The sequence below is a fragment of the Heloderma suspectum genome, chromosome 6, assembly GCF_057233095.1.
Source record: "Heloderma suspectum isolate Gila_16-S chromosome 6, 16-S_ref, whole genome shotgun sequence".
In the NCBI taxonomy this organism is placed as follows: Eukaryota; Metazoa; Chordata; class Lepidosauria; order Squamata; family Helodermatidae; genus Heloderma; species Heloderma suspectum.
In genome coordinates this window covers 38717477-38789565 of record NC_139463.1, presented here as the reverse complement: position 1 = coordinate 38789565, position 72089 = coordinate 38717477, and the positions used below count along the sequence as shown (strand labels likewise).

The following is a 72089-nucleotide window of genomic DNA, read 5'->3' as shown; positions in this document are numbered from 1 at the left end:
ATTCTGAACATAATAAACCGCAGCTGGTCACTCAGGGAAAGCCTCTTGAAATAATAACATTTTCAGGAGTTCACCAAAAGCAACACAACACTGGTGCGTCTCTGACCTCCACAGGCAGGGAATTCCACAGGACTAGCTTGTTTCTCTTACCTGAACAGCTGTGACTCACCTGACCAAGGGCCCATTCACATGGAGCTTTTATCCTGCTATTGAGATTGCTCATTGATGGAAGTTTGTAGGTCCTTGTTGTCAATCTTCAGGGCACATCCAGAGGTATTTCCTTATTATTCCATCTCAAAAAGATCCGGAACTAATGAACTATCTTTTTAACTCGGAATGTTATGCAATGAAAGCAGCCACTAGATGGTGCTGTTTCATTGAGTTCTATGGAACCTTGAAAATCAAAAGCTTCCTCTCTCAGCAATCATGTGGTTGCTGTCTGGGAACCTGCGGTAAACACAGAATGGCTCCAGAACGGAAGGACTGAGCAGGTTTTGTTTAGTGTAAAGATAGCTCAAGAGAGAAACCAGTGGCTGTATGGACAGACCTCACTCAGCAACAGATCTGTAAATTCCAGGTGAGCGTTCTGGCTTCAAGAATTAACTGATATGGGCTGTGGTCCCTGAAACACCCCTCAAGCCAAATAACACAAAGTGGTACCACAAAATATATATTTATTGTTCAAACAGCATTAGAGAATAACAAAACTTTGTGATGATGAAACAAGCAAAACGCATGACTGTATAGAATGCAGTTGAGATTATTAGAAGCATAGGGAACTTTGATGACTGGGAGGAATAGAAATGTAATAAAATAAATAAATAATAGAAATAGTGGCTTATTCCTTGGTAAAATTGAAGTTCTGTTCCTCTCAACCAACAAAGCAGTCATCATTAAGATTTTATGGTTACTTATCTGGCAGGCATGGTTAGCAGAGCTTAGCTAATCCTGTTTGGTAGGTGTCTCGTTCTCCCAGGGTCTCTCTGGTCAACCATGTCAAAATCTTACTACTTATTTACTTAGGGTACAATCCTATGGCTGCTAGTCAGCAGCTAGACGGCCATAGGAGAGGTCAGTTCCTGGGAACCGACCTCAGAGCCTGCGCTCCGAGGTCAGTTCCCAGAGAACCAACCCTCACCCCTTCCCGCGCCACATCATAGGCAGCACAGATCGGCCCGCACTCCACACTTGTAAGAGCAGCGCAGAGTGGCGAAAACGGGGCGTTCCTGGGGGCGGGGCAGAGCGGGGAAGTCAGAAATCCGGTACCACACGTCCTATGTGTCGTCTGGCCGCTGCTTCCCGTGCTCCACGGTCCCGCGGCTAGAAAGCTGAAATTGGCTGTCCAGCCGCGAAAGCAGGGCTGGGGGAGCGAGGAGGAGATCCGCTCCTTGCCACTCCTCCCGCCCTGCACTGGATAGGCAGTTGCCCCTGGGGTCGGAGGCAACCATCGCTCTTGATAGGATTGCTCCCTTATTTATTTAGTACATTTAGTACATGATTTAGTACTTATAACAGTCTGCCTAGCAATAGCCCTAGTTCCCGTTTCTTAATCACATCTGTACTCCTTGACTTTTTTGGACTTAGTCATATCTTCTGCTCAAGTCATAGCTTCTGCTACTTCCTAATGCATCCAGGCTTACAGCTTACTTACAAAGGACCCTTGCAAAGGTCCATTTCCTCATGAGATAATGAGCTTTAGACTTCCAAGAACTAACCAACCCCACCTGTGGCAAGCTTCTTTGCCCCAGTTCCAAGAATACATTTTGGCAGTTAAAGCTAGCTTATAGCATGCATAGCTAATCACTGTATACTTTCAGTTAGTATACACAGATTATGAATAGCACTCCTATGAAATGCAATGAATTCCTATCAACAATACATGTTACATTCATACTTTGTTTGTGTGCATATCCAAGTTTTCAAACCTGTTGATCTTACCTAAGCGATAAGGTGTCAATATGTTACAATAATTCCTCTGTATATTTATACAGGGACAAAATGCAGGACCTTCCTTATAAATTGTTTGCCAGACACAATTGGAAATTGAGATTCCGAGCATTCCCCCCATCTTAAAGGAAAGCATTTGCATCTTCTAAAATCAACAAAAGTTGACAAATATGGGTAACGTCCCCATTTTCCTCTCTGTCATAAATCAACATTTCAAAGGACATCAAATCAGACATCATGGTCTCTCTACTTACTTAAAGTCCATAAAACAAAATTTCTTAACTGAAAGTATTGAAAGCACTACCTCTATTTGTATTAAACAATTCTCTTATCGAACAACCTTGTTATACTTAGCAATACCACATAACCGATACGTATCACACTGATATATATATTAGTGCTATTTGACTCCATGCATCTGATGAAGTGTGGAGTATCCATGAAAGCTTATGCCAGAATAAATGTGTCAGTCTTTAAGGTGCCACAAGACTCTTTGTTGTTTTTGCTGCAACACACTAAAACAGCTACCTCTCTAGAATGCATACTAGTTAGTGAATTCTCCACTAATATGAAACACTTCTGTGAAGGTTTGAGGCCTACAGAGGCAAAGGGAAAAAAGGTCAGGCTTAGAGGCCCAGGGTTTTTTGTTGTTGGGAGGGGGTATCCTTGAGAGGTGTAGTTCATTTCCCCAGTTAAGTTTCATTTCTTCAGGTTTGAAACAGTACTTTCGGTTTTGAGAGAAGAGGGTATAAAAAGAGAGAGTCAGAAAGAGCAGAGTTAGAAAGAGCAGAGTCAGAGAGACCAGAGCATGGGGAGAGAGCAGGAAGAAGCAGCCTGGAGAAGTCCAAGTACAGCTAGGGTAAAGGAACTTGAGTTTTGAAACTTTTATTTTCCCTTAACGCCTTTTGTATCACTCATCTCTGTTGTGTAAATACCTTTAGTTGTGATTTGCTTGCTTTAACACACCAGTAAACTGTTGTGGTTGAACCCTGTGTCTAGAGTGTCATTCACCCCATGTCTACGGCCTAAACCCCATGTTACTGGGAAGGGGAAGGTAAAAGAAGGAAGGTGGGACTCTTAAGGAGCCAAGAGATCCTTAAGGAGTTGCTCAGAGGGTCCAGACCATAAGGAGAACCCTGACAACTTCAGTATATAAAAATGATGCTAACAACAAAACAGGAGGGCAAAGTGTTTGGGGGTTAAAAAAAACATGTATCTCAGATCTCCAGTTGCTGTAATGCACTGATTAGATCTTATCTTGACTGTGGGTGCCTGTTTAGCTCTACAGCAAAATGCCCACGTTGCTAGTGGTGATCCAGTACAATTCTGTTCTAGCAAATATCAAGACATACTAGTATTAACAGTCCTCTACTGCACAGTGACTTCTAAATGCGTAGCCTAGTAATACAGTACAAGGCTGTCATGATGGCTATATATTACCTCCAATACCGGAGGCCATACAGTTCCTGGGGAACATGGGCGGGAGGGTGCTGTTGTGCTCATGTCCTTCTTGTAGGATTCTCATAGGCATCTGGTTGGTCACTGTGGGAACAGAATGCTGGACTAGATGGGCTTTTGGTCTGATCCAGTAGAGCTCTTCTTATGTTTGATGGTTTCTGGAATGCTGGTGAACTACTCTTGGCTTCTTAGCCATTCTGCTCCCCCTGAATAAAAGAATCAACAACAGTTCATGCAGACAGTAAAGTAGAACATCAGGGAGAAAGGTTTTAGCCCAGCTCTTTGCCTGCTGCATTTGTTTTCTATTTGCAGGGAGTATTTATTTGTTTGTTTATTTGTTTGTTTATTTATTTATTTCATTTTTATACCACCCAATAGCTGAAGCTCTCTGGGCACTTCACAAAATTAAAACCACAACAATACAACAGAAAACACAATATAAAATATAATAGATCAAAACTACAGAATAAAGCTACAACCAGAGTAAAAGCTAGCAGCAGTGCAGATATTTAAAATGTGATAGCAGGTTTAAGACAGCAGAGCTAAAAAACTGGAACGCTAAAATGCTAAAAATGCCTGGGAAAATAAAAAGGTCTTCTCCTGGTGCCAGAAAAAGTACAACGTAGGTGCCAGGTGATCTTCTCTAGGGAATTTGTTCTACAACTGGGGTGCCACAGCAGAAAATGCCTTTTGTATTAATGTAAAGTAAAAATTAACTGTTTTATGGTTTTAGATTTTAATTGGTATTAGCTTGTGTAATGGTTGAATATGTTTTTAGCTTTTTAAATTATTTATTGTTTTATACTGCTTAAATTGATTTTACCTGTACGCCGCCCTGAGATCTTAATGATATAGGGCAGAGTACAAATATTTTAACTAACTAACTAACTAACATAAAGGAGCATTCAGAAATGGAATCTCTCCTGCCTCCCACAATCTGAAGGGGTTCAGTCCATCCTACCAGCTCATTCTGCCACATGCATAGACCAGATCATAAATGCCATGGCTCACGTTAAAGGCTAGGTTAGTTCTGCCATTGGTCCATCACTTGGGCCAGATCTACACGTTGCGTCATATCTCTACGATCTCATCATGGTAATGCTATATCCCTCTTGTGTATGTATACCTCATAGGACACACAATGACATTTGTCATGGTGTTTTGGATAATGTGGAAGAAAAAGCAGGAAATAACACTACAGAAGCGGTATATCGAACGTGTAATGTGCCCCAACAGTTATCACTGCACTTCAATACCGCTATAATGCAGTAGTGTAGATCTAGCCCTGGTTGAGGCATGTTGACCAATGTTGACTGATTGACCAATGACTCAGGCAGTGAAGAGTCACTGTCTAAAAGGAAGGGTGACCATCCCAACCTCAACTTATGGTTCAGTAGGGCCAACATACACACAATGGCAGCATATTTTACCATGAAGTTCTTACAGCCAGTAATTAAGCCTTAGGAGAGGCATTTCAACCTTTTGAAATGGGGGAAAGACCATGCAAAAGCCGGGAAACCACTGAGTGATCCATGGATGGGGGAAAGGAGTATGATTATCTGGCGAACCCTGGAGGACCAGATTGGGAAACTAGGTGGGCCAGATGTGTCCCACGGGCCTGAGCTTCCACACCCCTGGTGTTGAAAAATGTGAGCTAGATGGAACAGAGTTGGCACAAGGCAGCTTCTTATGTTCTATTTAATTGTGTGTTGCGCTGAATTCTCCCTGCTTATGTCACTTACTTGCACACAGCCTCTCTCTCCCAGGTGTTTTTCACCATGGTGGAGTCACTTCTGCTTCTGGATTCCAGCTGGTATGTGTGTGAGGAGATGATGGACTGTGCGGGGGGGGGGGAGCAACAAATAGGGGGAAAGTTCAGCACCTTACTTTTGCAATTTAAATGGCACCTCCCCATTTTACACGGGATGGGACAGCCCTGTGTTTAAAGGCATCTGTCTGACAACTCTGTCACGTGTATGTTTGAGCCTTCACTGGGACTTGGAGTGCAAAGCTTTGCTTGTTCACATCCCTGCTCATCCATAACAAAAAAGCTTGCAAATGTTAAAGATTTATTATAAGCTTTCATGGAGTAGAGCCCACTTCATCAGATCAGGTGTTACATTGCATGCTGAGCCATGCAATGTCACATTAAGCGGCTTTGGGCAAGGCACCATCCCTCAGCCTAACCTATTTATTTATTTACTGCATTTATATCCCGCCTTTTTTCCTCTTGCAAGGAACCCAAGGCATCTTATGTGATCCTCCTCCTCTCCATTTTATCCTCACAACAACAACCCTGTGAGGTGGGTTGGGCTGAGAGTCTGTGACTGGCCCAAAGTCACCCACGGAGCTTCCATGGCTGAGTGGGGACTAGAACCCGGATCTCCCGGCTCCCAGTCCAACACTCTAACCACTACACCACACTGGTTCGTAGGGATGCTGGGAGGATAAAATGAGCTCTGTATAAGGAGAACTGGGAGACAAGTCCAGCAAAGAAATAGCTTGACGCACTTAAAATTGTAAGATTTGGGGGGACAGTTGTGACTTACGAAATTCGTGACATCCCAACATGAAAAATCTGTGACATTTCTATGCGAAGCAAAGGTCATAGATGGTACTGTTTGCATTTTCATGGCATTTTGGCCTCATTATCACTTACCATCCCCCCGCCCTGAAATATCTATGCATCTATATATCTGCCAGCTAAGGAGAATGTTCCATGCTTCTGATGAACTGGGCTTTCATCAATTAAATTTCCTGCTGCCATGATAAATGTGTTAGCCTATAGATGCCACAAAACTCTGTGTTGCGTTTGCCACGACACAACTACCCTCTCTGGAATTTTACATTGTTCTCCTGCTTGTTCACCTCCCTCTTGCTCTGCCCCAGAAAATGGTGGTGGTGAGAAGGAGGAGGAGCAGATGCCACAGCCTACTTGCTCCCTGGCTCTCTGCTTGTCAAGCAAGCCAGGGTAGCAATGGTGAGAAAGAGGAGGAGGAGCAATGGCAGCTGGTGACAAGGCTAGGGATGGCGTGGACTTAGGGCTTTTCTACATCAGGCTTTTAACTTGCTACTTTACCAAGGCTTCTGCTTTTCAAGTTCTTTATGGGATTAACATCGGCTCCTTTACACGTGTTTTTTTCCGAGGGGTTTTCTTTTTCTCCCTTTCTATATGTTCCATGGTATAGCGGAATTGCACAAATACACTAGGGTTTCATGCCGCCATTCATGGTTATACCAGACATTCCTCATTAGGAAAAAAAATTCTAAAATGGTTCCAAAAAACCGGAGAGGCCCTGGAGGAGGATGACATCATGTAAAGCACCTGCAAACTACTGTGAGTCTGGAATCATCAGCACACAATAAATGCCTCGTGTAGAAAGGTTCTTACAGAGGGAGGGGTCGTATTGAGGGTGTCTTGCCCAAAGGGACCCCCCCCCCCCCCGAGCTGGCACTGGTTGCTATGAAGATAAAATGGGTAGGGAGGGAAAAAAATCATGTGGTTGTCCTAAATGCCTTGGAGGAAAGCAGAGATTCAAAAGTACAAAATAATTTTCCTAAGCAGGAGCTGTTTCCTCTCACACTAGAAATCTCTTATTCACCTAATGAAGTGCAAATGGATCTTCCCCTCTTCTGCCCAGGGCTGAAGAATATATAGTATTGTTTATTACTCAAAAAAAAAAAGAGACAGGGGGAAGAAAGGCATAACCTCTTCAGAAGCGGTAGAGCTGGTCTGAAGGTGTCATCACCTTGTTCAATGCTCACGTAATTTTTTCCAGCCCGGGCAGACCAGAGACTCTGGAAAAGTGATTCTGCACATTTTCAGCATAGCCAGTTTGAATCAGAGGAAAAAGCTGGCTGTGAGGAAGACGACAGCCAGCATGATGGAGCGGTCAGAGTGTCAGATGAGGATCAGGGAGCCCTGGGTTCAACCCCCACCCATACCCCACCTGGTCATGAAGCTCTCTGGGCGACCTTGAGCCAGTCCCTGTATCTCCCAGTCTAACCTACCCCACAGAGTTGTTGTGAGGATAGAACTGGGGGAGCAGGAAGAATCCTGAGCTCTTATGAGGAAGGATGGGATACAAATGTAAAAAAGGCTGGCTAATGCCCAACGCGCCTTTGTTCTAGGCCCTAGAGCAATATCACAACTGTTTATGATTTGGAGAGTGGGAGGGGGGCCCATAAGGTGATGTCTGAACATATAAATGCCCATGACATTTTTTAGAAAATAAGCAAATGTCTTAGGCAAGACACACAATGGTGTAGTGGTCAACGTTGAAGGGCAGGTGTTCATCATGACTGTCCTCGTAGTCACGCCTTCAGGAGAGTCCAAAAATGCAGGTATCTGTTGATCCATATTTCTCTCTCTCTCTGTGTATGATATATGTGTGCATGGGATCGCTCACTAATTGCCTTTCTACACAATGCATTTATTGTGTGGTTGCGATTCCTCACTTACTGTGATTTGCAGGTGCTTCACATGATGTCATCATCCTCCAGGGCCTCTCCCGTGCTTTGCAACCATTATAGCAGGGTTTTTTTCCGAACGAGTAAAGTCTGGTATTTCTGTGAATGGCGGCATGAAACCCTGTGTATTTGCGCAATCCTGCTATACCAACAGCACCACCTAGTGGTTGTGTAATGGAACATACAGAAAGGCAGAGAAAGAATGCACCCTCCACCCCAGAAAAAAACACGTGTAAAGGAGCCAGTCTTAATCCCACATAGAATCCGAAAGTAGAAGCCTCGGTAAAGTGGCGGGTTAAAGCCTCATGTAGAAAAGCCCAAGGATGTATTGTTGCTGGGAAAATCCATTTCCCCCTGGCTACGGTGAGGATAGCAGCTAAACTCAGAGGGAACAGGGAGGTGAGGAAGGGGCGGATGACGTCATCATCCCTGATCATCAAAAAGTCCCGGGGCTTTGACCCTTGTGTGCCCGGGCTCCATTACACCACTGCATATGCAAGCGGAAGCATAAGACTATTAGCTGATCCAGAGCTCGCATTACTGGAATGGACATAACAGAAGTTGCAGTCAGGCCAGGGGAGGGTGGTAACTCCGATGTCAGTGGGGTCAGAATCAGAATCAGAATCCACAAAGCATGAGAATCCACTCCGGGTTTCAGTCAGAACACTTCACTTTTTTTTTTTTTTTTAATCTATTTTTATTTTATTTTTATAAATGAAATAAACAATACCAACAACATAATCAAAATCTTCAGTTTCCAACATTACCGTATTCGGAGGAAGAAAAAGGGAGGATAGCAAAAGAAGGAAAGAAAAGCAGATTATACCTATCCAGCACTCTTCCAAACATTGCAGGTATTATTACATCTTCAGTCCGCTGCACCATAAACGATGAACCTTATCTTTCACTGTCATAACCTCAGTCTTATAGCCAAGGAACGGGAGCAAACAATCCATTTCCATTGGCCATATATGACGATTCAATTAACGCATATTAATAAACATTAAAGGTTTAACCAGCAAGGAATAGTAATAATCATAATCCCATTATGATGATGATAAAAAGAAATTTAAGAAAAAGATAAAAAATAAAAAACAAAAGCAAACCATTTGTATATTTTAAGTAATATCATATCTAAAAATATATAGAAGACTTCACACTTTGAAGAGTTCCCTTAGAATTCTGACTGGTTCTGACAGAAGACCTGGAGTGGATTCACTGCCCCACTGACATCGGAACCACCAGCCTCCACTGGGCCGGCCCATGCCATGCTAAAGAACCTGCTTGAAGAATGTGACCTCTGTCTCCATCCTTTGCTGTAGGATCAGATGCCCCTGCGGGGTGGATTCTCTGGAGGAAACAGAAGCTTACTTTTGACTTCTTCCAACCTGCTGTGGCTGGAAAGAGCTACCGGGGGCATGCCTGAGCTTGGTGACACAGGCACCTCTCCTGTACTAACAGCTCTGCCCACGTGGACCAAACTGAATGGTGAGCTGTGATGCGGTCCAGACGGACGGGAGAGTGCCAGCTCATTCCGCGGAAAGGATGCTAAAGCAAGCACGCATCGATGCTAGCAGCAGAACAAACAAGAGGTGGGAGAAGTTTTTCATCTGGGAACAGCGGCATGCCTTCCAACGGAAAAGAAAACGGAAGCCTCCTGATATATTTTTTTTTTCTCCTGATGGAAAAATGTGACCTTTCCCCTGTGATCAAAGGGAGCTGATGTGAAGGTCTGGAATTCCTCGATGGGGTAAGTGCAGGTTGGATTCGTGGAAAGAGAAGAACATTAAGAATGGAACTGCACATGCCAGAAATCAATTCAGTTCCCTAAGGCTGATGCAAAGAGCAGGCGGTCAGATTCAGAATTCTCTCTGCCCTCCAAGGTCCTAGAGGGATTCTCTCTCTTCTGCTCCCCCCCCCCAAATTCAGTTCAGACATATTCCTTTGTTTTTCCACACATCCTCACATACCTGCCTTATCCACCACATATTTATTTATTCACACATTTATAGACTGCCCTTTAACCATGTTAGCAGGAAATGATAGAACTGTAGAGTTGGAAGTGACCTTAGAGGTCATGGTGCTCAGCCCCTTGCACAGTTCAGGAATCTGCAACTACAGAATGCCTGAGAGGTGGCCCTCTAGCCTCTGCTTAAATGCCTCCAGCGAAGGAGAGCCCACCTCCTTCTGAAGCAGCCTGTTCTGCTGTTAAACAGCTCATACTTGCAGGCAGTTTCTCCTCATATTTGGCCAAAATCTGCTTCCCTGCAGTTTCCACCCATTCATTCTTGTCTTCTGCCTGACAGCCCTTCAGATATTTGAAGGCCACTATCCTGTCTCCCTTTAGTCATCTGTTCTCCAAGCAAAACATACCCAGCTCTTTCAACCGTTCCTCATAGGACTTGCTTTCCAGAACCCCCACCATTCTGGTCATCCTCTGTTTTTTATAACACATCAAAACCGCAGCATGTCCTCCAAGATTTCACAGATGAAAACAGACATGCTATTCCCATATCAACAGTCATTGTCCAAAAGGCTCCCTCTGCCATCACATATTGCTCAAGTTTCTAGTCCATTTGCTCATAGTATCCTGTCCTTCAGTGACTTAAATGCCAAAGGAAGCTGTTTGTTCTTCAGATTAAAAAGATATGCTCGAAAAACACAATTGCCCTACAGATAGTTATCGAGAGTTCAAAATAAACCTCACCAGGCAGGCTGCGTGCTACATGCAGAATGTCCTAACAGGGCTGGCGGCAGGGGCTGGCCTCATGGGGCGCCTGCCGAGGCCCACACGCTTGAAGCGGGCTCACTGCTGACCACCAGATCCTCTGAGCTCGGCCCCTTCTTGCTGTAGCTGCCCATTCACTCGCCACCACCGAGCATGGAAGGAGTGACAAAAGCAAGGAAACTGAGCATCAGGTCTCATTTGTCTTGTGCTTTATGCTGGATGGTTGGGCAGGCTGGAGCCTAGAGGTAGAGGGCAAGGCAATCGATACCAGTGACAGTGGTGGTGGAGGTGGTGCCCCCCCCCCCGAGAGGAGGACCCTCTCGGGACATCTTGCCCAAGCCTTCCCCCCAAACCTGGGGCTGTGCCTTGGTGTTCATGTGCAAATACTTACATGCATGCGCGCTAGAGAAAAAATCAGAGCTGGCGTCAGCATCCTTTGGCCCTGCCTGGTCCCCAACGCTGTAGCAGAGTCCACTGCTGATACCTGCCGTCCTCCTTCCTTTAACTTTGTGTTTGTTTGGTTTGCTGCTCTAGGCAATGCCAGAATGTTGGCTATTTCCCACAATGCCCCAGAGCGGGTGGGGGGAAAGAGTAGGCAACACGGTGCCCTCCAGAAGTTTTGGACTACATGTCCCATCAGCCCCAGCCAGCATGGCCAATGGTGAGGGATTGCAGGAGTCCTAATCAAAAACATCTGGAGGGCGGCAGCTTCCTTACCCCTGTGTCAGGGTGGAATCTGAGCCAATAGAGCCCCAGAGCAGTTCTGATTCTGAGGAGGAACAGCAATCCGTGGGAGAGGAGCTCGCTCATCTCTCACAAGCACAGCAGCTGGCAGAGATTCCTCCTACCAGCATTCCTGGGATAGATAGTGACCCTGGCAGTGAGAGAGCGCTGGAGGGGGGCTTGCTGGACGCTCGGCGCAGATGCAGGGAGCGACGACAAATGGAGGGCGCCGAAAGGAGGCGTAGCTCTCGCTTGGCGCACAAACGATGGTCCCAAGGGAAAGAGGGAGGATCTCTCCCTAGCCCATAAGTTCAGGGTCTTCCCCAAACAGGGACCAACTGCCTTACCTGGAGCTTAGGCTGCTCTGCTATCTTTCCCCAGTGCTGTTCTTTGCTTTGTCGCTAGTGATTAGTATTCTCAAAGAGTCATACAGGAATAAAGGAATAAAGTCTTGGAAAGAATTCCTCGTCGTCTGTGTCCTGAGTTGGCTATTGGTGGGGACTGCAAGAGGCAGCTAGGGCGCTCCTGACACCCTGGTCCAGAGTAACGCTATGCCAGGAGCATTGTGGGAAATTCAATGGCAGCTGAGCTCAGCTGCTCAGCACCGCTCTGAGAGCTTCCATCCACTGTTAGATAAGACTGCCTAAGTCAAACCTGGAACCGGCCTTGGACAAAATGCATCCACTTGCCCACAGATTTAACTTCTAGACCTGGGGCTTGCAGGATGGGGTGGGCTTGAACCCCGAAGGATGACAACTCACACAAATGGCTTACCGCGATGCCTTTTAGGTGGGGCTCTTCTCGCGCTTGGGACGGAAGCTGCAGCTGGTGCAGAATGTGGCAGCCGGGCCGGGCGCCTATTACACCGGTGTTGAACCAACTTCGCTGGCTACCTGTTAGCCACTGAGCCAAGTGCAAGGTTTTGCTGTCGGCATATAAAACTCTGAACAGCCTGGGACCAGGTTAACTGGCAAATTGCCTTCCCCAGTACATTACAGTAATGCTGTGTGAGCATTAAGATCATCGGAGGTGGTCTTGCTGGTGGAGCCAGGGCCTGCAGACTGCCATCTTGCAATGGCAGTGGGTCTTCTTTGTGGTGGCACCCAATTTATGGAATGATCTCCCCCCAGAATCCAGGAGGCACCGACTATAACATGCTTTTGGCACCACTTAAAGATCCATTACTTTACCAAGGCCTTAATTATGGTACTGCATTGGTTTGAAAGGGCTGTAATGCTTTTAGTAAGGTTTTATATAAATGTATTTGCAATTATTACGTATTTTAATGTAATAATGTAGTTTAATGTATTTAATGTAAACCACTTTGGGTGCTATCCTATCAATTGTGCCCTCGCTGCTCTGAAGCCTCTGAACTTGGAGGCTTCTGATATTCCTATGCCCTGGCGAGATGAAGCCGGCAGGGTGGGAGGAGCGACAGAGGCGATTTTCACCTTCCCATCCTCCGTCTTTGGTGATTTTTGCTAGACAGGCTTTTCAGCCCATCTACCGAGGGTGCTTCAGAGGGGGAGGGAAGGAGGCTAGAAGAGGCTCAGGATAACTCGTATCCTGGCCTCTCTGGTCTCCTCCCCTTCCATCCACCAGAATACCCCCTTTTCTCCTCCTTTGAGGTCGATTTTCTGGCCTCAGAAGGGTGCTGGCACAGTCTTTCCCCACCAGCTCCAAGGGAGAGGCGGGTTGGATCTTTGACTTCCCCTTCCAAGGTTGGAGCACTGTCTCCAACTTTGCAGGGGTTTTCCAAGTAATCCTATGGTCCCTGGGACACTCTCCCAGGGACCATAGGATTGCTCTCTTAAATATATTTTTAAGTATGGTCAGCAGTAGATAAATCTATTAAATAAATAACTTAGGGTGCAACCCTATGCACATTTAGACAGAAAAAAGTCCTACCGCTCCCAACATTCTGCAGCCAGCATTGCTGACTGGGAAACGCTGAGAGTTGTAGGACTTGTTCTGTCTAAACATGTATAGGATTGCACCTTTAATTAAGAAAGCATCCCGTAAAGCAGGAGCCTGGGGAATGTGTCGCCCTCCAGAAGTCAGCCGACTGCAGTTCCCATCAGCCCTAGCTGCATAGCCAATGGTGAGGGATGATGGGAGTTGCAGTTCAACAACCTCTCAAGGGCTGCACGTTCCCCATCCATGCCTTACAGTCTAACATAGAGACAGGAAGTGACTTCCCAGGGAAAATAGGTCCCTGAAAAATAGGGACTGTCCCAGGTAAATAGGGCCAGGGGTGAAGGTAGCACACAGGCTACATAAGGAGGGTTCTGAGGCTCTTCTTTGGCTCATTGTAGCTGCTACCCTCTCACCAGCTTTACCCATCCATCATTTCATCTCCTACAAAATTGATACTAATCAAATGTGGGTACCACAACCAGTTCCTGCATCTAGCATTAGAGCACAGGTGGGAAACCTGTAACCCATGGGTCACATGCAGACCCTGGCCTAGTTCCAAACTCTGCCCACTCTGGCCCCGGCTCCGCCCACTCTGGCCCCTGGCCCCACCCACTGCTGGAAAGTGGACCCTGACAGGTTTTGACCAAGGTAATGTGGATCTCAACCACCACTGCATGAGAGGGAAATGCTTCTAGGTAAAAGGATGTTGCTTTATGGATATGTCTCGAATCCCGAGGTACCTCCAGGTTTAGAAAGTAAACGGTGGGCACCAATAGCAGCTGTGAACAATTGTGTGGATTCTTACTGCCATAACTTGTGTTTGTCAAAAGAAAGCAGGAATCAGATTTATTTGGAAAGCACAGCGTCTTTTATTTTAGAACTCTTTAAAAGGAGATTATACAAATGCATGGAGGACAAGGCAATGAATGGCTACTGCCATGACGGCTATATGCTGCCCCCAGGAACAGAGGCAGTATGCTTCTGAATGCCAGTTGCTGGGGAACATGGACAGGAGGGAGCTATTTTAGTAATGTCCTGGATGTGGGCTTTCTGTAGGCACTGAGGCTGGTGGAAACATGCCTTCTCAGTGGCAGCCCCCCCTCCCCGTGGAACTCTCTTCCTAAGGATGCTGGACTGGCTTTTTCTTTATTCAGTTTTAGGTGGGCTGTTAAAACTTTTTTTTGTTCAGCATAGCTTGATAGTATTTTAAGAGCTGATAGTACATGTATTGTACGTGCATTGCCTGTACTCTGTTTTTAATGGGGCTGTGCAGGGACCCCCTGACCTGCTTTGGAGACCAATTCGGAGCTTCCCAATTGGACCCGACCTGCTTTGGCCCAATCCAGAGCTGGGCCGACCCATTTCGGCCTCTGGATCTAAAGCAAGATTTATGCCTATAATATCGTATCGATGGCCCCTTTACAGCCGCAATCCACATAACATTTAATTACTGGAAGAAGTAGAGCCTCCATTTTAAAAGAAAATGGCGACTCCCTCCAGGACGGCAACAGCTGTGGGCGCCCCGCACGGGTCCAGGTCAGGAGCAGGGGGCTCATTTGGCTGGGCAGGTGGCAGTCCAGATTGGGCCAAAGTGCTTCAGAGTGATCCAAGCCACTTCAGGCTGCTCAGAACCGGACCGCTTCGGTCCAAATCACCCCGACCCACTTCAGAATTCAGACTTTTAAGATTTTTTCCTGCTCTGAAAAAGTCTGCTGTTTGTGATGGTTTAAAGTGTTTTTTAAAATGTTTGAACTGTTTTAAAGTTTTAACTGTGAGTCGCCTTGGGGGTCCTATCTGGGCTGAAAGGCCTCTTATAGCATAATCAATAGATCAGTTTGGCCACTATGGGAAACAAGACGCTAGACTGAGGCTGAATCTACACATAGCATTTATACCGTTATCATAACTATTGGTACATGTGACACCAATGGGCACCGATAGTTATGAAAACGGTATGATAACAGTATAACTGCTGTGTGTAGATTCAGCCTGAGATAGACCTTGGATCTGATTCAGCTCTTCTGATGTTCTTAACTTCAGATATAAGGGGGTCTGTGGGTTCTGTACGCAAGTCAGAACGTTCATCTAATAATTAAAGGGTGAGCCATGTGCAGCCATACCTGAATCTAGGCTTTTTTGCTCAGGGTCCTTGAGGTAAGTGAAAGGTGTAGTGGCTAGAGTGTTGGACTGGGAGTCGGGAGACCTGGGTTCTAGTCCCCACTCAGCCACAGGAGCTCACTGGGTGACTTTGGGCCAGTCACAGACCTCACTGGGTTGTTGTTGTGAAGACAAAATGGAGAGGAGGAAGATTATGTACGCCACCTTGGGCTCCTTAAATGACGGGAAAAGGCGGGATATAAATGTAATAAAAATACAGAAGGCTCTGTTCTGCTGGCCAAACAAAAGCAGAAGGGCCAGGGCCGACCCCTTATTTGTCCATCCAGCCCAGTACTCTGCACACTGAGCTGCACTGGAGGCCAGGCGTCCTCCTTTACGGAGGCCAGCCCTCGCTTTGAATGGCTGCCAGAGGCCACCTTCTGTCTGAAGGTGTCTTTTCGCTGAAGGGCCGCCCGCTGAGTCTGTCTGGCTGACAGAGGAAGAACCCTCAGAAGTGAGAGCGGGGGCCCTGAAGTTGCCCATTCGCAGTTCCCATCTGGGCAGCGGGCTGAGCAGGCACATGGGTCACCTGGTCACCAGTCTTCCCTGCTAGGGCGAAGGTGTGGAAAATAACTAAGGCAAAGCCATGTCGTCTCTGCTTCTTTGTGCCTACGTGGCAGATTCCTTAAAGGCGGAAAACTGTTGTCTCTGTTTCTTCCACATCGAAGGAGAAACTTCTAGGACAGTAGAGACAGGTTGTTTTGTTGGCACAGCAACTCACCCCACACCTATGAATCATCGTGCTTCCAAAATAATCGGGTCATAAACCTTAAGAAAGTTGCAGGACTCTCAGGGAGGAACCGGGGGCGGTGGGGTGGTTCAGTAAAAGTTTAGTTGATAATGAGCAGACATGCGCGCTGGGCTTGGCTGATGTCACTTATTTAGCCACACTATGATTATAAATGTAACTGGTGAGTGTTGATCTGCGCTGCCTCTGGGTTGACAGAGCTGCCTTCGTTGTACACGAATAAACTCAAGTTAGATCTGACCCGCGTGTCCAGAGCTTAATTGGAGGGCAGCTGGGCACAGACCTCCAAGTCCAGTTTTGGACTTTTACCACAAAGGGCATTGTGGTTAGAGCCTTGGACTAGGATTAGAGAGACCCGAGTTCTAGTCGCCGCTCTGCCATGAAGCTTGCTGGGTGACTTTTGGTCAGTCACTGACTCTCAGCCTAACCTACCCAACAGGGTTGTTGTTGTGAGGATGACATGGAGAGAAGGGGGATTAGGTACACTGCGCCTTCGATTCCTCAGAGGAAAGGCGGATATAAATATAAATATTAAATAATAAATCTTGCATTTCTGTTTAAATTACAGTTATTATTTCTAAATTTGCACCTATACCTGTGCATTAATATACGCAAACGTTGTGCAAATTGGCACCCTCCTTTTTTGGCGATGCATAAGCGGCCACCCCCAGCGGCAATGGCTCTCCAGGGCAGGGCTGTCTGGGGTGGGTGTGGGGCACAACCGGGACAATTTGCCTTGAGCATCCATAAAGGAAGGGGCTCCCTGCTTCAGCCCCCGTCTCATAGCTCTCCAGAGCCCCCATGCATGTGGGCCCAGTAGGGCCCAGTGGCAGGGTCCCCAACATCACATCTGCCCACAGCCCCATGAACTCCCTGGATAGCCCTGCCACAGGCAGGAAGGTGTCACGGGCAGGAAGGTGTTTCCGATCGCCTGGAGCTTGCTCCTCTAAACAGGAGATGCCGGGCATTGAAACGAGGACCTTCTACATGCAAAGCCCATGCTCCACCAGCAAGCCACAGTCTCTTCCACTGCTCGGCCAATCCAGAGCCAAGATCTGATGGGCTCTGAGGCCTGCGCATGCACAGCCCACAGGAGTAGGCTGTGGTTTAAGCCTCAGAGTTCCTGGCAGTAAGCTTGAAACCTGGCTTCTGTATTTGGGTATTTCTCTTGGCTTTCGCTCAGAGCCACCGTGAAGCAGTGCTCAACCCCTGAAACTAAAGAGGCTCTGTGATGCCAGAAGCCAACCCCCTTGTTCAATTTCTCCTTTTGAAAAAGGAAACCCTCAACAGATCAACATTTCAAAAATAAAATGCTTTTGTAGGGCACCGTTGCCCCTTGTCCACGGTTGCCTTTACACCTGCACTGGTTAGACTGAGTTGCTTGCTGCTTAATTCTTAATGCAGCCTTCTCCAAGCTGGTGCCTTCCAGATATGTTGCACTACAACTCCTGTCATTCCCAGCCAGCATGGGAGTTGTAGTCGAACACATCTGGAAGATGCCAGTTTGGGGACAGCTGCCTTACTGTGCAAGCCTATGCATGTCTACTCAGAAGTAATTCCCACTTAGTTCAATTAGACTTACTCCCAGGTAAGTGTGAACAGGATGACAGTCCTAGTGTAAGTGGAGAGGTGCAGAAGAGGCCGGGTTAGATCTTTGCTGCACTAAGTTCTGCTACAGGTACAAATCTGTGAACTTTCGAGTGACACAGAATACTTCGTTGGGCAAAATGGAAAGATAGCTGGCTCTCAGAGAACAGAACCATATTGGTTACTGATGCAAATATAATATATTGGGCATTTCAGGTAGATATTGGCTGATCTGCAAAAACCTCTCAACAAAGACAAAGTACATTGGCCATCAAGGACTTCCTTCCTTCCTTAAGACAGCTATATGCTACTTTTTGCCGCTACAGAAAAGGGCAAATATTATATATTAAAAAATGAAAACATAACAAAATCAGTTACATACATTAAAACTAAGAATAGGATAAAACAAACAGCACATAAAACAATAGGGGAGGCAAGCTCCTAACAAGACTAAAAACTACATGAAAAAAAGTTGTAATGATTTGCCTAACACTTAAAAGGGAGGGAGCCAACTGTGGTAACGAGCCCTAAAATACAAGGCCTAGAGAGGTGCAAATTAAAAACACCCATTTGCTCTTGTGAAACATTGCTATGTCTTTTGATGCTGCTATGTTTCAGCCAAATTCTTTTCTCCAGCATTGGAAACCAATAGTCAAAATTATCCTTCGGTTTATCAGTCCTTCTAATTGCAAATTCAGCTGGTGAATGCTAATAGAATTGTAGCCAAAACAAGATTACGGAGCAACAACAGCATGCTTGAGAGAATCCCAGGGTTTGCAGAAGTACCCTTTCCCAAAAAAATCTCTAGAAAGAAATTAATAACTAATGGGGCAACTCCCTCTCCCCACAAAAACAACTCAGTGAGGCTCAATCAGTGAGATTTAGGGCACAATTCAGTGAGATTTAGGACACAATCCTATGCATGTTCAGACAGAAAAAAAATCCTACAACTCCCAGCATTCCCCCGCCAGCATAGCTGACTAGGGAATGCTGGGAGTTGAAGGACTTTTTCTGTCTAAGCATGCATAGGATTGAGCCTTTATTTGCTGAAAACCATTGGTCATCACAGATATACAGCATAATCAGATTAAAAGGGACATTTTTAGACAGATGACCCTCAGCATGCTCAGTGGCTACAGAATGCTGAATGTCTGTTGCAGGGGAAGGATGCAAACACTTAAAACCAGGGGAAAGGAATGGAATAGGGTATCCTGGGGCTGGCGAGCTGGCGGGCTAGAAGGAACTCTGAGCTGGAGCGCTCCAAACTGCAACTTTTGTTTTTGTGTTTTGCTGGCCCCACTGGGAAGGATATAATGTGCAAATGAGGATGACAAACAAAGGGCTGGATGCACCCGATTTCGTCTGATCTTGGAAGCTAAGCAGGGTCAGCCCTGGTTAGAACTTGGATGGGAGACTGCTGGGAATCAGGCTTCCTGCACTGAGCAGGGGGTTGGACTCGATGATCTTGTAGGCCCCTTCCAACCCTATGATTCTATGATCATAATATGCAAGTTCCACACATTGAGCACGCCACCTTGTGGTGCATGATTTAACAGGGCCGGCTGTCTGGCTCAGCTGCAGGGCAGAAACCCACCAGAGACTTTGAGCCAGTTGTGCATCAGTTGCAAAGCCGTGAACCAAACCCTGTCAGACTGGGGCACGGCCTGGAATGCGAGCACCGCCGCTAGTCTAGGCACGGAAAGGAGAATGACAGCCCACGGCAGGAATGCTTGCAGCATGCCCAGGTAAAGAGGAAGGTCGGGTAAGGATAAGGCGCTCAGCACCCTGCCAATGGAATGGTTGGCTTTTCAGGCTAAATGAATGGTTCTCACAGAAATTAACTGAAGCGCCGGGAGGGAAAGTCACTGATCTCGTCCGAACTTGTGGGCGGTAGCTCCCTTCTGGACTGATGGCCAAGGCAAACCACAGCAGATGTGGAAAATTGCCACTCCGAACCAGAAGAAGCAGTGCATTTCACAAACCGATCAAGCCAGCCTGCGCCCAACCTGGTGCCCTCCTCCAGATGTTGGCTGAGGATGATGGATGTTGCAGCCAAACATATGTGGAGGAAGGCTGTGTGAAGCCACCTTCGAACTAACTTTCTCAAGTGACATGTCATTCTCATATCTAAAAGATGGCAAAAACAAAACAAAACTGCCCACGCAAATCAAGCAAGCGGGAAAGGCTAAAACGTTTTTGGCCACGTTGGAAGCAGAAAGAGACTCATGAACTTGGGAAGCTGCTGGGGTCACTTTTGCATGGTTCTTATAAAGGTTGTTTATAAGGGGTGGGACCAGCGATCAGCATCAGAGCACCCGCTTTGCATGCAGATGGCCCCAGGTGCGATCCCCGGCTTAAAGGTCCAGGTAGAAGGTGGTAGGAAAGACCTCGGCCAGAGACCCTGGAGAGCAGCTGCCAGTCACACTAAACTAGCCTTCTCCAAGCTGGTGCCCTCCAGATGTCTTAGACTACAACTCCCATTGTCCCCAGCCAGCATGGGGAGGTGATGGGAGTTGTAGTCCCACACATCTGGAGGCCGCCAGGTCGGGGAAGGCTGCAGTTAGACAATACCAGGATAGATGGACCAATAGTCCCACCTTGTACAAAGCCACATCCCGGTTGTAAGCTAACTCGAGTCCCTTTTGAGAACAAGGCAGGATATAAAATTTATGAATCACAAAATCAGCTTATACCAAGACAGATAGTTGGCCCATCCAGACCAAGGGTGTTGAAATGCTTGCAGTCTAAGGGCCAAATCCAGTTTCAGAGAAGCTCTCAGAGCCCACAATCCAGTGGTGGGCAGGGCCAAAGGCAAAAAAGGGCAGGCCCAAAATTCCAAAAACACCAGCATATTTTAGCTTAAAGCTCTTACTGCCATTAAGAAAACTTTAGAAGGGGCATTTTAACCTTGTAGAATGGGGAAGACCCCGGCAAAATCCATTCATGGTTTCAGTCAGAACCAGCCAGAACTCTAAAGGAGCTATCCAAGGTGCTGAACCCTAGACCCAAATAGATCCAGCTCCTTGGATAGCTCCTTTAGAGTTCTGGCTGGTTTTGACCAAAACCCAGAATGGATTCACAGCCCCACCAAAATCAGAGCCCCCACTGGGTCTCAGGCAGGGTCTTTGCCAGCCCTGCTTCTACCCAAGATCCTTTGGCCTGTACTGTGTCCAGAAATGGTGTGGCAAGGGGACCTCAGAACGGTGAGGACCAGCATAGGAGAAGGATTGCCACGGCCCATAGACAGCTGGCCTAATACGTCTAAAAGTTATTTCATTGTATTTCTTCTTAAGTGGGCTATCAGGTAGAATGTGGCCTGCATGCTTTTCCTTATATTTCCCACAAGTAAAAGAATTTGGGATGGGAACCTCTAGCCCTCAACCTAATTTCAAAAGCCCTCTGCGAGCAATCCATTTAGACTAGGATGTATGGATTTTGTAAAATCTGTTCCATCTGCTTTTCTTGGATTGCCAGGTGCCTTTCATTCCATTGTTCACTCACTGACAGAATTAGATTTTTCCAATTTCCCAAATTTGTGCAAATTCACACTTGTGAAAATGCACAGATCCTCCCCAAAATGCACAAATCCCCCCCAAATGCGCAATTGCCCCCTCCCATGCACATTTTCATGCTTTAGCCTATGGGGGAAATGCACATTTTCAGCTGGTGTTTTTTTTATTTTATATATTTTTCTACCACTAAATTTGCATAAAATTCCAGAAAGTAAAAAAGCGGTCTGCAAGTCTGTGGAATCCATGCAACTCAGGAAAAGCCAGTCTGCTTTGGAATCTGCAGATTGGATTCATAGAAATCTGCACTCTTTTGATTCCGTTGCAGATTTCTCCGACATCCCTAGTTAGTCCTCTGGCAAGAGCGACCGTGTCCCTCTGCAGAACTGAGGAGCAGGATCCTAGGAAGCTTTCGATGGGACTTGCTAGGCAACTAGATGAAAAGCAACTTATTGTGAACAATTGTTAGACTTCCCCCATCGAATATCCACGGTCTTTCGGTGCCATGGTGTCAAGGCACCTGTTACTTCTCTGGTTCTTGCTAACCGGTCATGTATTCTTTCTTCTTGAAATCGTTAGCGTTTTCCCGACACTGGGGAGAGATGATTTAGCAGCCTCTGCTCTTTATCAGAATAATCTAGACTCCCTGGAGCCGTAGGTTCGAGCCTCACCTGGGTCACCTCGGTCTTTCATATTGACAGATGCACAAGAATAGATCTTTGGACCAGGCCGCTCTCTTTGGAGAGATGACTTTGCGTGATACCCTAAGAACAAAAAAATCCAGTTTATTGCAGGAGAGCGCTAACAATCCATACCACACCTCTCCCGCTAATTTGCCTCCCATAGAAAATCCCAGTATCATTGACAGAAGAGAGGCTGTAACATTTCTCTTAGGAATTGCCCTGTGCCTTCAGCACTCTCTCCTTTTCTCTCCAGCCCCATGCTACTGAGGGGCACAATCCAGCCCCAGCTGAGCCCCACTGGATTTCAGTGGAAGAGCTGGGCATTTGTTTGATGGTCCCAGTGGAATCAATGGGACTTGAAATAGTTTAGCTGGGATGACAGGATCATAACCTAGATCAGGGGCAAGTAACCGTTTTGAAGTTGAGGGCTGTATGCTCTTGGTAGAAAATGGTCAGGGGCCAAATGCCAGCACTGGGTGGGGTCAAAACCAAAAGTGGGTGGAAACTTCCAAAAGTGGGTGGAAACTCTCTCTTCCTCTTTCTCCCCTTCCTCATCTATTCATATATTCTCACTCACACCCATCACCTATCCATTCACATGAGTATGTGCCCACACAAACAGACACACAAGTACACACCTCATCCATCCTCTCAGTCCAGCCAACACAGATGGGGCCTAGATATTTTATTTGGGGGCAGGGAGAAGAATACAGTGAGGACACAATAGAAGTTTATGAAATTATGAAGGGCACAGAAAGAGTAGAACAAGAAACATTTTTTTTCCTCCCTCTCTGATATAGTAGTAGATCTTTGGGTCACACAGTAAAATTTATTGCAATACATTCCAGGGCAAACAAAGAAGAAATGCTTCACGCAACATATAAATTATGGAACTCACTGCCACATGATGTGGCTTACATAGATAGCCCTCCCAAAAAAAGAAAAGGAAAAAGAAAAGGATTAGCGAAATTCAAAGAGAAGTCTATCAACAGCTGTCTGTCACGCTAGCTCAGTGTAGCAGCCATGTTCAGTTTGCTCTGCACTGAAGGAAGATTTGCCTGTGTTGAAGTGAGATTCAACAGGAAGTCCATTTGGCTTCTATATCTTGGGAAGGGGTGGGGGGGGACACCATCTTGTCCGTTGCCTCAGATGGCAAGATGTACTGGGTCTGCCCTGTTGAACTAAAACAGGGATGAGGAGCCTTTTTCAGTGCAAAGACCAAATTCCAATCTGGGAAAGGTCTCAGGGGCTGTATCTCAGTGGTGGGTGGAGCCAAATGCAAAGTGGGCATGGCTAAAAACAAAGCGGGCAGGGACAAAAGATTACCGATTTCAAGCCCACTCAGTCAGAAGCAAGCAGGACAAGGCTTCTGCATGTCTACTCACAAGTAAGCAAGCCTGAATAATTCAGCAGCATTTTCAAATAGCATCCCAAACACCAAAGCTCTGCATGTCTCCTCAGAAATAAGCAAGGCAAGACCCTGAATGTCTGCTCACAAGTAAGTGGGACAAGCTCAGAAGAAAGCAGGCCTGAATCACTGAGCAGCTTCTCCTCAAGCCACACCACCTCAGATATGAGAACTTCTCCCTGCTGCACAGTGACAAAGCCTTTTCTTTTTTGGGGAGGGCTATCTATGTAAGCCACATCATGTGATAGTGAGTTCCATAATTTATATGTTGCGTGAAGCATTTCTTCTTTGTTTGCCCTGGAAAGTATTGCAATAAATTTTACTGTGTGACCCAAAGAGCTACTACTATATCAGAGAGGGAGAAAAAAAATGCTTCTTGTTCTACTCTTTCTACACTGCATAGCAGGGGAAAGCTCTTATCTCCTGTCAGCTACTGCTCAGAGATAAGAGCTTTTCCCTGCTAGGAAAGGGGGCAGGGCCTGGGGAAGAAGCTGGCAGGCCGGATGAGGAACTTCTACAGGGCGTATTTGGCCTGTGGGCTGGAAATTCTCCATCCCTGAACTAGAGCATCCCCAATAGATGGTTGTCCAGCTCCTGCTTGAAGACCTCCAGCAACGGAGAGCCCATCCCTTTCAGCAATTGGTTCCATTGCCAAACTGCTCTTACCATCAAGACGTTTCTCCTAAATGTTTAAACAAAATCTACCTTCCTATAACTTCACCCCATTAGATCTAGTCCTGCCCTCTGAGGAAGCAGGGAACAAGTCTTTGCCATCTTCTGCAGGATGGCCCTTCAAGTACTTGAAAAGTGCTAGCATGACAGGTTCCTTAAGGTCGCAATCCTGTTGATTGTGCCTTCAATGCTTGGAAGCCCCCGAACTCGGAAGCTTCCACGTTTCCTATGCCCTGTCGAAGCCGGCAGGGCAAGAGAAGCAGCAGCAGAGGTGATTTTTGCCTCCCCATCCTCTGTCTTTCCTGGTTTACACTAGAGGTAAATCAACCCATTTAGTGACGGCACTTTGGAGGGGGAGGGAAGGAGACTGGAGGAGGCTCAAGATAACTCATATCCTGGCCTCTCCAGTCTCCTCCCCTCCCGCCCACTGGAATGCCCCCTTTCCTCCTCCAAGGTTCCTTTTCTGACCTCAGGGAGGCAGCTGGCAGTTCTCTCCATGCCAACTGTGAGGGGTGGGGGTTGGATCTCCGACTCCCCCTTCCAAGGTCAGAGCACTGTCCCTGACCTTGGAGGGATTTCTGCACCATCCTATGGTCACTTGCCCAAGGACCATGATCTTGCTCTCTAATATAGGCAGAGAGTGCTTACACACACACACACACACACACACACACACACACAGCCCTTTACCATAGCAGACATTACAAAAAGGTTAATTTTTGTATTAACCCCGTCCTACCCCACCTGCAGTCTCAAGTTGTGTTGTCCAACCCACTATCTCATTCTGTAATAAATGCACTTTGGCCAGGCTCTGGAACAGGGGTGTTGAACCTCAGACTCATGGGCCATGTCTGGTCCCCCGGGGTTCACCACATGGCCCCGCCTCCTTTCCCCTGACCACTGATCCTTGGGTGGTTTCCTGGCTTTTGTGCAATTTTTTTCCCTCCCATTCTAAAAGGCTTAAATGCCTCTCCTAAGGCTTCATTACAGGTAGTTAGAGCTTTAATCTACAGTATGTTGGTATTTTTGGCCCAGCTCCTCTTGCATTTGGTTCTGCCCACCACTCTAGCCAAGAGCTTTTCCAAAATTGAACCCTCGAGCTGAAAGGGGTTCTGCACCCTGTTCTGGCTGGACCTTTGGTCTGATGATCCAGCTCTTATTACGTATCCTGCCATATGCTTACACAAGCTATTCAAGAGAACCTAATAACAGTTGTTTTGAACACCACATTCCTCCAGAGACCTTATAAGATTTTGAAGAAACATTTCCATAGTCATCGTTTTGGGAGCTAGGGCTGCCAGTGGTTGGAAGCAGATGTTTTCTGATCATACATTAAAAATTCCACAAATATATGCTGGAATCTAAAAGGAATGTTAATTTTTTTAAAATTCAGGGAGGGGCCACAGCTCAGTGTGACAGGGCCCCTGCTTTGCATGCGGAAGGTCCCAGGTTCAATCCCTGGCTTCTCCAGGTAGGGCAAGGAAAGTCTCTTGTCTGCAACCCTGGAGAGCTGCTGCTGCCAGTCAGTGTTGACAATACTGGGCTAGATGGACCCAGGGTCTGACTCAGTAGAAGGCAGCTTCCTCTCTCGTTCCTATGAACTGAGGATTTGAGAATGCCACTCCCACAAAAGTCTTCCAGTTCCTTAAAAAAATACTGTTGGGTGTCTCAGCAAATTCTTATATATATATATATATATATATATATATATATATATATACATACACACACACACACACACACACATATTCCCTTAAAAAATCAACTGCAGAAAGCAATCCTCTAGAGTTTTAAAGTTCATATGCTACTTGACATATAATAAACAAACAAACACAGCAAGATGGTATGAAAAAAATGTTACTAATGAAACAGCAGAGTAATAGAAGCATTGTGGCATCTTGAAGACTAACAGATTCCTTGGCAAAACAGTCTCTTGGCCGTTAAAGCTACACCATAATACGTTTGTTAGTCTTTAAGGATGCAATCCTATGCATGTTTAGACAGAGACAGAGCTGTGCTAGCTGGGCCATGCTGGGAGTTGTAGGACATTTTTCTGTCTAAACATGCATAGGATTGCGCCCTAAGGCACCCTTTCCCAACCTCCAGATGTCTTGGGCACAGGGGTGCTGCTAGGCAGTTAAAAGATTGGGGGCCCAGGCCCATAGGACACAAATCTGCATAATATCTGCATATGCTCTTATATATATATATATATATATATATATATATATATACACACACACACACACACACACACGCACGCGCACGCATGCAAATTTAGAAGTCATTACTAGGATTTATTTAAAATTTACAGGAGGCCAGACAATTAATTGCTCATCCAAATGATCTGAAATAAAATACAGTCAATGAATTAGCACATTGCTCCCGATCATCCCAAACCCGCGGAAAAGGTCATTTTCTAAGCTTAATTGCCATACAAAAGGTCGTTTTCTAAGCTCGGTGGTGGTTGTGGTGTTGCAGCATGTGGGAAGGGGAGAGTTAATGCTTCCATCCCCAGCTGTGATCCCCCTTGCAAACTGCTTCCCTGCATGGTAATTAAGATGAGGGGGGAAAAAAACTTCCATTGTCACCAACGGATACTCAGGGCTCTGGGAAATAGATTTGGGGCTCTAGGAAATAGATTCGGGGACAGGGCCTAACAATGCCCCTGGTTGGACAGCAACTCCAATAATTCCCATTGGCCAGTGGAGGCTGGTGGCTCTGATTGTGGTGGGGCTGTAGATCTACCCTAGGTTTCAGTCAGACCCAGCCAGAACTCTAAAGGAGCTATGCAAGGTTCCTTCAGAGCTCTGGCTGGTTCTGACTGAAACCCAGGATGAATTCACAGCCCCACCGAAACTGGAGCCACCAGCCTCCACTGCCAGTGGCCATACTTACTGGCAAAGATTGGGAGTTGCCTCTGTGGGGCACCAGTTTGGGAAAGTCTGCTTTAAAAGCTGTGTGCTGAACATGGTCTTAAACACCAGAGTGTGCATGGCAGGATGGCACTCACACAACATCAGAAGCAATGCTTTGCGCTTAGAGACAAAGGGACGCCTTTGAAAAATAACTTGCTGGAGTATCGTGCCCCTTGTCAAGATAACCTGCTGGACGTAGATATCAAGAGCTTGGCTGAAGCCACCTGGGCCAGTCAAAGGCACACAGGTTGCTACATACAATAAACAAGCACCCAGAGGCAAAGTATCTCCGAGTTCGACCTTGAATTCGCAGCACAAGGAGACGCGCAATGACATTTGCATTTGCTCATCGTCACCGGACTGCACATTGTTAGAAAAGGCGCTGTGCGCACTTTGCACTAATATGACTTTTCCAAATTCCGTGCCAACCCCAGATTCTATGCCAAGAAAAGCCAAATGTTGCAACCTCAAGGCTTTTGTTGTTGTTGTTGTTATGGCAGATGCTGAAAAAGCTCTGCAAAGCACTGAAGTCCCAACCCTGATCACAGAAGGTTTAGCAAAGTCATTTTTGGCTTGGGTTTTTTTTAATAACAGCTTAAAGCTTATTTTTGCTATCATGAGGGCTAGAAGCTTTGTTGCTGCTGTTTTAAAGGAAAACCGGGAGTACTCGAGATCTCAGATCCTTTGCATTCTACTCAGTTATGAGTGTTCACAACTGCAGTCACAAAGATGTGAATATGCATTGCTCTGATTATACCTCTCACCAGGACCAATTTTTGTTTAGCTCCAGTTCGGCCTGACTGTTCACAGTAAACATCATCTGATGAAGCAAAACACAAGGCTGATAACGAACACTCATCTCGGCCTCAGCTCACTTTTAGGTTGCTCACTGAAAAGGAGACTTAGGCTGCAGTCCTTACCTGAGAGACTTGCTGCTGAGCAGACATGTATAGGTTTGCGCTGTTAGGCAAGGAAGGACTTCAGATGGTTTGGGAGAGGAAGTGTCAGAGACATTCATACCTTGCTTTACTTTGCCTTATTTCTTTTTGTGAAATTTTATTATGGCTGCAATCTGATTACATACATTTGAATGGATTAATTATGTGTGCTTTAATTGATCAATCTATCCATTATATTTGCATAAATTTGCATTTGGGTAGAAACTATTCCTGAAGCAAGAAGTATACTTTCCCTGCCTTTAGATTTAATTTTTAAATTTTCATTATAAGATAAACTCAAAGCACCTCACCACTAAAACCACAGCACACAATAAAACAGTTAAAATCACACTTTAAAGCCCCCCTGCTCAGAGCACTAAATATATTTATTACATTTATATCCTGCCTTTTTTCCTCCTTGAGGAACCCATGACGGCATATGTACTCCTCCTCCTCTCCATTTTAGCCTCACAACAACAGCCCTGTGAGGTAGGTTGGGCTGAGAGTCTGTGACTGGCCCAAAGTCACCCAGTGAGCCTCCATGGCCGAGTGGGGACTAGAACCCAGATCTTCTGACTCCTGGTCCAGCACTCTCACCACTACACCACACTGGCTCTAAACCCAAGAGCAGGATAAAACAATTCAGTAGAAAGATTGAACTTTAACCTACCCTAAAGGCTTGGCAGAATAAAAGAAGTCTTAGCTATACACCTGAAGCTTAAAAGAGAGGGGACCAACCAAACCTGTCTAAGGACAGTGTTCTACAACTTGGGTGCCACAGTAGAAAAGGCAGTGGTGGCTGGTGCTCACTGGGGCTAGTGGGGCAGAGGGCAGGGCAGATAATATTCTACTGAGATTGTCAGAGGGAGGCAGGAGAACATCACGCGTGGCAATTGGCGGCCGCATGCTGTGCTCTGGAGCAAATGTACCTGGTTGTGGGGGATTCCTCTGCCAGAAGTGGGTGAGGAGAGGCAGAGGGTTGCCAGCCCATTTGTCCCAAATATAGAGCCGCCTCTGTGAAATGGCCCTGTTGTGCATCCCAAACCAATCATCCTTCTGAAGGTGCTGGGATGCTTACCGGAGCCTCCAGTATTTGACACAGTGGGCAGACACGATCATTTAGGGCTTTATAGGCAGGAACCGATGCTTTGCATTGTGCCTGGAAACAAAGTGGAAGCCAGTGCACATGCATCATAGCAAGCATCTTAGAAGAGGCATGCCCTCCTATGCGTGAGAGAAGGGAGAATGCCTCTTTTGTCAAGCACTTGAATTAAAAATTCTCTCTGCTGCTGCTCAGTTAATTAGGGTCCCCTTTTTAGTCAGCTAAAGGTATTTTCATCATATCGAAATAGCTACTAAACCAGCCTTCCCCAACCTAGGTGCCTTCTGCTGGACTACAACTCCCATCACCCCCAGTGTGGTCCAACACATGTGGAGGACACCAGGTTGAGGAAGCCTAGGTTAAACATTGCAGCCTGAATAATTTTGATACCTTCATCCAACTCAAATTAAAGGTGCCCAAACCTGCATTTGGAAATAAACCTTTTGTTGTTATTTTTATATCCTGCCTTTCCTCCAAGTAGCCCAAGTTGGCATACACGAGCCTCTTCCTCCCCTCCTTTTTATCCTCACAACAACACTGTGAGGAAGGTTGGGCTAAGAGTCAGTAACTGGCCCAAAGTCGCCTGGTGAGCTTCATGGCTGAGTGGGGACTAGAATCTGGATCTCCTGAGTCCCAGCCCAACACTCTCACCACCACACTGACTTTTCAGTACGGCCCATCTTTACAATGCCCCTGCCCTAAGATGGGGTAGGATGATTCTTCCTCAGCTGCACAACAGAGAACCCCTACAAATGAGCAACAGACGGCTTGGCTCACACTTGGGAGCTCTTCCCTGGGGCACGCAGGACTTGAACATGGGTCCTGTTGACATGAACCAAGCAGCACCTCCACAGAGGAGTTTAAGGATGCTAAGATCTGCACAGTTGCGGGAGCCTTTTTCTGGGAGCCACAGTTGCCTGAGCCACGTGGATAGCCCCGCTGCAAAGGCCTCGGCGCCCACAAACCTTGCTTCCTCATAAATGCTACCTCCCTGCAAGCCCTACATTCTCCCAAGGGGCTGGGAAATTATCAAGGGGCTAGGAAAGGTTCCAAGACTGTTTAGCTTAGGGGGGTGGGGGGGAAGGAGAATAAGGGAGGACATGATAGAGGGATACAAAATTGTGCATGGTGTGGAGAAAGCTAATAGGGAGAAGTTGTTCTCCATCTCTCATAATACTAGAGCCTGGCAGCTGAATTGTGGGAGATTCCAGACAGACAGAAGGAAGGACTTCTTTACTCAGCACATCATTAAACTATAGAACTTGCTACCACAAGGCATCGTGATTTAAATCCAAATGGGTGACAAAGGGGATTGAACAAATTCATGGCTATTAATGGCATATGGTCACGAAGGCCATATATTACCTCCACTATCAGAGGCAATATGCCAGTTGCTGGGGAACACGAGCAAAGGGGTGCTATTGCGCTCATATCCTGCTTGTGAGCTTCCCATAAACATCTGGTTGGCCACTGTGGGACAGAAGAATGGACCAGATAGTCCTTTGGTCTGATCCAGCATGGCTCTTGTGTTCTTAATGGCAAGAGCAGTGCCATAAGAACGGCAGCAGGGCCTCGGGTTTCTGGTGGTCAGCAATGGCCCAGCTGCTCAGGTGCACACCTCAGCAGTTGCCCAAGGATCCTGACCCCTGAATCTTTCCCAACTCTGCTGCCCAGAATCATTTTAACAGGGGAGCCCAGGAACTTCCTGTGCTCTCTGCCACACAGCTACGGACTTGCCTAAATTCTGTGGGGCTAGCCCAGAGGCCTTTTCAGATTGGCTTCCTCCCTTGCTTCATGTTTGATGGTGCTTTATAAATTATTAATACAGTGAAAATTAGCTGCTCTGATGTGAACAGAGATACCCTGGGAAAGGAAGAGCGAGATCTGTTGCTATAACAGTCACACAGTCAGTCCACACTTAAAATACTATTGAGACAGGCCCTGCCATTAGGCAGAGTGAAGCGGCCATCTCAGGTAGCAGATTTGGGTTGTCATGAAAGGACAGCCATTTGTTATTTAACTTATTTTTTTTTTTTTGCTGCCAGGGAGGGGGAAAGGTGCTAAGCTATAAACCAACCAACCAACCTGGCTGGCTTTTGAGACTTGGTATCACCCCAGGCAGCAAAAAGTCTCAGGCCAAGCCTTGTGAAATATGAAGATCTGTTTTAGGGGGAAATCATTTCAAAGTCATATATAACTGGTACCTGACTCCCTTAAAATTAAGCAAAAGGATTAATTCCTTTTTGCTGGAGATGTTCCCTTCTGAGCGCTGATGATTTTCACACATGGTAGGTATGTGCAAAAGCTTAGCCATGCTGGAAAGAAGTTGTAGACGTTATCCAAAGGATGACCACATTAACCATTCCAGTAGTACCATCAAGACTGCTTGTCAGATATATCGATGCCATAATCCCTAAGAGAATTAATATCTAATTTAATTGTTACAGCAAGAAGGGAAGTGGCTTGTAAATGGAGTAATTCACAAGGGCTACAAATAATAGACTGGTATATTTTTGGGAAAATATACCAACTGGGATTCCAAACGTGTAATAACTCCAGATTGTTGGGTATATATGCCATTTATAGTGTTTGCTTAACATGTTTTTTCTTCCTGATATTTTATAGATAAGCAGCATACAATGAAATACATATATAATGGAACACATTTAACAAAAAGGTTTTTTTAAGTCCACACTCCTTGAACTTTCCCCGTTTGAATCCCTCTCTCCAGGGCAGCAGAACAGTGTGAAACTGCATTAAGAACTTTCACTGCACTTGTTACATTAAAGTCTCTCTTCATCTATACGTGGCTCAGTAAGATTTGACCAAGTAATTAGCAATGTGTTGCAACATTGATCGAGTCAGTTAAAGTTGAATTTTCCCCAGAAGGAGCCAAAGAGTCTTCTGCCAAATAAACATTTTTACAAGGACACATCTGGCCACTAGGTGGAGTCCCCTTTCCACATGTTAGCTACAAACTTCACCAGTTTAATTCAGCCTTGCCCAACCCAGCACCCGCCAGATGTGTCAATGTGTCTACAACTTCCATCATCCCCAGCCAGCATGGTCAATGACTGCTATAGTCCAACACATCTGGAAGGCACCAAAATTGGGCAAGGCTGGTTTAATCCCATTCACAGTGCTAGAAATGCTAAATTTAGCAAACCTTATACCTGAACCTTTTCAACATAACACACCCATTTTCATCTGTGAGGGGCAGAGTGGCCAGTGTGCACCTTATTTCCTTCTCGCAGGTTCCTTTCTGCTTTTTTGGTTTTCTCCCATATCACCACCACCATCTTCCTTTGTCCATTATTCCCTTCCTTCACATAATCACTTTCTCCCCGACATTTAACCCATCCTATTTTGTATGCAGACACAGTGTATTGACTGCAGAGCTGGCCCTACCATTAGGCAGAAAGAGGTGGCCCTGTGTATGTGGCCACCTACACATGTATGTGTGTGTGTGTGGGGGGGGGGAGGGAATGATGGCAAGATGTTGGAGGCGGAGCTGCATGTGCATGCCACATGGCCTGCCCTGAGTCCCCTAACTTAGCTGGCTGCCCTCACATGCGGTGGAGAATGCAGTCATGTCACTAATGCTGAAGTAAGGTTTAATAGATGGAGCACTCAGCTTCTATACATAAATAGGGATGCCATCTTGTCCTTTGCTTCAGGTAACAAAATGTCAGCCCCAACTAACTGTGTACCATCCCCTTAAATAAATCCCAGTCTCCAGCCTTCTCCCTCATTCTTTCTCCCTGGAGTAGTACAGGGGTGAGTGGATTTCAGGCTTGTTGCATCTGCTGCTGCTATTGTTTTTTTTTTAACTAGAATCCCAAGATCCATTCACCAGAGCCAGGTACAAAATACATACCCTTAGAATGAAAGGACAGCGTGCCTCTGAGCCTAGGAATGTTTTGGTACCAGAACTGAACTGAGTTCCCAGTCCTTTTGTTCTGAAGACCCTTCCTGGGTAACCCAAGCTATCGTCATTTCAGCAGCCTAATTTGAGTGGGAAAAGTCATTTGGTTGTTGCTATTAAACAACATGCAAAATAGGCAGTCATGAAAATCAGCATCATTTATATGGTTTTAAATGTTATGTTACCTAATCCAGCTTTGGTTGCTGCAGATTGTGGGTTAATTTTGCACAGAACGGTGTTTCCCTTTAAACTGAGAGTACTGCGCCCAGATCCACTGTGGAAACACCGTTACAGGACCTAACACCACCAACCACAACATCAAGAGCTGGTTGACCCACTCAGCTTCCCACACTATGCATGCTTCCAGCTTCCAGCTGCCAGCAACACCCTTCTACCTTCTACATTTATTTATCAATTTATGAGTCATCTTTTGTCTCAAATAAGGCCCCCAAGGTGACTTACAATTACAACTTTAACACAATTTAAAGTTTAAAACTGACAAAGGACAAACAGGTCAGTCTTTACACCAGGAATGGGGAAATGTGGCCTGCCAGCCCAGCTCATCCAGCTTGCACGGCCTCAGGTCAGCCCTCTTCACCTCCCAAAGCCCTGCCCTCTTAAGAAGAGAGAGGAGCGGGGAGAGTCACTGAGCGGCAGCTCAGTTGCTTCGCTCCTCAGCCACATTCCCACACCACCTTCCCCTAACCAGGGAAACCCCAGGTGGAGCAAATCTCGGTCCTGACCAACAGAGAGGCTGGAGAAACCTTAGCCATCACTTCCACTGGGAAACAATTATCAGTGGGTAGGGCCCTGCCCCTGATGTCACAGAGTCCCCACCCACTGACATAATCCAGCCCACGGGGTGCAGGCAAGGGCAATCCGGCCCGTGGACTCAAATATGTTCCCCACCCCTGCTTTCCGCAGAAGAAGAAATGGACCCAAATCTGACATCAGAAATGGCAACATTCAGAAACCAATAATGTTTCAATCTCCCAGGTCCCTTACACTGTTGACCCGGAAGTTGCCATTGATCAAGTAACAAGCTTGTAAGGGAGACTGCAGTGTGCAATTTCTGAATGAGAACTAATAAAGAAGTTCAGTTCTATCCATTAGGGCTTGATTTCCTGCCCCACTACAGGTGTTTATTAACTCAGCAGTGGCAGGTGCAAATGGTCTTGGTGCTTCTCTTAAGCTTCAGGTAGAATGGTCACAGACTGTAGTTCTTGCACTTCATTGTTATTTGACCTCACTGTTTATATTTTTTCCTCTGCAATGGTGTGTGTGTGTGTGTGTGTGTGTGTGTGTGCGTGCACACACGCGCACACACACACACCTCCCTACCGCATCTGATGAAGTGGACAGCTTCTGCTCTAATAAATGTTAGCTTTTAAGGTACCAGAAACCTTAGGGGCTGCCTTTTTGGAAGAAGTTGTTATAAACTCCTGGTATTTCTCTTCTGAATAATGTACTGTCTTGCCAGTAGCTGGTGTAAAGACATGTCTGCAACTTAGGTCGGAATCCTCTGCATGTTTAGACAGCCTCTCGTGCTGGCTGGCGAATGCTGGGAGTAGAAGGGCTTTTTTTCTGTCCAAACGTGCACAGGATTGCTTCCTGAGTCCATTATCTTCTGAAATGCCAAGCACTTGTGTTGGCATAGCCACAATTAATTGTTTCCATCGCATTTGATGCAGAGGTTGTATTAAGGCAAATGCTGGCACTCTTTGGCCAATAAGATGTCTGTGTGATAGTGGAAGAAGAGAAACTGCACCGCGGCAAATGTAGCTGCATTTGCAGCTGCCATTTTAAAAGCACGACAGACTAGCACTGACTCCGCTTGAGTGTATGAACATCCACAGTTCATTTTTGTACTGTTTATTGCAATCTTAAGCCAAGTTCTCAAGGACAAATTGGGCACTCAGCAGGATATGTGATCGGTTCCAAAATTAAAACATCATGAACAGGTGCAGGGGTCCCAAATTGGATCAGGGCAGCAACTGCAAAGGAGGCAGGTGTAGGCATTAACCTTTTCCCTTTGTTTCCCTAATCAAAACCCTCCCAATGTGTTGGACTACAATTCCCACAATTCCCAGCCAGGCTGAGTAAGGGTGGGCTAGCATCGCTCCCCCTAACATTTTTTATATATTCCATCTACAGTGGGGTAATGGAGCCAGGGCTCACAGGGATGCAGCCCTGGCACTTTTCATTAGTTGGGGATGCTGACATCATCCATTACCTCACACAGACTTCCCCATTCCCCCTGATCTCTCAGCTGCAATCCTCATAGCAGCTTGGGTGGGTGGGACAGATTATCTCAGAACTTGAAATAATCCATCCCACCCACCCAACTTGGGACCCTAGCAACTTCAGACCAGGAAACCTGAGAGAGCTCGCTCTTCCTCATCAATCTGCCCGGTTACTGAGGTCATCAGAAGGCATGCTTCTGGTGGTTCTGGGTGGACCTATGGCCTGTTTGGAGCCCACCCAGAGAAGAGCCTTCAATGTGGTGGCCCCCTTTCTGTGGAATTCCCTGCCTTTGGAGGCCAGGCAGGCTCCAACACTGTGTTGTTTCTGGCACCTCCTGAAAACAGTTTTATTCCAGGAAGCCTTCCTTGATTGACCAGCCAGTTTTTACTGGTACTCTGTTTTTTAGAATAACAATTTTTAATATGGTGTTTTATTTCTTTTATCTATTGTTCACTACTCTCGAATCTCTCTAGGTGTGGAGTGGTATATAAATGCTGTAAATATATAAATAATTGCAGTGACTATGCTTGTGAGCTATCCCTGGTGTAACAGAAAGTATTTTGGGGCGGCCTGGTCTTGAACGGGCAATCAAGACTCAATAGCTGTATAAAAGCCCAGCTTCTGGTAGACATGAAAGCTGCTGGAGTTGGTTTGTTGATATGGATCAACAGTAAGGCCTGCATTTTTGTCCTCTCCTTGAGGGCATGGCTATGGGAACTCATAATGAGCACTTGCACGTCAAAAATTCATCATACACCATTATCCATCTACCTACCCATCCGTGTATTTTAAACAGCCTGACACAGAATGCTGGAAAACTCTCCCACATTCATGTATGGATTTTCTCTGGGGGAAAGGGGTGCCTTGCTCTGGCTAGGAAACCAGTATGGAAGTAGGCAGAGCTTCTTCCTCCCTGCTGTTCGTGCTACTAAATGGTACATGATGCAATAACCTGGCTGAAGCTAAGCAGGCCCAGGCCTGGCCAATGCTTGGATGCGAGACCACCTACGAACTCCATGTCCACTGCTTTTGAATTCCACAGAAGAACAGCAGGGTGTAAACATAATAAAACAAATAAATAAGACATGTGCAAACACACCAAGATGAAGGAGCATTTCCCCTTTCTAGATAAGACAATGGATACAGAAGCTGTGTGTGAACGCAGCCGCCACTGAGCACTTGTTCTATTAATCGGCAAGGTGATTTGAAAAGCCACCTCCCACCCCCCTCAACACACCACTTTGCCAGAGCAAGGTCACATTAAACATGGCTACTACTGCGTACGTGGCATTTGCAGAGTTCCACACTTCATTAAGTAGCAACAATGGCTTAGATGAACCAGTATCAGGGGGTAGCGTGCCCCAGATCAAGGTTGTCATCAAACTAATAAGACTTTTTGGCCGTCCTTTTTGTTATGCTCTTTTTGGTAGAGCTCAATTAGACAAACCCTTTTGTTCAGACAACCTTTAAGAAAAAAGGAAAGACGAGTCAGAGGAAAACTGTTTTGTCCTTGTACAGAGGGGAACATTCCAAAAAGCAAGAAACACCTTTTAAAAACACTCCCTTCCCCAGCAGAGACACATTGGAGAGAATGCTCAGCAGTGATTGGTCAGGTCTTGTTTTTGCGGCAGAGAAGCAAAAGGAGCGCTGATGGATATGTCCAAGTAGCCGTGCTAACCCAGAGGCCCCAGTGTCACTCACCTGGCCAGCAAGGTCACTGGCAAAAACCAGAGGGCACGGCCCTGGTCTTCCTTTTGCATTCTTCCCCACATGCCTTCCCTGCCCTTAATGGATCAGGAGAAAAGGGAGATGGAGGAAGAAAGCAAAGCTTTGTTAAGCACCTAAACTTACACAAACATATCAACACAAGTGTTGGGGATGAGGTAAACTGATCACAAGGCCTGGGAACTTTGTTCAAAACTGCCACATGTAAGGAGGCTCTTAGCAGTGTTGTGTTTCACTGTTCGGGATGGGGAAACATTGCAGGTTGCTCTGTATTAGAGATTGCTTACTCCACCTGACATCTGATAAGAACTTGTTCAGTTGGCCTGAGTACTAAGACTGCAAGACGGTTTCTTTTTGCTCATATTTTTCAAGCCTGAATCACAACAAACATTTAGCGGGGGGGGGGGCGCTAAAAAGATCCACTTGGAAACACACACCCCAGCGAAACTCCAGCAACATCCAAGAGAGTCAAAGCATTGAGGGGTGGGGGAGGCGTCCTTTGGCTTTCAGCCGTCACAAGGCAGAACTCTGTAACCAATCTAGTTCAAGTGCTCTGTGCTTAAGATTCTTTAGTGATTTCTAAGATTTTAATTTTGATGGTTAACGTATTTTGCATGATTTCCTATAAAGTAAGCTCAAGATGATGTATGATTAAAATGATTGAAATTGATCATTAAGTACAAATTGGCATCTTTTACTCTCTGCTCATTGAAGGTTGCCACTTCAGGTAGGAATTGGGGCTCTCAAACACCAAACATTTTTAGCGGGGTTCTTTTAAAGGGTCCAGGATTTGCCATTTCACATTCTGGAAATATCAGCTTTCCATTTTCAGAAGAGCAAGCTGCTATCCACGCCTATTTCAATAGGCTTGAAAGGACTATGGACAGTGCTTTGGGATGCTCTCAGAGTCAAATGAGGATCCGAGAAGGTGTCCCGGGGGTCAAGACTTCTGAAACTGAAATGTGAAAAAAGGCAAAGTTACAAGAGCTGTAATGCATGATAGGTACCATCAGGACAAAGTTCACAACAAAATCCCCAGAACGGTCAGATGCATGAATGAAACCAGATACTGTTTTCTAAGATGATGAAGCCTGTATTTTATGAGAAGTTCACATAAATGCCACTTTAAATCATGAACACATTATTTCAAGTAAAAAAAAAGCTTTCTACAGCCAGAAATGAGGAAGTAACAGCATACATGTTCCACAGCTAGTCAAACACTCTCTCCCAATTCTTCACTACTACAGGATGATTAACGATTACTGCCATGTCAAAGAATCAAATGCCACACATATGCACAATCCCTGCCACAGCACAAGTGCTGCTACTCAAACACACAGAGGACTCCAGGCAAGGGTGACTGTGCAATGTGATCAATGTGTTTTCCAACACTATCACATCATCGTGGCGAGCCAGGCTTTCTCCAGTACAAAATATTCTAAGGATGTTGTAAGCATCACATCTTAACAGGGTGCACTACTAGTTTTTCAGAAGAACACTGCATGCCTCTTTTTAGAGCGGAGGCTCAAAATCTCAAGGTCTTATTGCCCTAGTCAACATTATAGAAAAAAAATGGAGTCACATTTTGAACCGAGCAAGGGCTATGGAACTAGCCACATTGGCTCTGCCTGCTGGCTCACTCCTGCGCAAGCCGAGACACCAGTAAAGGGCTCTTTAATTCCTTTCTCCACGGTGCCAAAAGCAACAGAGGAGTTAGTGGAGGCCCTTGACCTCAGGCATTTGCTCAGACACATGGCTCTAGAATCCCAACACTCTTATGACAGCAGACGCAGCCTCCCCCTTTATGCCAGGGTTGAGGCCATTCCGAGGGCTGGATACGTCCCCCTCCCCAATTTAATCTGCCCCACAGGCTTTTCCAGGGAGTCCCGTCCCGCCCCCAATCTGGAGATGAGCTGACAAGGAGAGCGGCCAGTAGGATGCTGCTACTGGAAGGCTGAGCACCTTTTCCAATACTCACGTCCCACCCCGCCCTCCCCGTCTTTCCTGCTCCAGCGGAAATATTCCCAGGTAAAAAAAGCAGGTATGTGTCTTTACCTGCCTCCCTTTGAAGGGTTATAGTATCATTTCTGTTAGTCAGAGGATCCCAACCTCAGAAGCTAGAGCTTCAGGAGATGTTAACGCTCCAGCACTATCTTCCTAGGCATTAAACCATTTTTATTTATTGATGGATTTATAGTACAATTAAAAACCCATAATACAAATAGGCAATACTTGTGTGCGGCCCCCTGATTATTTTTCCAAGGGTCAATGACCCTTACTTTATGCTGTCCTCCGCAGATGCCGACTCCCCTCAGGTCACTGGAAGAACTTTGTAACTAAGAATTAGTGCCTGGGTTTGTTTTGTTCCACCTCCCTCTCAATCCCTTTTCTTTTTGCGCCATGTTTTTTTAGATTGCAAGCCTTAGGTCTTATTACTGATCTTTGTAAGCTGCTCCGGGAGCCTTTTTTGGCTGAAGAGCCAGGTAAAAATGTTTCAAATAAATGGAAATGAGCAGCTGAGGGGCATTAAGGGAGAGCTCTGCTAAAGCCTCTGTTGCTGTTCACACCAGGGAGAAACAGGTTAAAGAGCCCTTTGCCAGTGCTCGAGAGTGGTTTGGCTGCTGCAGGAATGGCGGAGTCCAATGGGAAGCCCCTAGGGGCCAGGACATCAGTTAGCAAGCCTGTGTTCACATCCACAAGAACTCCCGAACCTGACGACACACTGAGAGAACAAACACATAATCAGTCACTGAGCACAGATCGGTTTGCTATTTTCCCATTTACTGGCTTCAAGTCTTCACTGCCCCCACTTTCTGTTCCTGCCCCCCTCCCCCCCACTTCAAAGTGCATTTACTTTCAAGGTAGGAGTTTTAAAAGAATTTTGGCTGATATTCCCCTCAGCCTAGCCAAGCCGAGTTCAACCCTGCTTTTCCCCTCAGTCTTCAAGATGTAGCTGATACTCGTCTCGATTCCAATGCTGCAGCGAGAGGCTCAGGCAATGGTTTCTAGGGACAAGAGAAGAACCCTGAGGCAAAACGATGGCTTTTTTCTCAAGCAAGTCTTACAGTACTGTTCAGCAGCCTATAAGGCTCCTGGGATCTTCTGTGGCGGGAGGCCTTCCTCGATCCAGAGGGAAGGGGACGGGCCGCTGTGCAGCATGCGCCGGTGAATCCGCCGCAACCGCAACAGATAAAGCAGGATGGACAGCAGGACGATGAAGAAGCACGCAAAGAACAAGTAGTGATTGTAAACAAACGAGAAGCTGCGCCAATGGGAGTGATTGCCTCGGAAGTTCTCCAGCTGGATGTCTCTGTGAAGACAGAAGCCAGACGTTAGGCCTCCAAACTTATTACGAAGTAAGCCTATAGCATCCTACACCTGTGAGTCTCTCTATCCACCTTCTCCTCCTCACCCAAGCATGGATGGCAGAGATACTGGAAGAAAGCTGAGAGTGACTGCGTTTAGGGAATTTTCAGCTTTTCACTTTGGAAACAAACCTCCCCCAATCCCAAAATGTCCCTTTGAACTTTATCAGGCTAATCACTACTTTAGGGAGGCAACAGTGCTTTTTTGACTTCAACAACTGTTAACACCAATCCTCTCAGACCTATTTGCATGTGCAGCAACTAAGGGGCAAAGACTGCTGCCCTTAACAGGTCTGGAAGCAAAGTATCACTAATGAATACGGGCCTACAGAGATGGGCAACAAGTAGCATTTGCCAAGCCACTCAGCTACAGCTTCCACTCCCATCATGTGGTGGGCATCTCCCTAGTTCTATATAATGCTTAGGAAGCATGGCAGATGCAAAACTTTCTGGAGAAAATTATCTATTCCCATCACATTAATTATGGGATAATTATCCATTAATTAATTCATTATCCATAATTAATTATCCATTCCCACCATGTGGGGAAATTATTCCATTCCCATCATATGGCGGGCATCTCATTAGTTCTATATAATGCTCAAGAAGCATGGTAGATGCAAAACTTTCTGGAGAAAATTATCCATTGAGAGGTAGATGTAGCTTGAACTTCACCGCTATCTTTAAACTTCATATCACAGTTAATGTGGAGAAAAGCAAAGCTGTACCTCAAAGGCAAAAATCGTGTTCGATAGAGGATGGCCCCTAACGTCCACTGCACCTCTTTATCATAGACCTGCAGTGCAGTTTTTAAGTTGCCATAGTTCATGGGAAAAGAGAAGCCATTGTGAAACACTTCGTACATCCAGGCTGACTTAAAGCACTGATACCTACACAGAATAAACATAAACAGTAAGTCCAATTTGTGCTATTATTTGAACAGTAGCAGAATTCTAAGACATAAAGAGCACAATCCAAAACAAGTTAAACTAAATGAACTAAATTCCATTGGCCTTATGCACTTAATTGCATATTCAAAGCCCCACTGTTTTTACTGGGACTTACGCAGACATTCACTGGATTAAGTCCAAAGGAATTAGTGCTTACTTGGAAGGGTTTATTGAGATCTGCTGTGACAATGAGTGTCCCGCTTCAGTGGGCTTGAATGTTAAGCCAAGAAAGGTGGAAGATGTGGATTGGAAGCGTCGATCTTTTCTACCATAATTGGTCCTCCTCGAGTTATTTTTTGGTAAATAATACAATGGTATTGGGCTTTTCAGGAACAGAAGTGTTTCATCAGATCTAGTACACTGGGTACCAAAGGTCAAGTTCTTATCACCTGCCATAACTAAGAGCCAATCACTTTCTGGGACACTGAAACATGATTTTTACACTCATTATCACAGCACCACTGTCTTCCTGAGATGGAGGGAGTTTCATTTCCCGTCCTGCCACCAAACAGTTAACATCTTGCACAAAATGGGAATGGCCCCGGCCCCAGTGACCATATGAAGTGAGATGGAGTTATATCAATCACATCTCCAAAAAAGCTCTACAGTTTACGACTAGCTGTTCAGGCAAGATCAAATGTTTCTGAACTTCCTTGAGTAAATTCCTTGTGTAATTTGGGTTTGGGCCTTCTCTTCCTCTGGCAAGCCAGACCAGATTCAACCAAAGGGGAACACCAACACTCACTTCAAACGATGGAGATCCGCATGTGGCGCGTAAAGCCCTCGATCAAAACGTTCATGTAGAACAGACCACTTTGTTGCACAATAATCCTAAAAAAGAAACACAAAGGATGCCTAATATCAATATATAAACGTTACAATATACAGTACTTTACCTTATAAACTTTTGGTGCTAATCAATATATTAACCAGAGAGCTAGTCTGGTGTGATCTCCAGGGCATCCAAGTTGAACCGGGGAGACCCAGGTTTAGATTCCCTCTCAGCCACGAAGCTCACCATGGGCTAGTCACCATCACCCAGCCTAGCCTACCTCATAGGGGTGTTGCAAGGATAAAATGGAATAGTGGGGAAATATATGTGGAGGGTGAGATAAAAATAAGTATTACCATTTATATAGCATTTTAACATGCAAATTGCTTCGTGATCTATGTGGTTCCTGCAGCTACCCTGCAATGTTCACTACTATCTATAGCAGACTTTCACATTCACCTAAATATGGGGAAACAAAGTTAGGATAGTAACTGGAGTCATACAGTGCATGTGTGCACAAAGCTCAAGATAATGAATGTGTGGGGAGGAAGAATGGATACAGAGGAAGTATTTTTAAAAGACAATGAATTTCCCACATTTCTATTTTACCAACAGGAAAGTAAGGCTGGGAAACAGTATTTTACTCTAGGTCATCTAACCAGTCCAGGACTGATCAAGGGTTTCAACTGAGGCGACCTAGAATCAAGTCTAAGACCCCTCTCCACCAATCACAATCCGCACAAATGTCTGGATATGGATTTATTTACTCTGTTGGTAACATTTTTGTCCTGCCCCTCCTCCAAGGAGCTCAGGGCCTTATACCAGTATCAGTCCCATCTCTGCCCCCCCCCCGCCCATTTTATCTTCACAACAACCCTAACAGGTAGGTTAAGCTGAGAGAAAGGGACTGGCCCAAGGTCACTGGGTAAGTGGGGAACTGAGCCTGGGTCTCCTAGGCTGATCATAGAGCAGTACCCCATACAAAAGCAGAGTGAGCTTTTACCTTTGCAGCTTTAAGAAATTTAGCTGCATTGTAGTCTCCCCCCATCCTCAGTACATCCTCGGTACAGTAGAAGAACTCAGAGAACCCGTAGAACTCGCTGTTCTCAAAGTGCACAGGAGGCTGATAAATGCCATTCAGGGATGTCTGCGTTTCATTGGTCTTATTCATAAAAGACTGAATAACATCACGACACAGATGAAAATCTCCTGTCCCTCGAAGATACATCTTCTGCCCATTCTGCTGGATTTCATCCTCAACATCTAAAGGCAGGCAAGGGTCTAAATAGGGGTTATCAGAAGTCATACCAGTCTGTTTGCCTAGAAGCCTGCAAGCAAGATTGAGCAAAGTTATACTAACAAAAAGCCCTATTAAAAACTAATTGCTAAGTGATGTTGGTGGAGCTGTTTGGTGTGCGTGTGTAAATTGCAAAAATAGTCTCCCACACGTGTCTGTCCTTCTGAGCGGGAATGTTGGTGGGACCATTCCACTCAGGGGATGCTATCCTGGATAGAAGCACAACTCTGGATCCAACCCAGAGATTCTGAAGCTACCCCTTAAAAATGTTATGTGTGAAATAGCCCTGAAAAAGTGTAATAAACTCAACTTTGCTTCACAGATTGATTTAGATATAGTCCTTCCCATCATACTATGATGGAATCTCAACTATTCACCATTCTATGAATCAATGGCAATTAGCTGGTTTTCCTTATCTGTCAAGGTGGGACAGGGTGAGGAATTAGAGCTGCAAGCTTAAATGAATTTAATCATTAGATCAAATAAAGCTTTCGTTACTTGGCTGGTGAAATCAGTGAGGCTGAGTCAAGGGGACCCTGCTTTCATTTTCTAAAGGCTATTTTGATTCAGGTTTGTTACTGCAATGCAGAATGAAAAAGATATTAGAGACTGCTATTCTTTTTAATGATGAGAGGAGGCTTTTGTTTGTTAATTATGTTTCTTCGTTATCATACCCCCTTTAATGTCTCAAAAAAGCACTTATATTGAGTAATTTGTTAAAAGGTAGAAAGTTAATCTGTTAACAGCCCTAGAAATAGTCATACCAGGATTGCAGAAGGAGTTTTTTTCCTTTTGTATTTTAGGTGCCTTTATGGATAAGAAGGCAAGAGATAACCAAATATGAATAAAATCAATTTAAACCAACTTTCCCCATCCTGGTGCCCTGCAGATATTTTGGACTACATTCCTCAGCATTTCTGACTACTGCCTATGCTAGCTGGGGTTGAGAGAAGTCCACAACATCTGGAGGGCTGCAAGATGAGGAAGTCTGATCTAAAGGAACATAGTTAGAATAGGGCCACTTGTAGCCCCCTTCCCACACTCGCACGATTTGAGGTCTTGTTGCACAAGCAATTTAACGCAGCCTTCCCCAACCTGGAGCCCTTTAGATGTGCTTAACTACAATCCCCATTATCCCAGCCAGCACTGCCAATGGCCATGCTGACTAGGGGTGTCATCCAACACATCTGGAGGGTACCAGGTTGAAGATTTTTTCAATGTCATGTCTTGACCACAAAAAAACTATTCAGAAATGTATGTTTGATATAGGTTTGCTTTTAACACATTTTACTGCTCATACAAACAGAGATGCCAGGACTCTCCTTCTAAACGGAAAGTCTCGAAATCTGAACTAGCTGTGTGCATATACAGGATCCTCCTGTATTACTAACCATCTGCATTAAATGGATTTGCATAAACGTACAACCCCCAGGTTGTGAAGCCTGACAGGTCAATCACGCTTGTAAATTCATATATCTCCCAAGTCACCATTACCCAACTACATGAGAGCAGGATCTTGCAGCTAAAACTGCATTTTAAAGACAGAAACATAATTGTAAACTTTTTAAACTTGTGCCTGTTTCACACGATTTAATGTTGTGTGTCTAAGGAGGGCAATAATTTGGAACTAGAAGCCAGGTCCATCACAGCATGTTACCTGTTTCTAAATATTGTGTTGGCAAATATGCTGTCTGCATATCTCTGCCGGGCAGCATTCCCACCAAAGCCAAGAAAAGTTGCCACGTAGACTCGGTACACGTGTTCAGTTTGGTGAGCATCACATCCCAAATTGAACTCTGCAAGTAGGTTCTTGGCCACCTCCTCCTGCAGATCGCCAAACCAGAGGAAAAAAGGCATGAATAGATCCACCTTATGTTTCATCTCTCAAGGCTCTTAATACAGGGGAAGGCCCTAAGCACTGCTAGCAGACCAGGCCTGTGCAGCTTACGATCCAAACTGAATTCAGCCCACCACCTATGGTGTAACTCTCCCTCTCCCTCTTCCTTTCCTCTCCTCCCTTAATTATTAACTCACATATAGACCATACTTTAGGGCACAGTTTCCCTCCCAAGGTAGTATACAAAACACAAAAGTAGTAAAACATAAGGGTATAAAATCATCCATTTAAAACACACACACACTGTGAAAACCCCTTAAAAATTGAACAGCAATAACGAACACATCCATAGCAGTTAATAGCAGTTAGTAAAAAGCAGCAATGATTAATAAAAGGGAGACTAAAATAAAAGTCTCATAAGTGTCTTCTTAAGTTTCCAAATACATTTTTTTTTGGGGGGGAGAGGTCCAGAATGGCAGGGAATGGCAGGAGCTCCTGCTCCTGGTGTCTGACAACCTAATATTTCTTATTGATAGGCCAGACAGCAGGCCCCAAGCTGCTGATCTTAGAGCCTGGGCTGCCTCATAAGGGTGCAGGCAGTCCTTCAGATAAACTGGTCCCAAATGATTTAGGGGTTTCACGGACAAAAGCAGCTCCTTAAAATGAGTCCGTAAATAAACAAGCAGTCAGTATGAACTGTGCAGAATTGGTGGTGTGTTCTGAATGCTCGGCCCCCTACCAGCATATTTGCTCTCACATCCTGCACAAACTGATGTTTCTGAGCCATTGTTAAAGGCAGTCCCACTGTCCAAGTTTAGAATACAAGCTCCTGGGGGCAAGGACCTATTTTTCTTATACTTGAAGAGAATGGATTTTTTTTCAAGCTGCTGAAGTGTGCCACAAATTAGTTACGCTGGTTATGCACGGGCAGGTGAGCTAGTTTTCCGGGCTAAATAAAAAATAGTGTACTGTTGCTTATGAGATACTTGACAAGCTGTCCCCACTCCCATGTTTTCACAGTCCCAGACAGGCAGCAACAAGAGAAGGATTACTGAGCCCCTGTAATAATATATGACTGACAAGCTGCACTTGGCTTGGTGGATCCCTAGCTGTGTAGGCCTGGCTTGGACAATTCAAGAATAGCACTTGGGGTCTTCTAGCATCCTTGTCAGGAAAAGACAGCCCTCAACTCCTAAATGTCACAGAAAATTATGGAGTGTTTCAATCAAGATGACAGATGGATGGCCAGTAGAAATTTGCAATGTGATTTAAAAATGACTTCCCTCAACTCTATGTACCATGTCTCTTTGCATTTTCACACCCAATATGTGCACTGCAAGAATCCTTTTTGGCAAATGCTGTAAGCGTATTAAAATGTATCTCCTTGAGCATGAAGTTTGGCTCAGCATGGAGCAGCGGATGGAATTTAAGGCTTCGAAGTGTGTGTGGGGAAGAGGTGATCCAGGTTCAAGTCCTGGTTCAACCATGACACGCAGAGGGCGGCCCTGGCCATATCATTTGGGCAAACAAGGCAACCTGCCTCTACAGCTCCTACAGCCAGATAAAAACTTATTTCTGAGCACGCTTCTTGACTGTAAGCTCTTTCTTTCCATCTCTTTCACCAGAAACTGAAGACACTTTTATTTTGACAGGCTTTAATATGTAACACCTACTTTTATTGCTGTCAGTTCTAATGTGTAACATCTTTTACCCTCGTTGCTCTTAGGTTTTTGCTTTGTCAATAAGTATTAACCATGGCTCAACATTGTAACTGAATATCTAAACCATGGCTAAGGATTGGCCACAAAAGGGTTTGAGAACCATTAGCAAATGTTATCTCTGCACCAATGCTTAAAGCAAATACCTTATGTCGCTAACCTGTCTGCATGCAAGTTGGCAAGCATGTTTTCCTAATGTTTTCTTATACACATCCTTTGGGGGCAGGGCTTAAAGCTAAACTATGGCTTTGTTGTACATTTGAGATCTTAACCAGGGTTAAGGGAACAAACCATGCTTGGTGCTAACCACAGTCAAGTATCATGTTTGCACTGTGCCTCAAAAGGTACCACAGTGGGGAAGAAGATATGAATAATAAACAATAGAAAGCCTGGAAGAAAAGGTTATGGTCACAGGAAACCGAACTGCACTGAAAGGGAAAACTCTGAATTCTTTCAGAAAAGGATGCTCAAAACAAGGAGTAAGCACCTGCAGATTCATATATTCATATTCATGTAAAAAGGTAGGTCTAGTGAGTCACTGCCTTCCTCTTTGAAAATAGCTTCCTGTTACATGCAATATGTATTTGATGCTCTGTCATTCATATTGGGCTAGTTTGGACAACATAACAGCCCTTTGTGGGTTAATTACCCCTTGAGCGGCTGTGGCACAAGCGATCCAACATTATGAATATGCAACCCCCAACCAGGAATTGCCGTGGCTTCTTGTGTCATCTGAACCAGGCCGGGGAGGGTTATTCGAGGGTTAAACATAACATAACATAACATAACAACCTAAGAAGAGCCATGCTGGATCAGATCAAGGGTCCATCTACTCCACATTCTGTTGACAGAGTGGCCAACCAGCTGCCCATGGGAAACCCACAAACAGAACATGAGTGCAACAGACTGTAGATTATGTGAGGATTGTTTAACCCTCCAATAATCCTCCCCAGCCAGGTTCAGACAACACAACAAGCCCTGGCACCTCCCGGCTGGGGGTTGCATATTCATAATGGCAGATGGCACACATCGCAGTCCCTCGAGGGTAAATTAATCCATGATGGGCTGTCATGTAGTCCGAACCAGGTCACTGTTTAATTTAAACCACGCAGAGGAAAGATTAGCATGACTTACAAACGCATAGCATCTGCAATACTTACCATATGGAATTTAAAAAACCCTTTTCCTACTTAAGGTTATTTTTTTATGAGCCAGTCTTGTAAAAGCAAATAGTATCCACAATCTATACAACAGTGCAAATCTTTTGTGTCACAATTTAAACAACAACATTCCAACTGAGAGTTAAATGCTAAGAGAAACGAAGGCTCTGTACCATACTTAAAAACACACACATATGATGAAATGAAAAATATACATGGATTGTTTGGCTGATGGGACACCCATGTTCAATCTCTTCTCTTGCCTTGGGTTGAAGGTGTCACGCAATGAAAGCACAGGACTCATAACACGCAAAAGAGAAAAAATCAATGGATATGGGTTAAAACACGGAAAAAAAACAAAAGGAAAAGAAGGAAAGTTGTACAGATAATAACCTGCTGTGAAGAGGCAAAGCTTACAGTTTTAGGGACTTCGTACGCTATCTGAGTTGACACACCACCCATGTCAAGTATACCCACAGTCCTCTTTCGAACAATCGATTCCTTGATTTCACTGCCAGGAATATGCACCTCCACTACAGCGTCATCCTCTGAAAGACAAGATATGAAGGCAGCACTGCTGAGAGGTGGGGGCGAACCCTTCCTACCACCCGAGCGTTAAACATCTGTGCTACTATAGCATCCTAGAAGGCACCGATGGAATCCCTGTGTCGCTAGCCTAATGTTAAGAGTTCGCCAGACTGCACAGGTCGAATCTACCTTGGTGTATTAAGTTTTAAGGGGAGCCCACTATAAGCAAGCTCTGCCTTTGAGCAGAGAGTGCCCCAATGATGCAGCATGAGGAGTGCTGATAAGGTGGTAATGGGAAAGTCAGACTGTGGTGAGAGAAGGTACGTGCTATTTTAGGACTAAAAAACAAAATGGAAATAAAACAGTAAGTGTTATAATGGTATTCTAAGTAGGCATATTTAGAATACGTTGCATGGGTCCGGGCTGCCTTATCTCAGAAAGGGTTATTGCAGAGCTGGGAAAGATCCAGAAAAGAGCAACCAAAGGTGCAATCCTATGCATGTTTAGACAGGAAAAAGTCCTACAACTCCCAGCATTCCCCAGCCAGCATTGCTGGCTGAGGAATGCTGGGAGTTGTAGGACCTTTTTCCTGTCTAAACATGCATAGGATTGCGCTCTAAAATTATTAAGCACCTACTCCCATAAAGAATGACCAATGTGTTTGGGGCTTCTTCGTTTTTAAAAAAGGTAACCAAGGGGAGACATTGTAAAGGTTTAAAGCAGGGGTGTCAAACTTATTTAGGGTCAGGGCTGGATTAACCTCTAACCCTTCTGCGAGCTGGATAATGTCAGGGGAAGGAACTATGCCCCCTGATGCCATCAGTTGCTTCGGTGTGCATGGTTGGAGTCCTTTCACCTGGTGCCTTGGTTAGGGCAGTATCAGGGATGAGTCCAAGTGCCTTGAGAGGTCTGACAGCTCCGATTCTGAATTAGTTGGAGCAGCTAGATCAGAGGTTGGGGGAGGGACCCTCCCTGGTGAGTCAAGATGCTGGGAGAGATACCTCTGAAGACCTTGACAAACAGATGGCCCAGGCCAAGTCCCTGCTCCCTCCCTCTACCGTTAGAACTCAAGTTTCCGAAGAGGAGGAATGTGACTTGAGAGAAACTAGGGTGGGTCGCAAAGTGGGAAAAGTTAAGGGCAGGGCTTAGACACTCTGCCAGGATAGCCATTCCTGGAAGCCAACATAGAAGGGAGCCACCCTAAGCGAGGGGCATCACTGGAAAGCAAGTTCAGCCATGAGGTTCACACCCATTCTGTGGGCAACTTCACTACTCTCCAGTCTGTCTCCTCTCATTAGGGATAGCAGATTAGTTGTTTAGGGACCTGGGGCAGTCTGAGAGTTTCCTCGAATCTGCATTTGTAGAGACTAGTCTCTAGCAAAATAAAGTCGTATTAGCCTGAAGGTTTGTCTCCTTGTGGTGTTGATTGCAAAGGGTGAAGGATGATCAATTTCTGACAGGCAGTTTTGCCTGCCCTGCCTCTTCCCCCCTTAGGGAGGACGTGGCCAGGACCCTGGCTCTGATACATGTGGGCTTTCCCCAGCCAGGAAGTGTCCTTGCATGTGGAAGCCTCCCTGGCTGAAGCACAGGGTGGCTGGCTTTGCCAGCTCTGCATCTTTCCTTTTGAGAAGGACGCTGGGGATGTGAGGCAATTAGTCTGCCACCCATTCCCAATTGGAAAGGGGAGCGGCATCCTCAGAGGAATCCTCCCTGTTCTCTCTGATCAGAAGGAATTCCTCTCCTTGCTAGCCTCCCCAGGCCCCTGCAGAGGGTGGGGGCTTGAGGAGGGGCTTGTGGAGGGAACCCAAATTTCCTCAGGCCGGAGGTTCCCCATCCCTGGTTTATAGAATTATGAACTGTGTAGAGACAATGGCAGTATTTGCATGTAATGCTACTGCATAATTTAGCACTATGTATAAGAGCAGAAAGGACACAGAAAAAACTGCAATCCCGCTTCCCCTCCCCTCCTTCCTTGTGACTGGGAAGAGGAACAAACAAGAATTCAGTTTCCCTTTAGCAGATTCCTGGTTTGCAGTTTTGGGAAAATTGTGGTTTAAAATAAAGTCTTTGTTAGACAAGCCAGCAAAACAACTCTTCTGGTTGGTTGGTCTAGCAAATGACAAGAGTTTATTTTAAATCATGATTCCTGGTTCACATGTAAGGACAAGGCAGGAATCTGCTAAAGGGGAAGTGAATTCTGGTTTATTCCTTTTCTGGTTGTGTGGGAGGAGGGAAGTGTGCAAGCCTGAGGCTTTACGCAAGCTCTTTTCTGCTCATGCATGTAGCATGTTACATGCAAATACAACCAGTACATAGCAACTAGAATTTTTTCTCTACTACATAACGGAACAGGGCCATCCAATGAATTTGACTGGCAGAAGGTTCAGTATGGATAAGAAAAAGTATTTACTTATGGAATTCATTGTTAGAAGACATGATGACGGCCACCTAGTTAGATGGTTTCAAAAAATGAACTGTATGTGTATCAATAACTTTTAATCATGACAGCTAAAATGGAGCCTCTGTACACAGAAGCTGTACATCTCTGCACACCAGATCCTAGGGAGCAAGGAGAGCCATTGTCTTCATGTCCTATCTGTGAGCAGCCAAAAGCAATGGCTGGTTGCTGTTGGGAGAATGCTGGACCTCTGGGTCCAATCCAGCAAAGTCGTTCTTATGTCATGTTCACACCAAGACAAAAATAAATGAAGGCTCCTCCTCTCACAGCTGTCATCACCTGCAGCCATTCCATCAGGTTGTACAGAAGGAGATGAGAGCAGGGCTGTTTCACCAGCCCTGCTGAAATAATTCCCACCTCCTCTTCCCTCACCATCCCTTTCTCCTTGTATGTTATGCCTTTTTAAATAGTAAAGCATGCAGGCAGGGACTGTCTTTTAATTGATTACATGTGAACTGCTCTGGGAGCCTTTCTGGCCAAGCAGCAGCATAAAAATGCTTCAAATAAATAAATGCCTTGTTCTGTAATCAAAGGTATTCAGTGTTGTATCTTTACTGAACTCCTGACTTCTGTTCTCTAACACAGGGGTGTGTGCATGCGCGTTTGTGCATGTATGTTAGACCCTTCATATCTGTTGACCACAATCCAGTAAACACAGATGTCAAGGAACTTTCACTTGTTTGAATAAGGTTGGTGCAGGATGGAAGTTATACACCAGCCACATCAAGCAGATTACCAATAGTTTTTCTCCTTCGTTGGCCGTATGTAGCATTAATTGTGATTAAGATGCTTACCATCTTCGGTATGCTCAAATCGTCCAAGGACAAAGTTGATGCCAATCCATGCATATACTCCTAGATAAAATGTAACAATTTTTTTTAAGTATTTTAATATTATTGGGCTACAGCTTTTAGAAAACCAAACAAAAACAGTATTGCAATGTTGTTTTACTGAAAAAGCACACTATATTTTGTCTAAAAATGAAACAGCTTTGCAGGTGAAACTGCTCACACATTCTATCACGGTGTGAGCAGGGCTGGGCTTACCAGTCCCACCCCCACCCCCGGCATCCGCACATACAGCATGAATATCTGCAGGGATTAAGCCTTCGTGCGTACAGCTGTGCATTCGAAGGCTGCCATGCAATTTGGAACCCTGATAACGGTGCCAGATCATGTGGAAGACTTCATGTGTACAGCTGTATGCATGAAGATTCCCTCCCTGCACATGTTTACACTGTGCATGGAGATGTCAAGGGGATGGTTTAAATGGTGCATGTGCTGTTGAGGGTGGGGCTCTGTCAGAAACTCCAAGGCCTCTTGTTGAGTAATGAGGCAACCGAGACTCCTCACTGTGCAATCCATAAATTCTTCATCCAGCTAACAGCACCTCTTCACCTCTGAGGTGACTACAAAAGCTCAGAGCTGTCAAACCTTTGGTAAGAGAGCTACTGAAGGCAGGGCAGTTGCTGTTCAACTCAAATGGACGGGGTTCCCGCCATGCTCAGCTGGCTCTTTCTGGTCTCCTTCCTTCAAGGAAGTCCCTCCCGGGCCAACTTCTGACGGACAGCCAATCAGGTGGGATGCTTCCCACCACCTCTCAGCTCCGCCCGCTTAACTCTGCAGCAGGCTCTGGCATCTGTCAATCCCGATGCTCCCTCCCCCTCTGACAGGGGCAGGGTTCCCACAAGGATGATGGTGGTAGTGGTGGAGGAAGAGGGTTTCTGAGCCTGGCCCTCATTCCCAATAAATCTCTGGAAAGGTTCTTTGCTGACACCGGGGGAGTCTTGGGGAATTTCCTTCCCCAACCTGTCTCTGCTAGGCTTCTTCCAGCTCTGTCTGCAAATCTGAATCAGAGTCTGAAACCAAGCCAGATGGCCTGGGCTCAATCCTGACAGGCTTGTCGATATGGCTCATTCCTTGCTCACATGCTGACAGAATGTATGAATAAGTTCATCTGCAAAGGGCGGAACTGCTATTTTAATCTAGACATGCCGCTACTCAAGTATGTGCCTGAATTAGATACGCAGTTCCTCTTTGGCCACTAAGATGCATTGCGGCCAGAAAAATACCAGCTGCTCTAAAATGTGCCTATCACTGATCTTGCTAAAGGAAAAATCTAAAATAATTGAAGTGCTCTACTCAGCAATTCCAAATGCTGCCAGCAGAGTCTGCTCTTGCACCAATAGTCAACTGACTGATAGGTAGGGATGTATGAAAGTCATTTACCTGGTCTCGCAGCCTGCTTCGCGGTGGGGGGGAGGCGCTTTGCTTCTCCCCCCGAAGTTCAGGCGGGGGGGGGGAGGCTTCCCGCCTCACCCAGCCGAAATTCAGGCCGGGGAGAAGCGCCCCGTCTCCCAGGCCGCAAACTTCAAAAGAAAAGTAAAAAAAAAAAAAGCGCGCCCCGTGATAGGCTACGTAACGATTTACGTAGCCTATCACGGCTAGATCTGCAAAGTCAGACGTGATAGGCTATGTTAATCGTCACGTAGCCTATCACAGGTAACTTTGAAAAAAAAAAAAAAGTGCGTACGGCTAATGGCGGCCCCCATAGGGAGCCGCCATTCGCGTTCCTTATGTGGTCCCTGTAGTCTACGTAAAGATTTACGTAGACTACGGCGAAAATAAGGGCAACGCTATTTGCGTTGCCCTTATTTTCGCCATAGTCTACGTAAATCTTTACGTAGACTACAGGGACCACATAAGGAACGCGAATGGCGGCTCCCTATGGGGGCCGCCATTAGCCGTACGCACTTTTTTTTTTTTTTCTCAAAGTCACCCGTGATAGGCTACGTGACGATTAACGTAGCCTATCACGTCTGACTTTGCAAATCTAGCCGTGATAGGCTACGTTAATCGTTACGTATCCTATCACAGGGCGTTGTTGTTGTTTTTTTAACTTTTCTTGTAATGGTGGTGGCAGCAGCCGGTCGAAAGACCGGCTGCCGCCCCCGCCCCTGACGAAGACCTGCCGAACCGCCGCCAGGACTCACCGCTGGGAGGGACATTCGTGAAAGGTAAGGGGGCGGGGCGGAGAATTTCTCCCCTAACAAACTTCGGAGGACCGAATGCGTTGGCACTCGGCCCCCCGAAGTTTCAGGGAGAAATTCTCCCCCATCCCTACGATAGGTAGGGATGTACAGAAGTCACTTACACCTTTCCGCGGATTATGTTCATGGGGGGGGGAGGCATTCCGTCCCTCCCCCCGGAATCCTCGATGGGGGGGAGGCGATCCGGTCCTGCCCCCCCCAAAACCCTCAACGGCCGGCTGTGCTCCGTGGCAGCTCCGCGGAGCAGCCGGCCAGGCCCAGGCCAGGGCCGTCTGCAGCCAGATTTCCGGCCGCGGAGGGCTCTGGGTAAAAAACCAAACAAACAAGCGTATGCAAATGGCGGCTACGGCCGCCGCCATTTGCGTTCCTTATTTTTCGCCATCTTAGTCTACGTAAATATTTATGTAGACTATTACAGCGAAAATAAAGGGGAATGCAAATAGCGTAGTGGGCGCTATTTGCGTCCCTTTTTGATTCGCCGTTTTAGCCTACGTAAATATTTACGTAGGCTAAAATGGCGAATCAAAAAGGGACGCAAATAGCGCCCACTACGCTATTTGCATTCCCCTTTATTTTCGCCGAAATATTCTACATAAACATTTACGTACACTAAGACGGTGAAAAATAAGGAACGCAAATGGTGGCGGCTGTAGCCGCCGTACGTCTTTACATAGCCTATCACGTCTCTGTAAAAAACAACAACAAACAAATGACAAGACTGCAAATGGCGGCGGCAGCAGCCGGTTGGCAGACCAGCCGCCGCAGCCGCCGCACGGAACATCCGCCCCAGGTAAGTCTCGGCCCGGGGGGGATCCGCGGGGGGGCGGCAGGCTGTTCCGCCACAGTTTTCAGAGGGCCGAATGCACTGGCATTCGGCCTCCCAGAGATCCGTGGTGGAATTCTCTAACATCCCTACTGATAGGTAGGGATGTCAGAGAATTCCGCCACGGATCTCGGGGAGGCTGAATGCCAGTGCATTCGGCTCCCCGAAATTGCTGGCGGAACGGCCTCCCCCCCCCCCGCCCCTCCCGGGACGAGACTTACCTGGGGTGGATCTTCCGGGTGGCAGCAGCGGCGGCTGCTCCATTTCCAGTTAAAAAAAAAAAGACGTGATAGGCTACATAAATGTTTATGTAGCCTATTACGGCTGACTTAAAACAAAAACAAAAACAACGCGCGTACGCAAATGGCGGCGGCTGCCGCCATTTGCCTACACGTTTTTTTTTTTTTTTTTAAGTCAGACATGATAGGCTACATAAACATTTACGTAGCCTATCACGGCTGACTGCAGGGACGCAAACAGCGGCGGCTACAGCCGCCGCCATTTGCATCCCTGCTAGCCAGCGGCTGGATGTCCGGCTGCTGGTGGAGCCGGCCGGCGGCTCCGCAGAATCCCTGTGGAGTGGAGCCAGCCGGCCAGGATTCCGGGGGGAGGGACGGAACGCCTCCCCCCCACCATCAACATAATCCGCGAACAGGTAAGTGACTTTCATACATCCCTACTGAAAGGAGCAAACCAATGTGGAAAGGTAGGACTGCAAGGCTAGAAGGCCTAAACGAAAGAAGGGTTAAAAGTAAGGTAGCAGGTGCAGAGGAGAGCGGGTCACAGAAACAAGGAGGGGAAGGCAAAGAGGCATGGAGATGGAAAGCAGAAACAAGAGATAAATAAAAAAATAAGATACCAGTAATCAGGCTGTGGACATGAGCGTAGAGAATTAAGTGGATAGATAAGCCCATGGGGGAAATCAAAACTGAGGGTGTTTCAGTAAGAAGTATGGATGAGTGGCAAGAAGTGCAATTCATGCTATCCGATTACATTTGATAATAGTTTTAGGAGGCTATGAGTGGTTATTCCAAGATTTTTATAACCTGCATGATTCAGATAAACTCTTGATTTGATGGAGCACATCAGAGTTTTATAGACAATTCCCCAAGAAATTGCGCCCACCCAGCCTCTCCCTACATTGCACTATTGAAGTTCATTCTCCTTCCCCAAATGATTCTAACTAAAAACCCAGCCGCCGCCACCACCTGTATTGTCCCTAATCCCCGTTCCCTCCCCCATCTTCTTTTACATGAACTCCATTTTGCAAAAGAAAACCCATACCCACCGGCACCACTATTTCTGGAAATAAAAGATAATTGAATGTGAAGCGGAGGAAATTTAGTAATGCAAGGAGCTCCCATCTTAAGTAACTTCCAATAAGGCAGTTTGTTCATTTTTGTTCTTTATAACATTGGAGTGACTGGGAGACTTCTGTTCCAGATGCTGAAGCAAAGTAGTTCTGAGCAGGGGTGCAAAAAACGTAGGCACTCTAGAGAGGGACGCATCTCTCCTCCTGTGCTGTGATCCACACTATCTCCTACAATTCTGTTTCTTGTAGTAGCTGGTCATCTGTCACCCACTGAAGGACTTGCTCCCTGGACAAACTTTCCATCTATCTCACAACTGCAGTTTCAAATTTTGTTTTTCAAAATCATTACCTTACCTTCCTGCTTTCCTGAAATAACTTCAGCATGTGAATCCGAAAACAAAAAATCAAAATGCACAGGGATATCAGTAAGCAGGTCTTCTAGTATGGCCTTTTGCTGGCTGCAACATTCCAAATGGTTGAAATGTAAGTTAAGACACCCACAACACTCAATTCTATGTATCAGGGGCGGGCAACCTGTTTGGAGGAAAGGGCCACGTTCTCTTATGGCAAAAGGGTCGGAGGCCACATAATGGTGGTGGTTGGGGCCAAATGCAAAACTGGGTTACTCTACCTTTCATTCATCTATCATACAAGCATTTGTTATTCCATTCATGTTCTATCATACTCACACACACATACCCCCGTCAACTCCAAGCACCACAGCTTCAAATAGCCCCTCTTCTCTCCCATTCTCTTTTACACCCATCATCTAGTCCCATTCCCACACTTCACTTCCATACACATCCTCATCTAACTCCATATACACAGTTTCCTTCCCCCCTGTTCACATGCATTCTACTATTTACACAATTACCTTCCATTCAGGCTTCCTTCCATGCTGGATCAGGAAGAGGCGGCTTTTCTTTCTCTCAGTCCAGCAGGCAAGGAAAGCAAGCTGCTAGTGGAGAAACAGAACAATCCGTTTCTCCACTAGCAGCTCACTTTCCTTGCCAGCCAGGTCAGGAAGAAGAGGCTTCCCTTTTTCTTGGACTAGCAGGCAAGGAAGAGCAGTGGGGAGGGTGCATGCAGGGGATTTGGTGAGGGGGTGGCCTGGGCATCTGCTGCAGGCTGCACTGATGGCCTAAAGGGGCCACATATGGCCTGCAGATTGCCCACATGTCCGCTATATGAAATCTTAATAGAAACAAAACAGAAGTCACCTCTCTGGCAGGATTCTCATCCCTGCTGTACAGAGAATATACAGAGGTGTTTCTTTGTGTTTTGCACGGGGTATATGTTCTGCAGCAAAGCTCAGAAGTGGGAAAATGTAGTCACTGACTTTATCAGGAGAGGTAGCAAATTCTGAAATGCCTGGGGAGCAATAGAGAAAGATATTAGGAAGTGAAACAGCTGAACATAAAACGGTATTTTTGAATACACTCTGGTTATTTTATAGCAGGAATGAGGAACCTTTGGCCCACAGGCCAGGCCAGTCCATGTGGCCCGTGGGGCCCTTCCCCAAAACCCCTCCCCCTGAAATGGAAGAGGGGGTGGGAGAGCAACTGAGTGCCAGCCAACTGCTTCAAGGAGCCAGCTAACTGCCAACCCTGGAGCTCAGCCAGTTCCTGGAAGTGCTGGCTGAGTGCCCTTCACTCCTCTTTCACCTTCCCTAGGCAAAGCAGGAGTAAAGCCAGTTGCACACTTGGCTGGCACTTTCAAGATCTGGTTGAGTCCCGACCACAGGGCTCAGCCGGCTCCTGGAAATGCTGGCCAAGTGCACTTTGTCTCTCCTTCACCTTCGCCATGTGCTTTGACCAAGGACCTAGTAATAAAAGGGGCAAGGCCCCGCCCCTGATGTCATCTGGCCCACAGGGTGGGAATATCTGGGGGCATTCTGCTCCCCTCTGCATAACCAATCTAGTTCCCCATCCCTGTTCTAAAGAGCTGAAAATGCACAGTACGATTGTTTTCTTCCAAATTTCTTGGGTAACATTCAACATGGCAATCCAATCAACGAAACAATACTGCCTGAGCAAAATAATCTACTAGCGAGTATAATTTATGTGGCCATAATTTTACTACCAAAGTGAGCATTTCTTTATGTTGTTGTTTTGAAGACAGTGCATCCCCCTGCTCCCCCGTATGACTTAATTTTTATCTATTGACATAAGGGTGGGGAACCTGTGACGATCCTGATATTTTGGATTACCAAAGATATGCCAACACGGCCAATGGTCAGAGATGATGGAAGCTGTAGTCCATCAACATCTGCATGGGGTTCTTTGTGGGGCTACCCTTGAAGACCACGTAAAAGCTTCAACTGGTGCAAAATGTGGCAGGCTGCTCACTGGGGCATGGTATCGTGTTCACATCACCCCAGTAAAGATCTGCACTGGTCGGCAATCGTTTTCTGGGCTCAATTCAAGGTGTTGGCTTTAACCATTAAAGGTTTAAAAAGCTTAGGGCCTGGCTAGCTGAGGGGCTGCCTGTCTCAGTATGAACCACACTGGTTATTAATATCAGCAAGAGAGGTCTTTTTGAAGACACACAAGCAGGAAAGGGCTTTCTCCTGTGATGCTCTCAGACTCTGAAATGTAGTCCCTTTGGAATTATGACTGATCCCCACTCATTATTCATTCAGGAAGGTAGTCAAGATACATATGTTTAAGTTGGCTTTTTAAACTATTGTAGTTTTTAAGGCTGCTTTTAGCATTTCACTATGTTTTTATTTTGTTTTATCTTCTGAATTTTGTAAACCACCTTAGTTTGCTTCAGAAAGGAAATACCCTAAGTAAAAAAAACCTTCTGGAGGACCACAGGTTCACCACCTCTGATATAAGAAAACAAGACAGAGCAAATGTCACTGAAAGACTGACAAGAAATAAAACATGAACAGTCAATGTTAGCTGAAGGTCCCAAGTAGGTCCCCTGACTGAAGGAACTTTTATAACTGCTAAGTAGGTCCGTGCCCCAAGGAGCCTTTTCAACCTACTGCACAGGCCAACCAACACAGGATTTCAGGCTACGAGAAAACTGCTTTCTGTTCTCAAGTAACAATAACAAGAAGAGCTATTTCCAAGAATGAGCTGGAGGAAGTTACACTGAAATTACTTGTGGTAGTTTCAGCCATTTCAACTATGAAAATCTTTATTTAAAAACTGCAGCATATAACCTCATGAATGCTTCTGTGAAAGGCAGTTTTGTTAACAATGCCCAAAGTCTCTCAGCGATCATCCTAAATACACTTAACTCAGGCATCAGTGAAATGAAGTGCCAAGTAAATATGGGTAGAATCGGGCTGCACAGATCATGACAAGTATGAAGGAAGAAACACAGTCAAAATGAACCCTCTGCATTTTTATCCATTACCACTACCACCACCTTTCCTTGTGGTAGAGTTTTAAGATGGGCTGCTGACTAGCTAAAAAAACATTTATGGCTTTTCTCAATACCTGGTTTAATCTTCATAACCACTGGATTTCTGGCTTTATCCCTCATTTGTTTGATGTCCAGCAAATCATGTGGATTGCCCTTGTGTCTTGGCCACCAATACACAAAGATCCTAGATCCACTGCTACCACAGTCCACCATGATGCCATAGCTCAGGCTGGGATCGTCGGTATTTGTGGCTTCTGTATCTGTTACTCGAGCAAAATACCTGGAAGAAAGGAACAATATTGCTTGGGAGCAAGTTCCATTGAACTCGGCAGGACTGACTATCAAGTAAAGAAGCGTAAAATCAAAATGCAAATCCCATTCAATTTAGAGGGATGCAGAAGCACATTTGACCCCATGACTTATTTTTCAGTCATGAATAAACACCTTTGGAACACGTTACTTTGTTCTACAGATGGTTCTTACCTGTGCAGCTTTTTGTCCCCATATTTGAAAGCAGAACAGTACAGCAAGAAAAGCCCAGCAGCAAGCAGCCCAATGACAATTATCTGTCGTAATGTAGTGTTCATGAACCGAGGACACCCTACTGGGGAAACACTGAAGTGCCAGGAAGCAGGAAACAGGCAAGAGATGCTGATCCTGAAATTAAAAAACAAAACAGCCCCATCTGAAATGCTCTCATGTAAGAATGTATCAACATACCAAGGACATGGTCACCAGACCCTGAATGATTAGAAAACCATACATAGGGCTGTGAGGAGCACAAGATCCCTGGACAGGAGAGAGAAACAGGAAGACTAGAGATTGTGGGGACAGAGAAGACCTAAGTTCTTGGTGGTCATGTAGAAGTGTTTCTAATACTGTCTTAGATTTCAGCTTCCCCAGCATGGACGTGGCTCACAGCATTCACTCTCGGATATTACACAACACTAACCCTTGAATGTGGCAGTGTTTTAAGAGTTGGTGTTGTGTAATATCCAACAGTGAATGCTGTGAGCCAAGAAACCCCCATTTCAAAAATCATCTCAGTCTCAACCCCCAGGTCTGCAACATGGGGATAATTGTATTGACCTACCTTGCAGGGTTGTTTAAGCATTACTGAAGTAATTAGGGATGGAATGTTTAGTCAATCAGTTAGGTTAAACCAATTAAACACATTTAAATTGATTAAAAAAGATGCCCCCAAGTAATTGGGTAGCAGGCTTTAATTTTAAAATAATAATGCAAGTACTTATAAAAATTAAGTGTGGGAACTGCTAACTTAGAAGATGCATTCCCTCCATTAGAGCTTTAATCAGCTGACAAACTTAGAGATAGCATATGGGAAGTGATTACAAAAAAGCACTTACATAACCCCAACACCACTTACCCACTTTTCTGACTGAACTATACTCCAGCCCACTGTTAGGGGATTTAGACCCCATTTAAGACCATTTCTTCATGTTACAATCTGTTATGTACTGAAACAAGTGCTTCCAGCATAAGCAATACAATTTCAGCACCTTTGGGCGCAATCCTATGCATATTTAGACAGAGAAAAGGCCTACAACTCCCAGCATGCCCCAGCCAGCACTGCTGGCTGAGGCATGCTGGGAGTTATGGGCCTTTTCTCTGTCTAAACATGCATAGGATTGCACCCTTTGATATTTATACTTTGTTACCTATTCTTGTACAGCTCAGGACTCAGCTATAACAGTTTACAGGTGTAAACTTGTTAATAATCAAAGATATTTGTCTCCCCAATCACACAAGTCTTGATAGAAACAGCAGGGGAAACATAAAAATCCAGGCTACTGAAACTCAAAGTCAAACAGACTTTAATGTCCATTTGATCCCCACCAAGTGCTCAGGTTATTACATTTAAAAAAGGTAAAGGTGTCCCCAACCAGTCGTGTCCGACTCTAGGGTGCGGTGCTCATCTCCATTTCTAAGCCGAAGAGTCAGCGTTGTCCGAAGACGCTTCCGTGGTCATGTGGCCGGCATGACTGAACACCGAGGTGCACGGAACGCTGTTACCTTTCCCGCCGAAGCGGTACCTATTTATCTACTTGCAATTTCTTGCTTTCGAACTGCTAGGTTGGCAGAAGCTGGGACTGAAGACGGGAGCTTACTCCATCATGCAGCACCCGGGTCTCGAACTGCTGTCCTGCCGACCTTCCAGTCTGCAGTTCAGCGTCTTAACCAGTAAGCCTAGTCAATATTCAGATACTCACCTACCCATTTTGGGACATTTTGATCCAAGACAGGGTGGCTACAGAAAGAGTTAAGACTTCTACTGTCAGCCAGATGTCAGAGATTCATAAGGTACAAGCACCACCCCCGGAACCAATGGTATAAATAGGAACTGAAAAGAAAAGATTGCAACGATATTAAAAAGATAGCACACTCACTCGGACTCAACACCTGATGTGCACAGAAACCAAATCAATGTAATACGTTATTATTAGCAAATGATGACACATCTGTATCATCCCCCCCTTCTTCCAAGGAGCTCAAGGTGGTATGTGTAAGATTACCCTATTTTAGCCCCACAACAACCCTGTGAGGTAGTCTAGGCAGAGAGACAGTGACTAGCCCAAGGCCTCCCACATCTGAATTCAAACCCTCTACCCACTACACCATACTACATTCCAGTGTGCCTTCTGAAAGGTGTGCCAATACGACACATGGATTCCAAGGTAGCCAGTTCATGCTTGAAGTGCATTGCATAGTCACTCAGGGTCCTAATCACAAACGGCTAGCACTAACATAAACTATTCCCACTGAAGCCAGTGAAGCAATGTTCTCTGTGTTGCTACACACCAAAGTTCAACACAAAAGAGAGCTTGGGTAAACTTCCTGCTCTGCTGAATGCAGCCTGATGCTTAGATATTCTTCCAGAATAAATTTGCTTATGTTCATATTATTGGTCAGTGCAATGCTTTACTCATGTAAAGCTCTTCACTCTCTGCCCCCCTCAAAAAATTATTGTTAAAAACTGAAAAATGTTAGGACACCAGGTTCTCCTTCCTGTATTTGAACCTACTGCTGATCAGCTATTCAGCAGGGAGGAAGAGAAGTAAAGAGTTGCTTCTTACCCCACCCAATCTTCTGTCCAGACCTTTCTCCTTTGCTCTCCTGTATCCACTCCCAGCCTTGCTATTTCTCTCCACCTAACTCCTCTCCTCACCATTTCTCTATTCCATTCCTCTTCTTCTTCTTTCTCTCCCTTCCTAGCCTGTAGCTTTGCTCCATTCTCTCCCACTCACCCCTTTATCTTCCTGCTTCTCTCCATTCCCAGTCTCTAACCTTGCTATTTTTCTCTCCTCCCACCTCTTTATATCACTGTTTTTTCTCCCTCCTAATCTCTAGCCTTGGTTTTTCTGTTCCCTCTACCTCTATGCTTAGCTATTCCTCCTCCCTCACTCCCTCCCTGCCAGCCAGCCTGCCTCTAGCCTATTTCCCCAGCCACCCACCCCGCCACCACACACACTGCCTTCTCTGACTAGCCAGGCCCCCATGGAAGCCATTATGGGTCTAGCCACATCCTCCATGGGAGCTATTTTGTGGTGCTGCCTACAGCAGTTTCTCAAATTCCCAAATGCACCCACAGGTCCAAAAAGGTTGGAGGCCCCCAGTCTACTGACTGGCAGCAGCCTGTAAAGGTCTCACATAGAGGTCTTTCCCAGGTCTTTTCATCAGTGATGCCAGGGACCTTCTGCATTCAAAGCACATGTTCTACCACTGAACTACGGCCCCTCCCCATTGCTTTCACGTTGGCAAGCATTTTGGTAGTATTAGAAGTAACTTACAAATCCACACATAACGTTTCATGAACTTATAAGTATCCATGAAAAAAAGGAAAGGTTCCTCCTGTGCAAGCACCGGGTCATTACTGACTCCTAGAGGGACGCCGCTTGCGCTGGCGTTTTCATGGCACACTGTAGCGGGGTGGTTTGCCATTGCCTTCTCCAGTCATGACTACCTTTCCCCCAGCAAGCTGGGTCCTCATTTTACCAACCTCGGACGGATGGAGGGCTGAGTCGACCTGAGCCGGCTACCCGAGACCCGGCTTCCGCTGGGATCGAATTCAGGTCGTGGGGAGTTTCAGTTGCAATACTGCCGCCTACCACTCTGCGCCACATGCGGACATATTATTTTCCCTTAATAATGAATGGTTTAAAATGCACTGGGAATTTTGGAATTTCCTCAATAAAACTCTGCTGCTTTTGGAATCTGCATAATACTACAATATAAAAAAGTTGTGATCACTTACCTTTGAAACATAGTGACCTTTGGGCAGAATATGTCTGCTGTGTAATGCACACTGTGCTCTTTAACCATTCCATGAAAAAAAGCTGGAAGATCTAAATCATGTGGGAGCTAAATAGAAAATACAGGAAGGAATGATATATTATTTTAAACAGGATTTGATAAAAATTAACATTCACTAAACTTAAAAGCCATACATGTACCTGAAAAGGTAATCATTTTTGTTGTGCTAACAATATAACACTCCATTGCCAGACTACTTTACATTTAATAGTATAATGAGACAAGCAGGTCCCATTCTTGAGAAGGCTTAAACCTATAAGAAAATATGCATATATCTGTTCTGACCATGGCTGCAAGATAAGAAGGGGTATTGTGTCCTTATTCTAGGTCTGCATGTTGAGAAAAAAGAGCTCTTACATTTCAAGCTATAAGAAATGCCTTGCCTGGATCAGACCAAAGTCTAGATCTAGTCCACCATACTGAACCCCATACATTGGACTGGGGAGTTCATGACATCAGCTTCAGCTCTAAGAGAAGCATATTCTGATTTTTCAGGTTTTTGATAACATTTGTTTGCTTGTTTCCGTATTTAAAAAATGTAAACCACCTTGGGTACTTTGGCACAAAGGTGGCATAGAAGTGTATTAAATAAATAAATAAGTGGAGGGAACTTTTTTCCTATGGGGCAGCATTCCATCATGCGTGCCCTCACCTACAGTCTGAAGTGGTGCAGCCCAGTATAGGCAAGTCAAAGATTACCACCTCAGTTTGAACTAGGCCATTGTCTCTGGCATTTCCCAGTCTATCAACCCAAGATGCTTATAATTAGTTCATTTACAGATTAAGGCTTAATACATGCAACTCAATAATATCAATGTACTGGCACATTACATATTTTTTGGTTTATCCAGGGACATAATAGCATTAGTGGAAGGAACTGAAAAATGGCTCATCACACTGTATGTCATAAAGTGTTGCAGCTTCCCCTCAAAACACTTGTATTTCAACAAGCTTACATCATCAACCTCTTTTCTAGGTAGTTTTAGGTATGCATGCCAGTACATCAAAAGTAACGTTATTAGAAAATCCCACAAAAGGGGAATGTTGTAGAGAAATGTTAAACTCCCATTAGCATGCCATGTTCCAGTGGCAAAGTTAGTAGCCAACATACTTACAGGAGTGGAACGGGTGGCTTGGACAAGTTGTATAGAACAATTCTCCCTTCCCCTTGCCCCTATCTATTTGGAAATATGTGTGTACCTGCAACTGGAGGATCTCCTCCTCACTCCCCCGGCCTTGCTTTTGCAGCTAGACACCCGATTTCAGCTGTCTAGATGCGGGACCTCAAACCGTGGGATGCAGCGGCCAGACGACACATAGGATGTGTCATACCGGATTTCTGACTTCCCCGCCCCCGGGAACATCCCGTTTTCGCCGCTCTTACAAGTGCAGAGCATAGGGCCAATCCACGCTGCCTACGAGGCCGCGCAGGAAGGGGTGGGGGTCAGTTCTCTGGGAACCGACCTATCCTATGGCCATCTAGCCACTGACTAGCGGCCATAGGATTGCACCCTAAGAGAATCAAAAGCACTTTGCAAGATCATACCATTTCATTTATTACATTTCTATACTGCCCAATAGCTGAAGCTCTCTGGGTGGCCCACAGCAATTAAAACCACAAAATACATGATAATAAAATACAATATAAAATGTAAAAGCTGCAGTATAAAAGTACAAACCAAAATAAAACCTAGCAGCAATGCAGAGATTGAAAATACAACGACAGATTTAAAACTACAGAGCTAAAAGGTTAAAATACCCAGGAAACTAAAAAGGTCTTCAGCTGGTGCAGAAAAGAGTGCAACATAGGCGCCAGGTGAGCCTCTCTGGGAAGCTCATTCCACAACTTGGGTGCCACAGCAGAAAAGGCCTTGTTCTTGGTATGACTCCAGTAGGGTAGCTGGCACTCCCCCCTGAATACTTCCTCCCTCCCTCAGCTTTCAGTCACAGTACCAGGTGGCCCAAAAGTAGGTGTACAGTTGTTTAGAATGTTGGTGGATTTATGGACACTGATGCGGACCGGAATTTGTGTCATACTGCGTGTCACAGCGCCCTGGACGGGTTCGAGGAATGTTGCCACGCTGACGGAATACATTTCGAGCACTTACGAGATTAAACCGTGTTAAACAAATGTAAACGTAATAAACAATGTAATAAAACGCAAATAAACTATACTGTATACCTACCTTTGGGCCACTCTGTACGTTCCCCTCTTTAAGGGAACACACTGCGATCGTAATTGTCGTGAGCCGCCCAGAGGGCTTCGGCTATTGGGCGGTATAGAAATGTAATAAATAAATAAATACATACATAAAAAAAATATTAAGGCCCTACCGAGCACGGATTAAATCCTCGCTCCCCTAACAACGGCCTTCGCCACTGCTTCGTGCTCCCCCCGCGTACTAGCTTTCTTCTTGGGGCCGCCGCTCCGGCGGCTCTTCAGCCAGGCCAGCAGACTCCGGGCGGCCCACCAGAAATTGGCCGCCAGGAAGCCACCACCTGCGTCCTGCCCACGGGGGTGGGCCGGCCACAGGACGTGACAAGGCCCGCGTTGTCGGCCGCCGGCCTCAGCGGGCTCTTCGTTCTCTCCGACGGGGCAGGCGGGAGGCTGCGCCACAGCGACGGGTCCGGCCCTCGAGCACGGGAGCGACGGGCGCTGCCGCCGGCTCCCGAGAAGCCGGGGATGCGCGCCGGACGCCCAGGAGCCCGGGCACCCGGCCCAGCACGAACACGCCCGCCGTCCCGCCCGCGCTGCCTTCACCTCATTCTCCTCCTTTCCGGCTTCGCCGGGCCGCTTAGCGGCCGCCCGGCAGGGAGCGGCGCCTCAGCCATCTTCCACTTCCGGGTCCCGGCCGGAGCACGCCGGAAGGGACGTGATAAACCGCCAACACAGCGGGAGGGGGCGTCGCCCTGAGCAGGGGGTTGATGTCGAAGTGTAGAGTCACGAAAAGGGTAGAGTCACACACTCACACACGGCCATCGCGTTATTTTGGGGCACTTACGGTCTAAACAGAGAATTGGTTGTCCTCTAGTGACTTTCAGCGCAAAGGCGGGGGGGGGGGGAAGGCTCTGATAAAGACAGCCATTTGTCAGGACAGCCATCTGTCAGGGATGCTCTGACTTGGATTCCTGCATTCAGCAGGGGGTTGGACTCGATGGCCTTGGGAGACCCCTTCCAACCCTACTATTCCATTGATTCTATGAAAGATGCAACGATTTAGGGCGCCGCCACAGCGACTTCTAGGCATTGTGCTGGCGTTGCCGGAAGCTCTGCGCGTGTAAGCGCGCGCGCCGCTCTACCCGTTTTTCTATCTCTGTGGGCCTGGGCGCGGCTGGTTCCAGGGACGGAGAACCGGGGCAGGAGGGAGGACTGAGGGTGTGGTGTGCAGGTAGCTGTAGGCTTCTAGTACCCCGCCTGGCTTGGGATCAAAACGATAGCATCGATATGCATTCTGGGAGAGTGGCTGAGCGGAGGAGCGACCGCACCTTGTGGCGCAGGGCATCATGGGAGTCTGGCTTGGCATGAGGGTCCAATAGGAGCCTAGCTGGCGCAGAGGAGGATGGGGCGTTGGCTTGGCAAGAGGGCCGGCGGAGAGGACAAGCGCCGCATGGCATCATGGGAAGAATAATTATTGGCTTGGGTGGAGGGACTGGCTGGTCGGCTGTGGTGAGCAGCAGCGCAGGTCTAGGAGGGGCAGTAGGGGAAGATGGGACAAAGGCTTGGCGAGACTAATCAGTTGCATCAGGGGCTGGAGGAGGGAGTAGTGACAGGGTAGGGCCACCACTACGGAGAAATGTGAGGCCATGAGCGGCAGCAGGACACACTGGTGGAGTCCTAGAAATGTGGGTGACCGTCAGGTCTTGTCTCATGGGAAGATGGTGGAAGGAGCAGCAGGGCACCACTCGTGTGGCGTAAATAATGGGGTGAGTGGGAGGAGAGCAGTTGCTGGTCCAGGTGAGGCTCAGCTAGGGTGGCCATGAGCCCGCTTCCACAGAGGACAGTCCTTTATTTGAAGAGCTGCCAGAGAACTGTCTTCTGTTTTAAAGGTGTCCTCCATTTGATGGGTTGTCCAGCTCAGCTCCTGTTTAAAGATCCCTTCAGATCATTAATGATCCCTTCAAATCCTAAGAAGGGAGAGCAGCTGGGGCCTTGAAATTGCCATCAACAGCACCTGGAGAGCTGACTGAGCAAGGCACAGAGGTCACCTGGTCACAGTCTTCCATACTATGGCAAGATGTACTGTATCTCATAATAATACTAAATTTGCATCTGTACATATAAATTTGAATATGCAAATTTTATGCAAAATAGGAGTCCTCTTTTTTTTGGTGATGCATGTCCTTGGGGGGGGCGAGTGTGTGATTCATATGTGGCCACCCTAGTAGCAGGACATACCTGGCATCAATGAGAACTTGAGAGGGCCTGAAGGGCAGTAAGGCACAATCACTCCCAAGGAAGGAATCATCAGAGCCTGGGTTGGAACATTGTTTTATATTTGGAAAATATCATGTTTTTATTTAGAAAGGGGTAGGCAACAATATAAAACACAAAAAACAGCATCACCATTCCATTCCCTGATAATACTGACTAAGGGTGCAATCCTATGTATGTTTAGACAGAAAAATATCCTACAACTCTCAACATGCACCCTAAGGAGCCCTTTTGAATACTCTGCCCATCCCACTTTTTTCTTTTGGCTCTTAAGTTCAGATTTTGTATCATGGCCGAAGCCATGTTTTCTAACACAGGAGCATGGTTTTATCTGTACATTCATACGGTGACTTTTACTAAATTAATATGAAAGCAAACCTCCAAAATTACAAGTGTTTGGATATTTTTTCAGTGTTCTGAGAACACTTACTATGCAGTCCTATACATGTCTACTCAGAAGTAAGTCCCAATGATTTCATCCATTCAAATAAGTATAAGCTGTCTTTCTGGATCAAGTTCACCCAAACTGACAAACAAAATACAAGTGTAAAAATAAAAATACATTAATATAATATGACTTTAAAATTAAAAATGCAAAAAAACAATAAGACATTTAAATATAATACAGCCAACATTTAAAAACACATGTCTAGAGCCACAGCAATAAAACAAGTAAATAGTATGACCATAAAACACATAAAAGCCATTTGAAACATGCATGCTTTCAACACCATTTTAAGTGCCATAACTGTGGGGACCAATCCCACATCCCTTGGGAGGGAGTTCCATAATGTAGGGGCCACTATTGAGAAGGCTGTGTTCCTAAAGTCACAATCCTATGTATGTTTAGACAGAAAAAAGTCTTGCAACTCCCAGAATTCACCAGCCAGCCATACTGGCCAGGGAATTCTGGGAGTTGTAGCATTTTCTCTCTCTAAACATGCTTACCCTAACTGATTTTAAAGATGGCGATAGAATATGGCCTTCAATGCTGATTTCAATGAGTCTTACTCCCAGGTAAGTGGGCATATGACTGCAGCCTTAAGAACTTACCAGGTTTTACAGCTTGTGCAAAATGTGGTAGTTCACTGGGAGCATCTTACATCAGTACAGCTGTCCCCCACCCCACCCATAGCCTCCCAGAACTGTTCAAAGTGCTGGGCTTTAACCAAAGAGATGAGCACCTTCAGTAATACTGAAATAAGACATTTCCCCTCAAACCACATTGTATACTCTGAATAAAATGAACATACACAGCTTTGGTATTTCAACTGTGTGCTTTTGACTGGTTTGCTGCAGGCTCTGTTTGCCTTGCTTTTAGAGCTAGGAAGGAATCAACAGGCTGGTTAAATAAGATAAAATTCCACATATTTTTGAGGAAGGGGAAAAAAGGGGGCACCTGGACTTGAACCAGGGACCTCTTGATCTGCAGTCAAATGCTCTACCACTGAGCTATACCCCCAGCTTGCATATTAGCTGAAAGTAGAAAAACTAGTTGTAACGGTTGGTTCTTTCATCATTTCCTCCCAACCTTTTCTGGTAATAAGTATATTGGTGGTTGTATCCATCACATTATTTGGCATGCTGGGAAACTATAATTATATTTAATGTCTCTTAAGACTTTAACTATGCAGACATCGTGACTACAACATCAAGACAGGTTTTTTTCCTCCTGAATGGAAAATGGAGGGCTCCTAGCACTAGCGATCAAAAGGCATTGTGCAGCTATTCCGTCTTTCCCTTCTTAACAGATTTTTTTCTGGTATGAAGATGGAAGGCAGTGACGTCTGGAAGGCAGTGACCCCTGCGAAAATTCCGTGAATGAGGCAGGGCAATTGTACAATAAAAGCTTCATCTGGAAGCACCCTTAGAGAAGGGCATGGCTGGCTGGTAGGTTGCTTGAGCAGGATCACCCCTGCCAGGAGGTAAGGATACACTGCAACATTTCATTGCAAGTCTCCCTCTTCTCTTTTGATCCAGAAATGTGGCTATAACTGCATCTGATGGAGGGTGCTTACTAGAAATAATGTTCTGACATGCTGAGCCACAGGAAATGAACTTTGTTGACATGGGTTGACCTGTGGGAGAGAGGTTCCCTAAAGTGTTGCAAACGGGGTTGCAGAAGTACCAGCGTGTCATGTTTTAGAGACACTGCAGGGAAAACAGAGGGAGGTCATTGTGTCAAGCTCTTGTCCCGGGAAGGTGGAGATGCAGCTGAATACACAGATCCCAGGCAGTCATTCACAAGAGGAAGAGCAAAAGAAATGACAGGATCATAACTATAAGGGCACCCATGACACTTAAAACACTCCAATGTGGGAACTGTCAGCAGTGGAGTGTTTTAACACATGCTTCAGAAGATGTTTAGAAGCGTAAGGATGCTTTTCTGTGGCACCTTCTGACTTGTCAGACTTCCCCCATCCATGCATGGGTTCTAATGCATGTTATACCAAGCTAAAAACACTTGAACCCCTTTCAACCTCCCATATAGAATATTGCTAAATGGCTTCTCTTTCTCTGTAGAAGTTGTAGAATGAGCAGTGGTCATTTTATCACGCAGGTTGTCTCAGGGCCTCTTGAGTCATGCACATGGCCACAACAATGGGAAGAAGTTATTAATTTATTTGATTTATATCTCATTCTATCCCGTGAGTGCAGAGTGGCTTACAGTAGTTTTTCCTAAATGTTAATCCTCCTGGGCTCTCAATATAAGGGAATCAAATTGTTTGGGGAATAAAACAGGCCAAATACAGTTAAAACGACACCGAACATAAAATTATAAGACGTGGTAGGACCCCTGCTTTGCATGGAGACGGTCCCAGGTTTGATCCCTGGCATCTCTTGGTTGGGTTGGGAAAAATTCTGCCTGAAACCTTGGTGAGCCGCTGCCAGTCAGTGTCAACAATACTGGGCTAGATGGACCAACGGTCTAACTCAGTTTAAGGCAGTTTCCTAGGTTCCTAAGGTTGCAATCCTATGCATATTTAGCCAGACAAATGCTCTACAACTCCCAGCATGCAGTTTTCTGGCTAAATATGCCTAGGATTCTACCCTCAATCTATTTTTTAACCAAAGGAATCAAAATGCCCATATCATACCATAAATAACTAGTCCAAAAACACACAAAACACACACAGACACAAAAACACGGACAGGTTTTTTTTGCAGCCTGCCTCCTCCTAAATGACTATTTGTTAAGGAGATACAAAAGAGTGGACTGGAATGGATAGGAGCGGAGTTCAGCTCGAAGTGTGGTGGTGATGGTGGCCCTGGAGCTCTACCCAGGAATGAGGTAGACTTACACTCCCAAGGTCTCGAAAACAGGATAGAAGAGGAAACAGATTTGCATAAAATGTGCATATTCTAATTTATAGGGATAGATGCAAATTTGGAAATAGTTACTGTAATTTAAACCGAAATACAAAAGATCTCACCCTGTAGGGAAGACTGTGGAGAAGGTGACCTGTGTGCTTGCTCAGTCTGCTGTCCAGGAGTTAATTGTAGATGAGCAACTTCAAGGCCCCTGCTGCTCTCCCTTTTTATAGTTAAGAACATAGAGTCATGCTGGATCAGACTAAAGGTCTATCTAGTCCAGCATTCCGTTCCCACAGTGCTTGTGGAAGTCCAGAAGCAGCACATGAATGCAATAGCCCCGCCACCACCACTTGTATTCCTCAAAAATTGGTAATGAGAGGCAGATTGCCTCTGATACTGGGGGCAATATATAGCCGTCATGAATAGTAGTCATTTATAGCCTTATCCTCCGTGAATTTGGCTAATCCCCTTTTTCAAGCCGCCCAAGTTGGTGGTCACATCACT

At 45.8% G+C, this 72089-nt stretch overlaps 1 protein-coding gene and 1 non-coding gene across 11 annotated transcripts; both read right to left on the bottom strand.

The window, feature by feature from the left end:
• Positions 1-37931: 37931 nt before the first annotated feature.
• On the bottom strand, positions 37932-66688 carry ENTPD4 (ectonucleoside triphosphate diphosphohydrolase 4). 10 transcript variants are annotated; one of them, XM_084803965.1, is made up of 14 exons: positions 66173-66688; positions 63780-63886; positions 61738-61868; positions 59990-60163; positions 59581-59786; positions 57349-57499; positions 56483-56586; positions 51739-51798; positions 48352-48506; positions 44901-45067; positions 42950-43274; positions 41920-42005; positions 40953-41114; positions 37932-40169 (listed from the first exon to the last, which is right to left on the bottom strand). In XM_084803965.1, exons 3-14 carry the CDS (start codon positions 61743-61745, stop codon positions 39941-39943), a joined length of 1827 nt encoding a protein of 608 aa, XP_084660091.1. In that variant the 5' UTR covers positions 61746-61868; positions 63780-63886; positions 66173-66688; the 3' UTR covers positions 37932-39940. The 10 variants fall into 10 exon arrangements, with proteins under 10 accessions (XP_084660091.1, XP_084660096.1, XP_084660087.1 ...); XM_084803970.1 differs by having other exon boundaries at positions 48376-48506; XM_084803961.1 differs by having other exon boundaries at positions 61742-61868.
• Positions 66689-69660: 2972 nt separating this feature from the next.
• Positions 69661-69732, bottom strand: TRNAC-GCA (transfer RNA cysteine (anticodon GCA)). Its single transcript has one exon. It is a non-coding gene; the product is annotated as a tRNA-Cys (tRNA).
• Between the last annotated feature and the right edge of the window lie 2357 nt (positions 69733-72089).

Bases quoted from the DNA above. Each gene is read 5' to 3' on its own strand.
- ENTPD4 (XM_084803961.1), bottom strand. The intron at 56,587-57,348 runs GTGACTTCTGTT...GGAATGTTGCAG, and splicing joins ATGAGAATCCTGCCAGAGAG to CCAGCAAAAGGCCATACTAG. The intron at 42,006-42,949 runs GTAAAAGCTCAC...TTTCTTTTTTAG, and splicing joins AATTTCTTAAAGCTGCAAAG to GATTATTGTGCAACAAAGTG.